Below are 59426 nucleotides of genomic sequence, written 5' to 3'. Positions count from 1 at the left end.
ATGCTGAGTGTGGTCCCTCCTAAAGATTCTACCTCAGGGCACCTGGTGGCTCATTTGGTTGAGCATCTGACTGGCTCAGGTCATGATCTCACTGTTTGTTGGTTCGAGCCTCATGGTGGGCTTTGTGCTGACAGTTCAGAGCCTGCTTCGGATTCTCTGTCTCCCTCTCTCTCTGCCCCTACCCCACTAGTGCGTGTGCATTCCTCCCCCCCCCCCCCGCCTCTCTCTCTCAAAAATAAACATTAAAAAAATTCTATCTTTCCTTCTCCCCTGCGCATGCTCTATCTCTTAAATAAATAAATAAATAAGAATTTGTTTTTTAAAATTTCAGTGTAATCAACATGCAATGTTATGTTAGTTACAGTACAGTGATTCAACAATTCTATACTCTGTACTCATCACAGTAAGTGTACTCTTAATCCCTGTTACCTATTTCACCCATCCCACCACCCTAGATGGGAGTATTTTTCTATCACTGGTGGAGAACAGAGACCCAGAAAGGGAAGTGACCGCTCCCTTAAGGGTGGTGAATCCCTTTCATGAATCTAAATCTTGTGGGTTTATTTTGTTTAGTTTTTAGCTCTACTCATCCTACTATGCCTTCTTTCTTCAGAGGTCTTTGTCCTTATGGAAGGATCTCTCCATATAAAAAGCTTTATAGTTAGGTCTAATTTAAAATCTTGGTTCTGGCATTGAATAAAAAAGTTACTTCATCTTCCTGAACCTGAATTTCTTCATCTACAAAGTAGTACATGTAGCAGCCACTGTATGGGTCTAGGGCTCATAACAGTGTTCAGAGGCATTAACAATTGCCATTGGATCAGTGACTGTTGAGAGGGAGTGCATGTGCACTTTAACAAGGGTCTTGTCGAGGCAGAGACACCAGAGAAATGAATAAATCAGTGATTCAGCCAGGGAGCAATTTTGCCCACCCCCCCCCCCCCCAGGGACAATGGGCAATATCTGGAGACATTTTTGGTTGGGACATCTTCGAGCCATGTTGTGTACTACTGGCCTTTAATGGGAAGAGACTAGAGATGTTGCTATACAACCTACAATGCCTAGGACAGCACCCCCCCCCCATCCCCCAAAGAATTATGCAGCACAGAATGTCAATAGTGCTGAAGAAATTTCTAAATGATGTGCCATTATTGGGATAATTTGGGGACAGATGGTGAGAGCTTTTGGAATAAGATAACCTGAACAATCACTGTTTGAGAAATGAATACAGGGCTAAAGCTGGAGCAATTTTTAGTGGGAAACCTTCCCAGAAAAGCTCCTTGAGCCTATCTGATTCGATTATTTTGTTTTTAAGCTTGTTTATAGGCCAATGACAGTTTTATTTCTGATCATTGTTTTTGGCTGACAATATATTGGCAAACCGAAGGAACTTACTGCTTCTTAAAATCACTGATGGAATATTAGTATCTACAGGCTTTCCTCAAAGCTCTAATCTTGTGTATTCTGGATAATTTTGGGTCCACTGTAATGATAGATTTACGGTTATTATGTGGTAATAAGAGCTCGAGATTAGCCAAATTTCTTAAATGAGAATAAATCTATTTGCAGTTAGCCAAAACTCCCTATTTATATTATCATGTTTATAGTTACCATTTAAAAAATAGTCAAGGAAGAGATATCTAATATCTCTTTAATTCCAAGACTCTTTAAAATCTCCTCTCGTAAAGACAGGTCTTATTTTTTATGCATTGTCTGAATAATACCTTTATGTAGCATACAACTGTGGCAGAGGAATTGAGTAGCAATTATTGCTTCAGATCGGTAGTGGCAATGGATACAAATGGAGGAAGGAGGAGTCCTGTTACGTTGCTAGGAAAAGTGGTTTGCGTGTGACTTGAGACTCTAGTCCATCAGTTGGAATGTCTGATTTTGGAGCTGAATAACCCAGCAGAATTCCGTTTGTTGTGTGTCCTGCCATATTGGGATAGAGCGTACCAGTATACAGAGTACACATCCTGAGGAACCCAGGGTTGCTCAGGAAAGTTGCACAGGCTGCTTGTGGCCCTTGGGCATATACGCATTTGTGGAACATCTTTATGGCCACAAATTTTACATACTTTGCCTCATTTAATTCTCCTGACAAGCCTGAAAGGCAAGATCATATTAATCTCATTTTACAGATGAACAAACTGGGTTAGGACACTTCCACCAGACAAACACTGGAAATGGTGGCACAAGAATGCGCATGTAGGCTGAGCCTTAGACCCCTGACATTTTGACGTGTGTTCACTATCCAGCCTGGCACCGGCTTTCATTATAATGGGACAGAACTCAAGTCTACAAGTCCAGATGCTTGAGTTCTTAGAACAAGGCCCAGCTCCAGAACTTTTAAGCTGTGTGATTCAGGGAAATGGCTAAACCTTTCTAGATCACTTCTTCCTGTAAAGATAAAAATACTTGCCTGCCAGGTTCTCAGGACGGTGACCATCGCAGCAGAGAACAGGAAATTAGTCTGCAATAAGTAAGGCCTATGACCCAAGGAATCCTAACCTGCCTGAGTTACATAAAAGAGGTTGTCTGGCAGAACTGGGCTAACAATGTGGAGGAAAGAAGGTTTTCTATTTTTACTCATTCTTTTTTACAGAATCTTTCCATGTCCTATTTGTGATTCCCTGGTTAGATACTGTCGATCCTATCGTGCTCAGCTGTTTGTTTGCAATTTTCAATGTGTATAGTTATAGTGCTAATATTTAGAATTTGCACAGTGGGAATTTTTTTTGAGGGAAGCAAATTTGTAATATGAAAAGGTAGGTTATTTTCTATCTCTGATGTTCAGATTATTTTTATCGTTTCCACTGGAAACATGAATATAAAGGAAATTTAGTATAAATATTACCACCTTCCTCATTTTGTTTCCCCAAAGTGTAACAATTTATAGAAAACAACTGACTCTTCTTGTTATCCTGTTATAGCATTCTTTTTCTTTCTTTCTTTCTTTCTTTCTTTCTTTCTTTCTTTCTTTCTTTCTTTCTTTCTTATTTTTTTTATAATTTGTTTTAATTTTATTTTTTTTAATTTACATCCAAATTAGTTAGCATATAGTACAACAATGATTTCAGGAGTAGATTCCTTAGTGCCCCTTACCCATTTAGCCCATCCCCCCTCCCACAACCCTTCGAGAGTCTCTGTTTTGTCCCCCTCCCTGTTTTTATATTATTTTTGTTTCCCTTCCCTTATGCTCATCTGTTTTGTCTCTTAAAGTCCTCATATGAATGAAGTCGTATGATATGTGTTCCTGTCATAGCATTCTTTCTTAATAAATAAGTAGATAAAAGCGGGGCGCCTGGGTGGCGCAGTCGGTTAAGCGTCCGTCTTCAGCCAGGTCACGATCTTGCAGTCCGTGAGTTCGAGCCCCGCGTCGGGCTCTGGGCTGATGCTGGCTCAGAGCCTGGAGCCTGTTTCCGATTCTGTGTCTCCCTCTCTCTCTGCCCCTCCCCCGTTCATGCTCTGTCTCTCTCTGTCCCAAAAATAAATAAACGTTGAAAAAAAAAATAAAAAAAAAAATAAGTAGATAAAAGGAAATATAACTTTCTCAGGAATAGAAATAATGTCAGTGTTGTTTATATATACCGTGTACTTTGATTTGTTTTCAGAATAACCACTTCAGAGGAAAATGGAAAATAATATGATAATTCAAAAGTAAAAACTCTAGTGTTTTTTTAAAAACATTCTAGTGTTATTTAACTATTTTTTGAGTTATAGTCTATAGAGGAATCTTTGCTGAAGCAGTTTAGTGCAAGATATGCTTAGAGAATAAACTGAGAAATTGAAGATAATTTGAGAATATTTTGAAGTTGTTTTTTTAATGTTTATTTATTTATTGAATGTTTATTTATTTTTGATAGAGACAGAGCAAGAGAGGGGGAGGGGCAGGGAGAGAGGGAGACAGAATCTGAAGCAGGCTCTAGGCTCTGAGCTGTCAGCACAGAGCCCGACCAGGGGCTGGAATTGAGGAGCCGCGAGTGAGATCATGACCTGAGCTGAAGTCAGACGCTTAACCGCTTAACCGACTGAGATCCCTACCCACCTCCCCGGCGCCCCTTTAATGTTTACTTTTGAGAGAGCTTGAGCTGGGGGGAGGGACAGAGAAAGAGGGAGACAGTGGATCCGAAGTGAAGGGAGCCCACAGGGCTTGAACTCAAGAACTGTCAGATTATAACCTGAGCTGAGATTGGACTGAGCTACCCAGATGCTCCTGAAGTTTCTTAAAACAAAAGTGCCACATGGTTTTCTACTGCTTGTGTTTATTACCTGATGATGGTTTTTTTTGGCCTCCTCATTGTTTAGCCAGTTGGCCCATTTAATCTTTTCCCAAAAATAGGTCTAAAGGAAAACAGAATTTGTTGCTTGCATTTGGGATTTGACTTCAATATTCTAAGTACATGAATGTCAAACATAAAAGATAGAATTTAGGAGAGTATAGACACTTCAAAATGCAAACAAGTATTTTGTTAGTGTCATCTCATTAAGATGCAAATTATGCTTTTTAATTTTTAAGGATTTATCTTCACTAATACACTTGGTGATTTTTAACAAAATTTTTTAAGACACCAGTATAAGATTAATAATAATATCACATAATGGGTAACAGATTTTCTTCATTGTTGAGATCTCACATTTGAGCATGCTGACATACACTAACCAGCAGGTTTTTTATTTTCTTTAAAAAAAAATTTTTTTAACATTTATTATTGAGAGACAGAGAGACACAGAGTGTGAGCAGGGGAGGGGTAAAGAGAGGGAGACATAGAATCTGAAGCAGGCTCCAGGCTCTGAGCTGTCAGCACAGATCCCGACACGGGGCTCGAACTCACAAACTGCGAGATCATGACCTGAGCCGAAGTCGGACACTTAACCAACTGAGCCACCCGGGCGCCCCTAACCAGTGGTTTTAATGACAAATTTTTTAATTAAAAAAAAATTTTTGTCTTTTATTTTAGAGAGAGAGACTGCATGCATGCAGGAGAGAGCCAGAAGGAGAAAGGGAGAATCTTAAGAGTGTAGAGCCTGACATGGGGCTCGATCCCATGACCCTGGGATCATGACCTAAGCCAAATCAAGAGTCAGATGCTAAACCAACTGAGTCACCCAGGCACTCTGACATAAACTTTTTAAAAGGTGATTTTTAGGGGCACCTGGCTGGCTCAGTTGGAAGGGCATGTGACCTTGATCTCTGGGTGGTGAGTTCGAGCCCCATGTTGAGTGCAGAGATTACTTAAATACATAAAGATAAATAAAAGGTGACTTTTCAGTATTAGCATTCTGAAACAAAAATTCCAAAAGGAATAAATACATGAGCATTTAAAACGGTCCATGTTTCAGATATTCTGTGCTGCTGAATAGATCCTAACATCAGTCAGATATGTTGCAAATTTATGTCATTGGTCACAAGGGAGATCAAAAGGGTTAATCAATGTAAAAATCAATGCCTGCTGGCGGTAAGCCAATTTTATATCACTTTTCTTAGTGGGACAGTCTTTGCATGCAAAGGATAACAGACTAGGTAAGTTTGGTGAAAGATCTAATGTTATGCTTTCACTTTTTCAACTCAAAAATCACTCTACTTTTTATGTTTCAGTTTTTAAAATAGGATATTACCCCATAACAGTATTAAGTGCATGCCAAACACTACTAGCCACTGGCACTAAAGTTAAGAATCAGACATGGTCCTTGTTGTCCTCTTAAGCTTAATTAAAGTCTAGTGAATTTTATTTATTTTTTTTAATTTTTTTTAACATTTATTTATTTTTGAGACAGAGAGAGACAGAGCATGAATGGGGGAGGGGCAGAGAGAGAGGGAGACACAGAATCGGAAGCAGGCTCCAGGCTCTGAGCCATCAGCCCAGAGCCCGACGCGGGGCTCGAACTCACGGACCTCAAGATCGTGACCTGAGCTGAAGTCGGACGCTCAACCGACTGAGCCACCCAGGCGCCCCTAAAGTCTAGTGAATTTTTAAAAAGGGCCTGAAGCAGAGTATAATGAGAGGAAGAGGTGAGGAGGGTATAGAGTTGGATAGTTGGATACTTACCCTGATTTAGGAATCATGAAGACCTGAAAGATAAGGAGGTAGGCAGGCAAAGAATAAGTGTAGAGAAAACAAGTGGAAATTTCAGAAGGACCATGACTATATAGCAAGTGGTACCAGTTGGAAAGGACAGGCATAGATTTGCTAGGTAGCGGAAAGGACAACGATTGGAAATGGAGTATTGGATTGGGGTGGAATCCAAGCTGGATAGAAGCAGACAGGGAGATGGGAAAAAACCCCAGAAGTTTGGAAAACAGCTGTGGTGGAATTAGATGAGGAAGCCCAAAGGACAAGAGGTTCGGGTCAGAGTGGGTTGTTAGAACTTATTCCGGAAAGAGCAGGTTTGGACCTTATGAGGTCTCGGGTGCAACTTAGAGACGTGATTGAATTGCTGCAGGGCAGAATAAAGTTGGAGATAAGGGTGGTCAAGAACAAGAGGGGCAAAGTGATGGATGGCTGATTCCCTTAGATCTTGAAGATATTCAGAAAGATGGCAGGACTTGGGGAGGAGAGGAGCCCGTTTACAAAGTGTTCCTCCAGGATCTGGCTAGGTAGTTAATAGATAGAAGCTAAGAGAAATGGTGGAGAGGGATACAGCCAAATGCCATGAGGTTCAAAGAAACTAGCTTTGCAAAAAGGGAAAACCTTTAGAAAGTTTTTAGGAAGGAGGTGTGTGGGAAAAGAGGACACTGACCCCACCTAGCCCCAAATCTGTGTCCTTCTTAATTTTCCCCAACTTCAGTATATTGGCAGATTCTACTGACGTGCAGAATGTATTTTCAATCAGTTCTGTTTATTTCCACTGCCACTATTCAGGTTCAAGGCACCATCATCTCTCCTTCAGATGGTTTTCACTGCCTAACTCTCCTCCCTTTTTTCATTTTTGCCACCACTCAATCCATTTCCTCTAAAATTATTCGTATCATGTAACTCCCCTGTTTTAAACACTTCAGTCACTTCCTACCGCTCTTCGAATAAAATCCACATTTCCTGTGGGGCCTTGTACAGCCACTCTGTCTGCTCCTCTCAGATTGTGCCCTACTCTCCTGACACATAGGCTTCCTCTCTGGGCCTGCAAGAGGGCCAGCCCAGCGCCAACTCAGAACACTGCATTTGTCCTTCCTCATTACCATATTCATGGTGCTTTGCACTTTGCCTGGCACTTGGAAGGTACTCAGTATTTGTTAAAACGGATGAAAGCACAGCCTCCTCTTAAGAGGACTGTGGGAGAGAGGTTTTAGGTGAATGCCAGGAGGTTAAGGTTGTAGGAGAGTTTGACTGTGGAATGAGTTCTAAAGGATACAAAGGAAGGCTTTAAATGGGGGAGTATGGCCAGGCAAGTGGAAGCACAGAGAATTTTGAGGTTTGTGGTACCATAGCAGGCTATATAATTATGGTATGACAGGTAGACTATTAAAAAATAGACCAGGGTTTAATGTGGCCAACCTGTCAACACTCTTCATATGATTTTGGGCAACACAAAATTTCTGAAGGTTTAAGGTTTGGGTCAGGGCATAACTCTAGAACCCTTCTGTTCCAAGTCATTTTTTTCATACTTTTTAGGAATGCTCGATTTGAGGACTTAATTTTTTTTTTTTTTTAGAAATGTATTCATTATTTTTAGTAATCTCTACACGAAATGAGGGGCTCAAACTCAAGACTCAGAGATTAAAAGTCACATGCTCTTCCAACTGAGCCAGCCAAGTGACCCTGGAGATTAATTTTTAATTACTGTGGGGAACAGTAGTTTATTGATGATTTCATTGTGTCTCTATTACATTAGAATAGAAGTTTTCAGACTTTTATTCATGACCCCATAGTCAAAAATACATTTTATATCACCTATGATACAAATCATATATAACGTTTTCACACAAAATAACATCTTTCTTATTGCCTGCTGATACATTCTATTTTTTTTTCTAGTTTCATTGAGAAACAATTGACATACACCACTGTGTAAGTGTAAGGCATACAGCATGGTGGTGTCATTTACATTTATTGTAAAAAGATGACTCCGATAAGTTCCTCTATTTCATTTTTTGAAAAGTGCTGGATAGGACCCACCAAAAACGCATCTGTAACTTGAAAAACACTATTCTAGAAGATGAGGAGTAGCATTTCTCTGAACGAGAGCATAGCATCTACGTCTATATCTACATCTGTCTTGGTTTTGTCCCTTCTAGAGGGAATGAGGGAAAGAGATGGAAAGGGTAGAGAAAAAGGGCTTCTGTTTGTGACTCTAGTTTTTACATCAATATTGACAGCAGCTTCTGAATATTTTTGAGTGAATAAACTAACAATTCAAAAGGCCTCTGTCCCATTTCCTTTTCCTTGCTCTGTTTCCAAATGCCCGTCGCACAGGGCGCTGGAATGGAGAATAAGTGACTAATTCTTTTCCTTTGATCCACTTTCTGTCACTTTTGTCTTTATTAACGGGAAACATCTTTTATTGCCACACATATCATAGGCAGGCCTTGAATTGCAAAATTATCGTGCTGTTAAAAGGTCATATAAATTATCCTAAAGAAAGGCGAATTTTAAATAATTTCATGAACTACCTAGAAATTATAGGGCAACATGTAGAAGTAAAAATATTTTAAGTTATAATCCTTTAAATGAACAATGTCCATTAACTGTAGGCTACGATGCTGAAGTACTCTCAGAGAACTTGGTAGCATTTTTACTGAAAGAAATAAAGTTCAGTGACTGCACACATTTTTATGTTTCTTTTATTTTTTTTTTCCAGTTAGTAGGCAGAGGATTATTGTTAAGAAGCTGGAAGATACAAAAAAGAAGAAAAAGCATCCAGCATTCAGACAACTATTTAAGCAACATTTTGTTGTATTTTTTTTCAGTTTCCCCTATAGAAATGTAACTATTTTTCCTCAAGATTTTATTTTTAAGTAATCTCCACACCCAACATGGGGTTCACACTCACAACCCTGAGATCAAGAGTCATACGCTTTATCAACTGAGCCAGCCAGGTGCCCCATAAAATGGAGCTTTTAAGTCTTACTTTAGTTCATAGGTATCTAATTACTGATCATTGGTAACTCTTCACTGTTATGATGAAATATATAACATTCTGAATGCCTTTGTTTGTAATTCTTTATACCTGTGTCTGGATTATTTTAGTATGATAAAGTCTATAAATACACTATACTAGGTTAAAGGGTTTGAAAATTCTTAAGGCTTTGATATTGCTAAATTGACCTCCAAAAAGTTTGTGCCTGTTTACTTACTTACCTGCAGGCTGTGAAAGTGCCCATCTTAGGCTCTTTTCTTTAGCAAACTCTAGATATTTCTAAGGAACGTTACCTTTTGAGAGAGGAGAAATGTAATCATTTTGATTTACATTCTTTGGTGATTATTTTGAAAGTTGTTTTCTTCTGTTTATTGGCCATATTTCTTTGTTAATTGATATTGCCTACATCTTGACTTAAGCATCATCTAAGGGGCACCTGGGTGGCTCGGTTAATTGATGTTCCAACTTTAGCTCAGCTGGTGATCTCGCAGCTTGTGGGTTTGAGCCCTGCATTGGGCTCTGTGCTGGAACCTGCTTCAGATTCTGTCTCCCTCTCTTTCTGCCCCTCCCCTGCTCATACTCTGTGTGTCTCTCTCTCAAAAATAAATAAACATTAAAAAAAAAAAAAAGACATCATCTAAGTTAAATGCATGATTAATGCAACATCCCTTTAAAGTGTCCTAAACTTCCCATTTTGCAGTTTACATTAGGACTGCTTTTCTGGAGGTTAGTTTATATCAAAAGGCTTAAAATATGCACAGAGCATTTGAGCTACCAATTATAATTCTAGGGATATTTTCTATGGGAATATTGTGGAATGTGAACTAAAGATGAGCAAAGATATTCATCCTAGCACTGTTCATAGTAGTGGAAAAATTGAAACATTCTAAATGTCCAGACAGGTTAAATAACATATTCTATTTGTAGAGAGTGCAATCATTAAAAATGATTTTATAAAAATGGAAAGATGCTCAACATTTATTCACTTAAAAAAAAGTTGTAAAATGTAAGATGATACTTTCTTTTTGTCAGAATGTGTGCATAGGAAAAAAACCTGGAAGTGTTAACAAAGTATTATTTCTGGGTGACGGGATTGTGCGTGGTTTTTTCCCAAGTCTTTGCTTATTTGTCTACAGTGATACTTACATGCATAAAAGTAAAGCTCTGCAAAAACCAACAAAAATGAGGTGACCTAAATTGCATCAAATATCAGTATCATCAGTATCACTGGAAGCAAAAAGCATACTTGAGGTAACGTTATAGAGTGTATCAATACATGGTTACTTTAGTTGAAATATATTTTAAAATAAGCTAAAGTATCTTTAAACTCACTCTCATCATTTAGTTGGAATGTTATTTGCTCCATTTTAAGTTAATGTGAAATTTAAATTCACTTTTATGATTTTTGATAGATCTTTTGTTAATATGCTAATGTGAAAACTTTTTACCTCTGCTTGACTCACATTGTCAGTCATCTGAGTGAGATGTTGCCCTTCTTATGCAGATAACACACATTAATTCAGATTATTAGAGTATGTTGAGAGTTTTTCTGAACCCTTAGAATGGTTCTAGGATGGTTCTCTGTTTGACAATAAATCCTATGCCTTTTTCCTTTTTGAAGGAAAATTAATTTTTAAAGGGAGACTGAATTAGTTTGTGTCTTAAACTACATGAATATTAAAGAATATGATAGAAATTCATTTTAGTTATATATAACCAGTGTCTTCAATAGATGTGATCACCGTTACATTCTTTAAAACTCCTGGCTCTACCCACTCAGGGATGATTGCTTCTTCCACATCTTTATAGCTTTAAATAAGGGCCAGCATATCTGGAATTTTACTCTAGTTTTTTGCTGGAAAAAAAAAAATTGCTGAAGCCACAGTATCACATTTATTTTTGAAGCAGCTATTTGCACTCGTTAGTTACCAAAAACCACCCCTGAATATCACATGCATAGAAAATGACACCTGGCTCAAGAAAAGGTATCTGGTACTTGGCAGAATGTAAGTGGGGTAGAGATGTCTGGAATTGAGAAAAGTGTAAAGTTTGCTGAAATCTTTAAGAACTCTTGTTAGAAATCTTTCTAGAAAATCTCAGTGGGCTCTTTAGAGACAATTCATGCTGAACTCCACAGCCACTATTGACTAACTTATAGTTAACTAGAAGCTACAACAAATTGTAAGGCAATTGAACTAGACTTTTTGGTTTTTGTGTAGTCTCTTCTTGCTGAGTTTTTTTTTTTTTTTGCCTCTCTGTTCTGATTACATGGTGCCCCTGGAGGGCTGTTTGGCTACTTTGAAGAGTCTCATTGGGCTCTTAAGTCATATATGGTAAGATTTGCCATAGGGCCCTTTCCTCAAGGATATGTGGTTTAGCTTTTTGAATCTTTCCGTCTCTATTAATTTCCTTGAAAGAGAGCTATCTTCTCTTCTCACCATGGTTGTTTCTCACTTTATTTCTTCCTATTAAATTTATTTAATATCCTCATATAGACATTGGTCCTTTAGGGAAGAGAAAAACATAAAACATTTGACAAAGAGTGTATCAGGGTATTGAACTGTGTGGGACAGATCTTATCTGTGGGGCTAGAATGGCCAGACTGCAGAGAAGAATGAGGATTTGAATCCAACCTTCCCTACAAGGGTTCACTAGTGTTCTTCTATTAACTTCCTTCTGTGCAATGGGTTCTACCCAAGAGATTTGTAGATTGTAAGTAAATTAAGATTCTATGAGGGGTGTGGGGGTGGGTGAGGAGAAAGAATGAAGCGCCAATTACACCTATGTAGCGAGTTCCTTTGGTTTTCTTAATATTCGTTAAAGTGGGGGTGCCTGGGTGGCTCAGTCGGTTGAACATCCAACTTTAGCTCAGTTCATGATCTCACAGTGTGTGAGTTCGAGCCCCGCATCGGGCTCTGTGTTGACAGCTCAGAGCCTGGAGCCTGCTTTGGATTCTGTGTCTCCCTCTCTCTCTGCCCCTACCCTGCTCATGCTGTGTCTCTCTCTCTCTGTCAAAAGTAAATAAACACTAAAAAATTAAAAAAATATATTCATTAAATGGATTCATTCAACAAATAGTACCTAACACAGTCCCCCTCCATCACCATTTGAAAGTTTGTTTTATGCCACTTTGTTTTTTCAAAAGACCTACATTAGTACTTGTTTTCACCAACTGAGATAAGTCTGAAGAGGATTTTCATTTTTACAGAATGGCAGTTGTTTCTTTGCTATAGGATACTTGAGCTTAGGAGAGGTTTCATAGGAACACTGTGTTTTCGGAGAGTGGGGGAAACTTGTAACTTCCTGGCACTGTTTGAGGTCCTGGTGCTACAGTGGCAAACAAAAAAGTAATGTCCTTGCCATCTGAGTGGTATAGCTAGTATCTTTAAAGCTGGTTTCTGAGTAGGGTATGTATTTAAATACTTCCATGAATAATTACTCCAAAATGGTGCTAAAGAAAACTAAGATGTTTTGGGGACCCATCTCGTAAGTTGTCACAGAGGACCACAGCTTCCCGTAAACTCCTGGGCTGGATGGACCAGTCACTGGATATGACTTCTATCCTACTTCTCCAGTGCTCTACTTGATATAAACTAAGTCCATAACATTTTAATATTCATCATATACTTCCTGGAACACCCGTATTACTCATGTTTCTGAGAATAAACTTTTAAATCTGGGTTGAAATGTAATCAAGATGTGAAAATGTTCATGTTTTTTGACTTGTTAATCCCAGTCCAAGAATTTGCTTGCTTGCTTGCTTTATTTTATTTATTTATTTATTTATTTATTTATTTATTTATTTATTTATAGTTTATGTGAAAGTGAGAGAGAGCATGAACAGAGAAGAAGCAGAGAGAGAGGGAAAGAGAGAGAATCCCAAGCAGACTCTGCACTGTCAGTGCAGAGCCCATCATGGGACTTGAATTCAGGAACTGTGAGGTCATGACCTGAGACGAAACCAAGAGTCAGACACTTAACCAACTGAGCCACCCAGGCGCCCCCCCAAGAATTTGTTTTAGACTTTCTAGTAAACTGTGTCTTTAGTGTTATTTTTGATGGTGTCCCCCAAACAAAAGAAAAATGCCCAATATCCCACAGAAGGAGCATTTAAAACAAATCACAAATTTTATCAGATGGTATATTTCACCACTGAAAGTTACAAATGGAAATGTCTGCTATATATGGAAACATATAAAGCAAAAAAGACATAATTCTAAATAGCACGTATAGTATAAAGAAAATTTAAAATTATGTTCATGTATTGATAAGGAATGAAATATTTGATATGGTGCAATGACAGTATTATGCCATTAATCCTTTCCTTCTTTATGCTAATTTCCTTTACTGTTGCTATAATATTTGCACAAAGGTAAAATAACTGAGTTAATAATATCCATGCTATACCTGGTTTTGGAATGATTATTGATAGAGGCAAAAACTGTATAATATCGAACCCAGTGTATGGGAAGGTGATGAAAACAAGTAAAACAGCTAAAAATGAATGTTGAACTTTTATGCTTTCTTAATTTTTAGCTAGGCTTTAAGTTACCATGATAATACCATGACCTATCAATGTGTAGCATGTCTGAATATATCTCAAGAAGGTTGATCTGGTGTGTATTCATCTAGGTTGTTGGGAGTCCCATTTTCTTTCTTTCTTTCTTTTTTTTTAATGTTTATTTTTGACAGAGAGAGAGAGAGAGAGACAGAGCATGTGGGGGAGGGGCAGAGAGAGAGGGAGACACAGAATGGGAAGCAGGCTCCAGGCTCCGAGCTGTCAGCACAGAGCCCAACGTGGGGCTGAACTCACAAACTGTGAGATCATGACCTGAGCCGAAGTTGGACGCTGAACCAAATCAGCCACCCAGGTGCCCCAGAAGTCCCATTTTCAACAAATGTGTGGATTGATACCAGCAGAATCTTTTCACCCTAAAATTATTCAAAGTAGACTTGTACCATAGACGTGATGCGCCCAAGGAAATGGACTATATTGCAAAACCATGGAATAATTCAGGGAATGCAAAATAAATACACTGCAGTTAGTTAGGCTAGGCAGTAAATTTACACCTAGATTCAATTTCACAGTTACTGCTGCTAAGAAAAGTTCCTGTTAAGTAAAATCTTTTCCTAAGAATCCAGATATAATGAAAACTAGAGTATCCTAAAGTTACAGGTTAAGACAAAATGAAGAAATTAAAATGTCTTTGATAGAGAATCTACAAATTCACCATTGAATTAGTGAATTGAGTATTTTTACTATACCACTGATAAAAATAAGGATGGCAGGAGATTTATAGTTGCTTGTTAAATTGAATGGACTTGCAGATGATTTTGTAGCCGGAATCTTGCAGTTTTAGATACCTTAATGTTTAAAAACTTATTTTGGGAAATATAAGCCTCTTCTTATACTTGAGAGCAGTTTAAACTTTGAGCTGTCAAGATCTTTCTTAGAATCTGTCTGGAATGGGAAGACTTGTATCACTTATCCATGGATATGTCAATTACAATGCCTTTTACCAAATCTTAATTAAAAACAGAATTCCATATTGTTGTATAGCAGCCTAGGGCAGCAGTCTAAGAATAGTTTTACATATGCCTTCCCGTAGCCAGTAAGCAGCTATTTACCTCACCTTGGGTCTACTATTCATTTAGTCACTCATTCATTCATTTTTAAGAATTTGAATATCTACTAGGTACCAGGCACTGTGTCAGGTGCTGGAATACACTGATAAACGAAGAGAGTCAAGGTTCTTGCTCTCCTGGAAGTAACATTCTAGTGAAGTAAGCAGAGAATAGCAAACAAGATAACCGGATTGTGATAAGTGCTACAAAGGAAGGACACAGGGTGGTGAGCTAGAGTAAAACAGGGGTGGGGTATGCTTTAGACTGTAACCCTGGGAAGAGTTAAGATCAATCTTGGACTGTGTTTCAGTTCCTAACACTTCTAGGAACAGCCTCTGAGTCCATTAGTCAACTTGACCAAGAAACTTCTGAAACTCCAATATGTTTGAATCTATGGAGACAATCTTTAGAATAGCTCCTATTTGGTTCAATGAACACTTTAGCCATGGTTTATTATTATTATTATTGTTTATTATTTTTGAGAGAGAGAGAGAGAGAGAATGAGCAGGGGAGGGGCAGAGAGAGAGAGAGAGAGAGAGAGAGAGACAAGAATCCGAAGCCAGCTCCAGGCTCTGAGCTGTCAGCAAAAGCCCTTTGCGGGGCTCCAACTCTTGAACCTTGAGATCACAACCTGAGCCAAAGTCAGATGCTTAACGGACTGAGCCACCCTGGCGCTCCTAGCCATGTTTTAAATGTGGGATCTGTACTTAAATTTTAACACCCACTTTTTAAATACGGTATGTAGCAAACATATTCACTTCTAAGCAGAATCTTTTTAATGACTTAAGGCAAGTATGCCTGCCTCTATAATCTCACATTTCAAACTATATTTTTATTTTGATGAGCTTTGTTCCTTTATTTGTGCATTCATTCATTTACTCAACAAATACTTATTGAGAACCTACTAGGTCCTGGAGATACTGCAGGAAACCAAATAAATAATAATCTCTGCTCTCATGTGGTTATAGTCTCTGGTGATGCCACATGGTTCCTTTTCTTTTTCATTGCTGACTTTACAATAATACAGCGTTAATATCACTTCTTAACTTAAGACCACATTGGGAAGGCAATCTTTATGTGATGTAAATAGACCTATTTCATGTTCTGCTGTTCTTAACACTTAAGCATTATTGTTATCAGTGATTTTTATTCTTTGGGATGTGGGTAATTTACCTTTTATTAAGGTAATTTTGCTATGTTAGATACTCAACTCTTTTGGCCATTAGAGTGCTTTTCTTTGTTTAGGAGCATATAACTACTTGTCCCTGACTGATTGTGCAGTCATGACATAGCTAGAGTAAAGATCCAACTTTAAACATTGTGAGATAAATCATTTCCACATTCTTGCTTAAGTGGCCATTTTAGTGTAGAGAAGCACATTTTCTTTTGAAAGCCAACGCGAGTGTCTCCTTGACCCAAGGTCTCAACAATTTTTGAGCAACATAGGTATGATGGTTTAGAAAGAGTTTGATAGATCAAAAACAAATGCTGTGAAATTTAAATTTTTTCCCTTTGAAGAATTATTGACAGAACATTCATTTGAAACAGTATATACATATATATATATATATATATATATATATATATATATATATATATGTATATATATATAAAATGGGGTCTATTTTCATTTCTTATTATTTACTGACATACCAAAATGACCATGTCTGAGTTTCCTAAGCATTAGCTTAGCAATAGCATGACTTCTCTAGACAGATTTCTGAGTTCTTATGAACATTTTGGTCTCAAGGCAGTGAAACAAATCAGTAGAATTTGGTAGGTTTTTTATTTTTCCTTTTTAATGATTAGATAAGAACAACTCTGTCTCCTTTCGTGTGCGAACATTGATGACCAATATCTACATGAACGCAGAGTGCAAGTAGTCAGCGTTCAGGCTCATTCCCCACACGATTTGTGGGGTGATTCACTGCTTTTGGTAGCAGACGCAAAGCAAGAAGAGAGGCCCCACTCTTTATTTGCCTGTGAAGGGCTGGGACGTCCAGGTTCACTGGGTGTGAAAAATCTGTTTTAGAGGAAAAAAAAAACATCAAAACAAAGTCCTCATAGCTGTGTACTTTTCTACCTTTGGAGCTAGGATCCAAAGTCCAGTCTCGATAGGACTTACTTGCCTTCCAGAGGGCAGGGGATGGCCCCAGAGCTTTGCACAAACTGGGTCCTCTGTAGAAATAGTAGGAGCTTGGGATACAGAATAACACAACCAGTTTCTTTAGGAGAGGGAGTTCCCTAGGGGCGGAGACGTGTACCTGGTCAACCTGACTGTATCCTGGACTCCGGTGAATCTGGGTTGACTTTGGACAGGTAAGAGGGGGTTGAGGCAATACTGATGTGAGTATTCTGTCGGCTGTCAAATGTTGGACAAGTACTCTGCTCCCAATTTTTAATGGCTAAATATTTTGAAATAAGCTGTTTATAGTTTTAAAAGTATTTATGTACTGACTTATTTATACAGAGCAGAGTATGGAGCATTGTACATAACACTTTTTTCTTTTGAAATTGATCAAAACAGTAGATCAACATTACCAAAAGCTAAGGGAAAAGGGGGGGGGGAATAACCCATTATCCTACCTTCTGTTTTTTCTGCATGAAAATAGATTTGAGAGCTGTAAGTGTGGTTCAGTAAGTTAAGTGCCTGACTCTTGATTTCAGGTCAGGTCATAATCTCATGGTCATAAGATCAACCCCTCGTGGGATTTGTGCTGGGTGTGGAGCCTGCTTAGGATTCCCTCTCCCCCTCTCTCTGCCCCTCCACTGCTTGCACATGCACTCTCTCTGTCTCTCTCTCTCAAAACAAACAAGATTTGGATACGGTCTCAATCATAATGCACATATAATTTGTATTCTGCTTTTTTTTTTAAGGTTTATGTATTTAGGGGCGCCTGGGTGGCTCAGATGGTTAAGCATCCGACTTTGGCTCAGGTCATAATCTCGTGGTTTGTGAGTTCAAGCCTGCGTCAGGCTCTCTGCTAACAGCTTAGAGCCTGGAGCCTGCTTCGGATTCTCTCTCTCTCTCTCTCTCTCTCTCTCTCTCTCTGCTCCTCCCTTGCTTGTGCTCTGTCTCTCTCTCTCTCTCAAAAATAAATAAACATTAAAAAAATTTTTTTTTAATTTATGTATTTATTTTTGAGAGAGAGAGAGAATGTGAGAGAGAGTGAGTGGGGAAGGGGCAGAGAGAAAATACCAAGTAGACTGCACTGTTAGTGCAGAGCCACACATGGGGCTTGATCTCACAGACTGTGAGATCATGACTCTAGCTGAAACCAAGAGTTTAGATGCTTAACGGACCGAGCTGCCCAGGTACTCCTGTGTTCTGCTTTAAAAAAAAAAATTGTTTTTTAATGTTTTTATTTTTGAGACAGAGAGAGACAGAGCATGAACAGGGGAGGGTCAGAGAGAGGGAGACACAGAATCCGAAGCAAGCTCCAGGCTCTGAGCTGTCAGCACAGAGCCCGACGCGGGGCTCGAACCGTGAATGTGAGAACATGACCTGAGCCAAAGTCCAACGCCCAACTGACTGAGCCACCCAGGCACCCCTCTTCATAATTCATTTTTAATGTCTGTGTAATATCTCATTAGAAAGATGTACCATAACTAACATTTTCCCTATTATTGGGCATCTAAGTTGATTCACATTTTGTAGTGAACATCTCTTTTGGGGTGAGGGTGGGGGCGGGGATCATTTCTTAAGATCAGTTCCAGCAGTAAGATTACTGTGTCAAAGGGAAGAGACATTTTTATGACTCTTGATACACATTGTTAAACTGTTTTACAAAAGGTTTGACCTTCTTTGCACAACTTAAAGGTGAATCATCAGCCATGATCCAGGGCTTACATTTTGGACAGTTAATTATTATTTCCATATTAGGCAGAGAGACAAGTTCTGTGCACATTTGAACTTCTTCTAATTGCTTTCATTACATAGAGCTGACTTGTCGAGAAAAATGTCCTGGCTGTGAGACATTCCAGACAACAGAGCCATCACTTTTGAAAAGTTTGGACCAATCCCAATTTTGTAATCAGTTCCCAGGGCTGTTCATATTTCTTTTGGCAGAGATGTCTGTCTCTGTGGTCAAATGCAGCTGAATGGTTGAAGTCACAGGGTGAGCTGATCAAGGTGCCTATTTTAGCATTAGGTTGGCAGTCTGGGGCCAGGTGTCTGGGTATTTTGAGAGAAGTCATTTTGAAAAGTAATTTGCAATTCATAACCGTGAATAGTATCAGAAGAGTCATATGCAGGTCCTCTATGGAAATTCTCCCTCCTCCCCTTCCCTATACCAATTGGAAGATAATCATTGGGTTTTGGTGGAAACACATGAACTGCAAGGAAGTCAGGATGCTTTAGTCCTGGCCACACATCTCATGGTGCCTGTGCTTTGAGCTGGGTTTCCCCCTCTGACAAGCAAGAATGTTGGAAGCAAGAGTCCCAAAGTCCCTAAAATTTTTTAGGTTCTCTGTCCAGTGGGTGACTCCAATTGTATCTTCATTTTTAAAAGAAATGTTTAGGGGCGCCTGGGTGGCGCAGTCGGTTAAGCGTCCGACTTCAGCCAGGTCACGATCTCGCGGTCCGTGAGTTCAAGCCCCGCGTCGGGCTCTGGGCTGATGGCTCAGAGCCTGGAGCCTGTTTCCGATTCTGTGTCTCCCTCTCTCTCTGCCCCTCCCCCGTTCATGCCCTGTCTCTCTCTGTCCCAAAAATAAATAAACGTTGAAAAAAAATTAAAAAAAAAAAAAAAAGAAATGTTTATTTTTCGGAGGAAAAGAGAGGGCACATGTGCGAGTGGGGGAGGGGCAGAGAGAGAGGGAGGGAGAGAGAGAACCTCAAGCAGGCTCTGCACATGATTCAGGACTCGGGGCTCAAACTCACACACCGTGAGATCATGACCTGAGCTGAAATCAGAGTCAGATGCTTAACTGACTGAGCCACCCAGGCGCCCCTGTATCTTCATTTTTGTAGCCCAAGATGTAATTTCCCTATTCACTGGTGGTTCTGTCAGACAACAATGGAAAAGAACAGGATGTGAAACACAAACCAATGTTTATATTTTGACATTTCCACTAAAAGGTTTCATGGCATATATAATTAGAACTAATGGCTATAACTATGTTAACCACCTATGGCTTGAAATTACTGAGACCATCCCTGTTCCTCATTAATACGTTAAACATAAAACCAGGAAAAAAAAAATAGCACTCACTCTTGTCCAGCAGGTTGAGAGGAAGTTGATCCGATCTGTGTAACTGGTCTTGAATTTACTGACCATTACTTTATTTGCTGACTGTAAAAATTCTAGCATAAAAAATAGCATTCTCAGCAGCAACATTTTCAAACATGAAGGCCAACGATATTTTATTTAGCATATTTATTTATTTATTTATTTATTTTTATTTTTGAGAAAGAGACAGAGTGCAAGCAGGGGAGGAGCAGAGAGAAAGGGAGACACAGAATCCAAAGCAGGCTCCAGGCCCTGAGCTGTCAGCACAGAGCCCAATGTGGGGCTCAAACCCACAAACTGTGAGATCATGACCTGAGCTGAAGTTGGACACTCAACCGACTGAGACACCCAAGTGCCCCTAGCATAGCATTTTTAAAATCTAAAAGCAATTTGATAAAAGAAAACAAAACAAAACAAAACAAAACCACAACTTTGGCCATTTAGGGGAGGAATAAAGGATACAGTCACTTTCTGTTAGCTCAACTGAATTATTTTTCACTTAGTCTCTTAATAATAGTAGCTATTCTCATTTTCTCCTATGAAGGCACAGTCAGAAGAGAGATTTAATCATGAAGTTTGTGGTCACTTTAATGTAGTTGCTCTTAGAAGGCTTTTCAGTTGACTATGGAAACTTCATCATGAGAGGCAAGGTGAAGGTCACTCTAGCTGAGTTCGAGCAGTTTACTTAACCTGTCTGCTTCTCTACTAGTAAAATGGGTTGTTGTGTGGATTCAAGCTAATATAGTAAAAGCACCAAGCTACTCTCTTGCACGTGAGGATGCTATATTTAGAGAGGAACCCAATTCTCAACCTCTCCCCAAGGGATAGTTGCAGGAAAGTGCTGGATGTCAGGCCTGAAGGGTTGAGACAGTTTGAAAGTTTGAAAGCAGCTTTTAGCATCATAAAGCCATCCATATTCTTTCATCAAATTCAGCTGTTTTGTTTTTTGTTTTTTTGAATGCCTATGATGAACCAGGTACTAGGGGTACTATTGTGAACAAAACAGAAAGAGGTCCTGCCCTGCCGAGTGGACAGACAATAAGTAAACAAACAGGATTCACCAGATGGAGATAAGTGCTATTAAAAAAAGAAAAAAACAAAACAAAAACAAAAACAGAGTATGGAGATAAGATAGAGAGTGATAGGATGGGAGGGATGCTGTTTTGGATAGGGCTTTCGGGTCAAATAAGATCAGCCTCTTTGACCAGAAGACATTGGAGCAGTGTTCCTGAAAGAAGTGAGGGTGCTCTGAACTTGTGATACGAATGCTGGGCAGAAGATATCCCAGTCAGAGAGAACAGTATGAGCAAAGGCCCTGAGGCAGCAGCATGTTTGGTATGTTCTACTAAAGAGGCCAGTGTTGTGGCTAGAATGGAGTAAACAAGGAAGAGAATGGGACTAGGGACTGAGACCACAGAGCTGGGTAGGGTGGCTGGATCATATAAAGCTTTGTACATTAAAATAAGCACATTCTTTGGCTTTTATTTTGAGTAAAATGGAAGCTAAGGAGATTTTTAAAAAATATATTTTATTTACTTTTGAGAGAGCACAAGCTGGGGAGGGGCAGAGAGGGAGGGGCAGTGAGAGAGGGACAGAGGATCTAAAGCGGGTTCTGTGAGCCCGATGTGGGGCTTAAACTCATGAACTGCAAGGTCATGACCAGAATCGAAGTCAGGTGGCTCAACCGACTGAGCCACCCAGATGCCCCAGCCATGGAGATTTTTGTGCAGAGAAGTGACATCACCTGACTTTAAAGGAGATTTTTTAGTGTGATATAGAGTCAGGAAATGGAGGATAGGGTGGATGGGAAGAGGTCACATAGAATTGTGCTTTCCAAAATTGTAGCCACTAGCCATAGGTGGCCATTTTAATGTAAATCAGTTATTTAAAAATACGAATTCATATTCTTTTTTTTAATTTTTTTTTTTTTTGAGAGAGAGAGAGAGTGTGTGCACGCGTGCAAGCAGGAGAGGAGCATAGAGAAAAAGAGAGAATCCCAAGCAAGCTCCGTGCTGTCAGCACAGAGCCCAAGGCAGGGCTGGATCTCACGAACGGTGAGATCATGACCTGAGCCAAAATCAAGAGTCAGATGCTCAACTGACTAAGCCATACAGGCACCCCACAGATCCATAATTCTTAATTGCACTACCCACATTCCAAGTGCTCAATAGCCACATGTAGCTAGTGGTTACTATATTGGATAGTGAAATAGAAATAATTTCCATCATCACAAAAAGTTCTGTTGGACAGTGCTGATGGAATCTTAAAGACCTTCATAGAGTCTTTGGCTTTTACTCCGGGTAGATGGAAAGCCGTTGGAAGATTTTAAGCAAAGGAGGACATGCTCTGAGTTATGATTCTGAAAGATCACTAGGGTTGCCATGTTGAGAATAGACTGTGAGGGGCAAAGCTCAGAGACCATTAATTATCTAGTTGGGAGATGATTGTGTCTTGGTTGGTTGCAGTGGTGATCATGAGAAATGGTTGGATTTTCAACATAGTTTGAAGGCAGACTCGGTAGGCTTTTCTGATAGAATTGATGTGTGATTTGAGAAGAAAGTGATAAAAGTGTTGTGGCTGAAGATGACGGGAGAGAACATAAAGCACAGGTGGAAGGATTGAACACACAGAGGAAGAGTCCCATTCATCATGAACTGGGAGACAGAGCAGGGCTGCGGCTGGAAGAAAGAGGTCTGGAGCGCCCTCATCTGAGTACTAAAAGACGGAGAGGTAAAGGGAGATAGGTGTGCCGAAACTGTAAGAATGGTGGAGAAGATTCCAAGTAGTTATTGGAAAGGGCCCATTTGAAGTTGGGGATTATGAAACTATCTACTCTTTTGATTCTCTCCAGCAGAATGTGACTGCTTGCATACAAGCAAGGGGGAAAGAGATGAGTGGGTTCATTCAGGGCTGATGTTTTTCTGGATGGATTTGTGACAAGGATATTATAACATGGAGTCAAACTTGATAAAGAGGAGAGTGAAAAAAGCAGAGGGCTGATGAATTGGGAGGAAGTAGAGGGATCAGCACATTTTCTTTGTTTCTTTTTTTTTTATTTCTAACGTTTATTTATTTTGAGAGAGAGAGAGCACAAATAGGGAAGGAACAGAGAAAGAGAATCCCAAGCAGGTTCCGTACTGTAAACGCAGATCCCGATGTGGGGTTGGAACGCATGAACTGTGAGATCATGACCTGAACCCAAACAGAGAGTCGGATGCTTAATCAACTGAGCCACCCAGTGGAGGCACTAATAGTTCTAAGAACAGTTGCAGCTGTAGACCATGCAAGTTAGAAGGAGAGATGCACATCGAGGGGTGCCTGGGAGTCAGCAATTTCTCAGATGGATGTTTCAGGTGACAACAAGTTCCAGCCTTTGGAATCTATGCAGCTGTATCTTCATTCTGGGCTGACTTGCTATCTCCCGGGATTCCACATAATCTGATCTCACTGTGGATCTCATGTAGGCGGGTTTGGAAACCAAAAGCCCAAGAGCATGGCTGTGGGGCCTACCCCGCAGTTCCAGGCCCAAAGCAAATAGGCTGTGTCACCATGGACCTTGAGGAGATGAACTTCATAGTCCCTTCCATCTCTCATCTGTGACTGTATGGCCTCATTATAATTACAGTCTTTTTCCAAACACTGACCTTCAAGATGGACCCTGGGGGATTTGCCTATTAAAAATACGCAACTTGGGGTGCCTGGGTGGCTCAGTCGGTTAAGTATCCGACTTTGGCTCAGGTCATGATCTAGTGAGTTCGAGCCCCGTGTCAGGCTCCGTGCTGCCAGCTCAGAGCCTGGAGCCTGCTTCTGATTCTGTGTCTCCTTCTCTCTCTGCCCCTTCCCTGCTCATGCTCTGTCTCTATCAAAAATAAATAAGTGTAAAAAAAATTTTTTTTTAGATGCATCTCTATCAAAAATAAATAAATGTAAAAAATAAAAATAAACAAAAATAAGCCTGGGTGGCTCAGTCAGTTAAGCAGCCGAGTCTTGGTTTTGGCTCAGGTCATGATCTCAGGGTTCATGGGATCGCGCAGGATCTGATAGCACAGAGCTGGCTTGGGATTCTCTCCTTCTCTCTCTGCCCTTACCCTGCTTATGCTCTTTTTCTCTTTCTCAAAATAAATAAACATTAAAAAAATATGCAACTTTGCAAATATTTATCTGCTGCTTCTTGGAATATTAAACTCTTGGAAAGCTGTCTTCTGGGTCACATGACAGAATGTTGGCCATGTGGTCACCTGAGCCTGTGTGACAGGCATTCTATACCAGCTGCATCTGGATCTAGGTGTCCTTCAGACCCTACTCTCTCCAATGCTCTCCACCTAACAAGCATTTCTCCCTCTTTCTCTGTATCTCTCTCTATTTTATTTTATTTTATTATTTTATTTTATTTTATTTATTTTATTTTATTTTGTGTCGCCTGGTGGCTCAGTCGACCAAATGTCTGACTTTGGCTCAGGTCATGATCTCACGGTTCATGATTTTGAGCCCCACATAGGGCTTTGCCCTGACAGTGTGGAGCCTGCTTCAGATTCACTCTCTCCCTTTCTCTCTGCCTCTGCCCCTCTTGCTCTCTCTGTCTCTCAAAAATAAACAAACATTAAAAAATATATAAATTTATTTTAAGTAATCTCTAAGCCCAACATGGAGCCTGAACTCACCACCCTGAGACAGGGAGTGACATGTTCTACCAGCTAAGCCAGCCAGACACCCCGCATTTTTCTCTTTTAATTGTGTTAGTGCCTCATAGGAGAGCTCCTTCAGCAGAAGTGATAGAGGCTGTTGCTCTCAGAATTGAATGCAATATTGTGACCTGTAAATTCCTATGACCGTTTCAACATTTTGTTGATATTTATTCAGGAGAGATTCCAGAAGGCAAAACTGCCCCCTCCTTTCCCCTCCTCCTCCTCACCAATCACTCTAACCTTTCTCTTGGGCTGTGAGAGTATTAAGAACAATCTAAGGTAAATTTTTAACACGATGGTCTAGCTTGGGCTTTGTAGGCTTGGCTAAATGAAGTAAGTGGTAGTTTTTAGCCAAAATAACCGGATTGTTTGGACAAGTTTTCTCCTTTGAGTTTTCTAGGGTCATTGGAATGATCTAACTACCTTACCTGCTATTTGAACTGGCTGATCTCTGGAAGGACAGAAAACAAAAGAAGGGTGTTGAAATGCAAATAGACAGCTCTAAATTCCAGTCCCGGGCTGCCAAAATGGAGCCAAAACTGACAAGGAGGGTCTCCACAGAGGTCTGTGGAAAGCTCTAGAAAAATCTCACAAGATGTATTCCTTTTCGTGAATTGGAGTCCTCCGGTAGGTAAGAAAAACAAAAACAAAATAAAAACAAACAAAGGATTTCATACTTGGAATTTGCTCAGTACCAGTTGAATAGCTAATTGTTTCTTGTTTTCATCCCCCGACACCCCTCCTTTTTTTTTTTTTCTGCCTGAATAGATAATCCTTACAAAACATCCATTCATTCTACAAGTGAAAATTTCAGGAATACTCGATACTGACCTTGGCAAGACTAATGGACCGAGATTGAGTGATGGATTTGTGTGTGTTGTGTGGCTGATGTGCGTTTTGGTGTTTTGTATGCTAGTTTAAGGACATTTAAGCGATTGGATAGAAAAGATTTATGACATCTTAATTAATGAATATGATGAAGGCTTCAACTTATAGATGAAATGATAAGATATAACATTATATTTATAGCTTATTTTTGAGCACAAATTTGATTGTGTTTGTTGTTTCAAGAAAGGACCTGCTGATAATTAATGCTAGCTTTCCAATGTGACCACTTTAACTGATATGTAAACAATTATTTTTTTGTTAGGAAAATAAAATAAGGGGGCAATACAGCCTAGTGAAAAGGACACACAATATCAGATTCTTAGTTTTCTATATTAAATTCGGGCTCTTATTTGACTTCTGCTCTGAACTGGCTGTGTGACTTTGAATAAGTGATTAAGTTCCTTTTTTAAAAAACATATAAAATTGGAATGAGAAATATGTGATGGTGAAAAAAATATTTGTGAAGGCGTTTTAAAGTCCCAGGAGGAAAGCACAATCAGAAACCACAGTCAGGTTGGCTTTATCACTGAAAATATCTGATTTTGTCAGTAAACCTACATTTTAGTATATTAGTTTTTTTTTTTTTTTTTAAGCCATTTAATTTCAAGTGCTTACAAAATCTTCAGTATGTTAATGGAAAGAAACGCCATACACTCCGGATGGCTACATAGCAACTTTATTCGGGTAAAATAATCTCTTAAATCCTTGTATACAGAGTCACTAACTGTTGGCTTTATAAGGTCAGTTTCAGCATACCAGCCCTGTGGCTGTTAGGAGCTGAGCGTGTCCAAGATAGCATTAACTCGAACAAACACAAACAGCAAATCATTTAAACAGTACCAGTTGATCTGTATGTAACCCGGTCTGAAAAGAGGATTCCTCAAAAAGCTCACCAGCAAAGTTACGTTAGTTACGGAGATTGTTAGGTGGTACCCGAGGAGGTTAGCTATGCCTTATTAAAAAGCAGAGGTTAGAAAATGGAATCTTAAATTCAGATACTCAAACAATTTTAAAGGCTACAACTTGCAGGCCAACCTTTATTTCTGACTGCTGACTACTTTTGAAGGAGAAAACTTTGGAAACTGATATTCTGGTTCCCAGGTCCTCAAAGAAGCGAAGTGAAGAAGTAAATTCTGCTGGGGTTAGCAGAAGCCTTGCGGTTTTAGGAACGGAGGATGCCAGGCTCCCTGGGTTCTGAGTTCCAGTTATTGACTCTGTCCGTGAGTCACCCTGACTAGTCACCCACTGTCTTGTGTTTCCTTCTTTAGGGAAGAGCTAAGACTATTGACTTTTTTTTTTTAAGATTTTATTTTTAAGTTATCTCTACACCCAACGTGGCTCGAACTTACAACCCTGAGATCCAGAGTTGCATGACTGCAACTACCTACCGACTGAGCCAGCCAGGCGCCCCAGACTATTGACTTTTTCAGAGGTTGCAAAACACATTATAAAAGGATAGGATGGCACTAAACAAACCTGTAATTATGAAATATTAGAGGGGGTACATATTAATAAAGGCAAATGCATTCCTTTTTTTTTTTTTTTAAGTAATCTCTACACCAACATGGGGCTTGAACTCACAACCCCAAGATCAAGAGCCACATGCTGTACTGACTGAGCCAGTCAGGCACCACTATAAGGGTAAGTGGATTCTTTTGAAAATTAGAAGTTGATAATCTTTATGTAAGAATAGGGCGTTTGACTTCAAAATACAGTTTTATGTTTGGACATTGTGAATTTGGGTCCTTGCTTGTTCTGTTAATCTATGTTGCTTACTGAAAGGAAACTGTTAACAAGTTGCCTTACTGGAATGGTTAATTGCTTGTCAGGGATCAGAATCCCCCCAGTCCTTCTAGAAACGTGTATTTAAATTTAGTAACCTGACTTTCAAAGAGGGAAACTAATATTTATTCATTGAGTGGAGGGCACTGAGTATGGGTTTCTGTATGTGTTGTAAACAAACCAAAAGTACAGAGTGAATCCTCTAGAGACCCTAAAAAAGTTATTTGTTTATTTGTTTTGAAGGAAACTGAGGCACCCATTTTTTTCCTCACTTTCCCAGGACCACTATTAAGCACCAGCTTGGGTTTTGAATTCTGTCTTCTTGCTGGACATCAAGTCGAGGCCTCCTTAACACAGCAAACCTTTCAAAAATGGAACCCAATGTTTGTTAGTTTTCTTAATGGTGCCTCTCATAATTAAAAAAAAAAAGTATAAATTTGAGCTTTCCATCCTTTCAGACTTGTTTAGACCCTCTACCAATCTACCCGGTCCTGAGAGCCCTTCAGGCTTTCCATCAGTGTCAAGCATCCCTTTTCTGATTCCAAGTGATGGACTATATTCTCATCACCCCAAATTAACAGCTATTGTTATTTTTGTCATATCTGTTTCAATTTTTTAATGACATAAAACATTGGAGATAAGGTCAAGTTTCCTTTGAATACTAATTCGACTTCCATTTCTTCCTTCTGTCCTCACCTCATAGAACCCCTGTTTAGTTTGATATGTGCTTTAAAAATATTTTCTATATGGGGGCTCCTGGGTGGCTCAGTCAGTTGAGCATCCAACTTTGGCTCAGGTCATGATCTCACAGTTCATGAGTTCAAGCCCCACATCGGGCTCACTGCTGTCAGCACAGAGCCCGCTTCAAATCCTCTGTTCCCAGCTCTCTCTGCCCCACCTCCACTCATGCATGCTCTTTCTCTCTCTCTCAAAAATAAACGTGTAAAAAAGATGTATTTTCTATATGTTTATGGCACCCGTAATTAATATGTAGTATTGTTTTATGATTTTAAATACATATGAATGGTTCCATGTGTACTTATTTTTCTATGATTTGCTTACTTTCACTGAATGTTTTTTGATATCTATCCATGTATCCATATATACATATATCTATCCATATATATTTATATTTATATATAAATATACCAGATATAAATTATTTATAATTTCCTGGTATTTCATGGTATGAATAATACTACATTTTATTAATCAGTCCATTAGTGGATATGGGATCTTTTTATATTAAAATTTTATTTTATTTTATTTTATTTTTTACAGGATCATTCTTTTATTTGCTTATTTATTCATACACAACACAGACTATTAGGGAGATATGGATTGTTTTACAATGTTAGCGAACATAAACAATGCTTACATTATTTTTACCTATGTCAGATACAGGTGTTAGTTTTTTAGGCTGGATACCAGCATGTAGAATCACTACATTTTAAATATGCCAAATATCACTTTCAAGAGATATCACCAAATTGATTTTCAACTGTTTGAAAACTGTTCCCTAAATACTCTCAACACTTGTTAGACTTGCTTCCTTTAAAATTTATTTAAAAACAATTTTTTTTCTTGTGCTAAGGACTCAAGATCTCTTAAGCAACTTTCAAATATGCAATGTGGTATGGTTAACTATCGTCACTAAGCTGTACATTACGTCCCTATCGGGCTTCTTAATTTTTGCCAATTTTAGTGGTAACCAATGGTTTTCTCTCGGGTTTTCTAGCTTCCTTTCAGTTCATTATATTTGCAGTCCTTCCCTAAGGACCGATCTGTTCAGAGGCTCTCCGGGCCAGACACTTCAGAGGCTTCTCACTATCTGCTCAATCCAAACCGCGGCGGCCCCAGCCAGACGCTCTGCAAGCAGCCCGCGTAGCCTCCTCTGTACGTGCCTGGCTGCACCAAAATGAGCTACTCACCATTTTCTCAAATGCAGCTCTTGTTTTTCTGCCTCTGCAACTTGATCACGCTCTTCTGTGTTACTTTATTGATTCAATAAATATTTAGTGAGTTCTTTACTTCCTGCCAGGTGCCGGGAATGTAAGGGTGAACCAGAAAGGCAGTATCTAGGCGTGCACGGAGCTTACGATTTCTAGCAGAGGATGGGAGGGGCAGAAAGAAACCAGTAAAAACAAACAAACAAACAAGATCATTTTTCATAGTTGTAAGTACTATAAAGAAAGCGAAATGGAATGTTCACGTGACTTTGTGTGGAGTTGGGTGTGTTGGGCAAGGGGCTGGGGCGGGGAGTCCAGGGTAAGTGGGCATATCTGTGTGGGAGCCTTAGAAGCGCAGGTGCTCAGGGAAGGCTTTGCAGAGGAGGTGATATTCCTCCTGAGACGAGCCATATGAAGCTCACTCACAGCCCAGGCATGTTGCTCACCTGGAGCTGCTTCTAGGCAGGGATGGCCCAGGTGCACTGAAGAACAGAGCTGCCTCTGTGGCTGGGTGGTCAGGACTAGGGGAGTGGTTGATGCCAGAGGAGGCACCTTGCTGGTGTTCTCTTCAACTGTAGTTTGTCCTTTAGATATATATTTATTTACTTTTAAAGTAAACTCTACCCCCCACATGAGGCTGGAACTCACAACCCTAAGATCAAGAGGCTCATGTTCTACCAACTGAGCCAGCCAGGGGCCACTGTAGTTTATCCTTCTTTCCTTTCTTTTTTTTTTCTTCTTCTTTTTTTTTTTTTTTTTTTTGTTTACTTATTTACTTATTTTTGAGAGAGAGACAGAGAAAGGGAGCCAGTGTGAGCAGGGGAGGGGCAGAGAGAGAGAGGGAGAGAGAGAATCCCAAGAAGGCTCTGTGCTGTCAGCGCAGAGCCCCACACAGGACTCGATCTCACAAACCGAGAGATCATGACCTGAGCTGAAATCAAGAGTCAGACTTAACCGACTGAGTCACCCAGGTGCCCCCTGTAGGTTGTCCTTCAAAGCCATGATCAAATGCTCTTTTTACACCCATGCATGAGCCTGCCAGCTGAGAGCCATCTTCCTGGACCCCCATGGCACAGTGGAGGTCCCTCTTATGGAACTTTATGTGGCACTTTGGGATCTTGGTGTCTGTTCTTCCCAAGAGCTAATTTGCTTTCATTTTGAAATTTTGTTTCTACCTTGTAGGGGGCAATATTTTATTTTACTTTATTTTTTTAGGTTTTATATTTTTAAATAATCTCTAGACCCAATGTGGGGCCCAAACTTACAACCCCAAGATGAAGAGTCTCAGGCTCTACTGACTGAGTCAGCCAGGCACCTGGCCAATATTCTTATCTTAGAATGAGGAAAGTAGAGGGAGAAAAAGGTACAATGCAGAAGAAGCCTGTCCTTTTGATTGAGTCACTTTGGAAGGGCCTGAGTTTCAGTGAAATAAACTTCCCTTTAGTGTACCTAAGCTAATTTTCACAGTGGCTCATAAAATTAATTTACTTTTCTTTAATAACTGTTAAGACCAGTTGGAGTTCCCAAAGTGACATTTTTATCCCACCTAGGTTTTTTTTTTTTGTCAGAATATCAGTTATTCATTGCTATTAACAATTAATAATCATTAACAATCTTGGTTTGTTTACTTTTTTTAACTGTAGTAGTTTGTTGTTTTTTTTTTTTTCTTTTTAATGTTTATTTATTTTTGAGAGAGAGAGAGAGAGAGAGACAGAGCATGAGCAAGGCAGGAGCAGAGAGAGAAAGACACAGAATCTGAAGCAGGCTCCAGGATCTGAGCTGTCAGCACAGAACCCAACAAGCGGTTCAAACCCACGAACTGCAAGATCATGACCTGAGCTGAAGTCGGACACTTAACCGACTGAGCCACCCTGGTGCCCCTGTTTACTCTTTTTTTTTTTTTTTTTTTTTTTTTTTTTTTTTTTTTTTTTAGTAATCTCATGGGACTCAAACTCATGACCCTGAGATTAAAGAGTGCATGCTCCATGGACTGACACAGCCAGGTTCCCCAACAATCTTGTTTTAGATGCTGTGTCCACTCTGAACTCCAGCTTTTTATGCAGAAGTGATGGTGTGTTATCTGCAACGGGGACCTTTCTCCAGCTCCACCAGCTGTTGAGGGCAACATTGTGTGCTCGAGACTGATATGTGTTTCATGTGGTTATATCCCTTTATCTTCAGGATAATCTTTGAGTTGTGAGTTAGATTTATTTTCTAGATGAAAAAAAAAAAAAAAAAACCAAACAGGTTCATAGAGGTCATTTTCTGTTCCCAGGTTACAGAATTAGCAAATAGTGAGCTCACATTTAAATTTGGGGCTTCTGACCACTTCTTTGTGAAGCTGTCATGCTTTAAATAATAATATAGCAGACACCAACCGCTTGCTATTTCCAGATACAACCTGAACCACTGTGCTCTTAACCACTGTGATGTGCTGTTAGTCTCTTCTTCCTTCTTTAAGTCTCATTTTCTCTGAGCATTTATCAGACAGCGAGAGGCAATTCATGGAGGAGGGAAGAGCATGAACTCTGTCTGGAGCTAGATTGTTTGGGTCAAGGGCTTCTCGAAAAGCTTACTAGCTGTAAGCTAGTAAAATCCCTGTCTTGTTCTTCCCTTGTTACCTAGCAAGTAACTAGGGGCAAGTTACTTAACATCTCTATAGGTTGGTTTCCTTATTTTTAAGGTGAAGATAATAACCATATTACCTCATTGGGTTTTTGTAAGGATTAATGGGATAATGCCCATAAAGGGCTTAGAAGGAGCCTCCTGACCCCTGGAGCTAGCATGGGCCTCCCACAGGCACTCAGCATCTCTGCCCTCTGCCTACTTCCCTCGGAGTGGTCTTCCCACAGTGGGTGGACTGCCTTATCTCCCCAGTGACAGTGTGAGCTCTTGCTGGCTTGGTCTGCTTGTTCAAATCGTAGGCTCCAGGGCAGTGCCTGGCATGTAGTTGGTGCTCAGCGTGCATTTATAGTATGTGTTTTGGATAAACCTGAACTACAGGTTCCATTTTGAACAAAATAATCGCTACTCTGGTTTCCCGTCAATATGCCCTATGAATTAGCGTTCCCCGAAATTCCATTTCCAGGGCTTCAAATGTGCTCTCAAATGACTCATGAATCTGCTCTTCTGGTTCTGACCATTTTTAAAATCTGTGTCTCCAACTACCTATTGGAAAGAAAATCCTGTAGGCATCCCAAACTCTACATGTTCAAAACCAAACGCACTGCCTTTTCCTGCAGACACAGTTCTTTCTTCTGTGTCCCCAGCCTGGTTGATGACATGTGCCTTCACCCGCCCACTTAGAGACCTTGGAGGCTCCCGTACTCTCCCCCCTTCCCCTCAGCCTGCAGCCAACCACCTAAGTGGCTGCCCAAAACTTGCCTGTGAGTCACAGACAGAGGTCTGAAGCCAGTTTTCAGCCACCAGACTCCAAAGCTTGCACCCTCAACCTGAGAAATTTCTCCAAAGAAGTCCCTCCTTTAACCTCAGGATCCTTGTGCTAGTTTGGACTGGATATGTCCTGGCATGTCCCCCCAGCCTTCCTTGTGTGCTTGTGTACAGCTCCTTCTCCACCCTGTGGCAAGCACTGGCTTTCTAAAATACAAATTCAGGGGCTACCTGGGTGGCTCAGTCGCTGAAGCATCCAACTTTGACTCAGGTCATGGTCTCCCGGTCTGTGGGTTCTAGCCCCGCGTCGGGCTCTGTGCTGACAGCTCAGAGCCTGGAGCCTGCTTCGGATTCTGTGTCTCCCTCTCCCTTTGCCCCTCCCCCGCTCACGCTCTGTCTCTTTCTCTCTCTCTCTCTCTCTCTCTCAAAAATGAAAAAACATTAAAAAATAAAATAAAATACAAATTCTGTCTTGTGACTGCTGCATTAAAACCACTGTTGGCTCCTTGTGCATGTTTTAAAATCTAAACTCCTCACACAGCATACAATCCCTTTCTTTGTCTTTGTGTAGCTTCCCTCCCCACTCCGTGGCCCCTGCCCTCAGCTGTGCCTTAGCCTTAAGGTCTCCTGCTAGACCAGGCAGGCTCTGCACGTGCTGCTCTGGGCCTAGAACACCCTTTCTCCCCTTTGCTTAGTGAAGTCTTTTTCATCCTTCAACATTTAGCTCGCAAGCCACATCCTCTGTGAAGGCTTTCAAAGAGGGCCCCAGTCAGCCCCTCCCACCAGTGTCCCTCACACGACCTCTGCGCCCACGATTCGGGTGAACACATTTCTGAGTCAAGAGTGCAGATGTGACAGTTCAGATGGCAAAGACTATGCTCCTGGAGACAATGGGACGGATAATTGAACGAAGTCCAGAAGAACCTCGTGGGAGATCACTCCTTCTTCCTCTCCACCACCCTGTGAGGGGCCAGGAAGGGCCCTTCTCTGGCAGGGAGCTGTTTGTATCTCTTTGTATCTGCCTGGCACCTGGCACGATGCCCACCCCAATCGATGTTGCCGAGTGTCTGAGGATTCTACCGGGCCTCAGATTTTTTAAAGAACAGATCCAAATCTCATGTGTAAATTCCGCCAAATAACCAACCAACCCAACCAAGCCAGTAAGAGACATCGTTTACATCTTGGCTTTATCCCTAAAACGATTTGCTTTTCCTAGCCTCCGCTTCCTCGTCTGTGAAACAGGGATAGGAGTAGCTATTTCCAGGGGTTGCTGTGAAGATTAAGGGAGCGAATTGAGGGAAATTAGCAAACACAGGGCCTGGCTCAGGAGTCTTTGTTTCAGGCGCAGAGATATGTGGAGCTCATCACTATAAACAGGAACCGGGAGACAAGGTCATGTCCTGAAATAACTTTTTAAGGTTAGGATTTCATTGGGAATTTTAAAAGTTAAGACAATGAAGAATACCACTGATATTTACTAACAGCGTTAGCATTCGAGGATGCATCCTCCTAAATTTTACAAGAACTCTCTTTTATCCACAAGATTTATAGTCGGGCTGGGGGAGGTGTGGTTCACCATTTGTTTTGCTGCACCTTTGTTTATCTGCTGTCTGATCCCAAACTTAGCCCTGCAAAGGAGTCGGTGGGGTGAGTGCTTTACAGATTGCTGGGCCCCACCCCACACGCCTACTGAATCAGAATTGGGGGCAGGAAGGGGACTGTAGATGTACATTTATAAAAACCTCCCCTTGTGGTTTGATCATCTGCAAGTTTGGGGAACCACTAGTATATGTATCGCTAGAAAAGCATAGTGCTCAAAAATCTCCATGACTCAGCTTCATCGTCTTTGTAATTAAAAAAAAAAAAAAAATGAGTTAATTTGCCTTTGTGTGAACTATTAGCTTTCTTAATGCCTGTTTCACCTTCACCGAGGTCTGTTCATCCCGGAACAGGATGAACTGGAAAGAACCGTTCCAGTTAAACAATAGTAGAAAAAAAGGTGCAAACTTTACCAGCTTCCCTACCACCTTAGCATCAGTGAGGTGTTTCCCCCCCATGTCCTCCTGGGGCAATTTAAATGCTAATGTGTCAGTACTATAATCTCTTTAGCAATCAGATAGAATTGTTTTCCTGCCAATCTTATTTCTCTTTGTTTTATATTTGTTCATTCATTCGTTCGTTCATTTGTTCATTGTTAGAGAGGCATATGTTTATCATCTTTGACCTTTCAAACCTCAAGAGAAGAAGAAGAAGAAGAAGAAGAAGAAGAAGAAGAAGAAGAAAATTCCATCCTGGTATCTTCTCTGCAGTACTTTCAAGAGGAGAGGAGGGCATCCACCCTCTAAACCTGAGATCTGCAATTTGAATGTGCTGAGTCACCTAGTCTGCAGGGTCAAACATTTTGCACCTAGGAAAAGTACCACAGAAAATAAAACTGTGAGCAGCTAGCTGGTATGTTGTTATTTGGATACAAATAAGAAGACTGGAACGGGGATCATGCATAGTAACTTATTATTAACTTTTAAACTTGTTTTCAGAGATTTCTAATAGTCTGGTAAATCCTCTTTCTGTCTGGTAATTTGTTGGTGAAATTCTTTAAATATTTCTTCCTGTTCCTGGAAAGTGAAAATGAATATAAATGGTAAAGCAGTTGTCTTACAATGTTTAGAAAAAAGGAAAAAAGAAATGGTCTTTGCCATTATTCTGAAGTTTTGCATAACTAAGCTTCTTGAATTAGCTTTCTTTCAAAGAATTAGTCATAAAAGCGTAACAGTAATGAACTAGATATTGAGAGCTGGTGTCTAACTTTAGTCGAACTTTCAGTAAGTCTGTTTTCTTATTTGATCATGTAGTTGAATAGACAGTGAGGAGATGTGACTACAACTGGATTAATAGGGGAAGTGGCAGGAAGCTGCAGTTTCCTGAGAATCGGAAAGAAAGTTTACAGAACGCTTGCTGGGAATGTGGATTATAGATAAAGACAAAATTCGTAACCATTTGTATTTAGAGTGGCTATTTTATTTCTATAATATGAAAGTGGTTCCCTTTAAGGTAAGCATTCGGAACTCAGTGACAACATTCCTTCAACAAGGAAGTCAGAAATTTCTGTTTACTAGTATTAACAAATAAGGTCATTTCACGAGATGGACGTTGACTATAGAACCAGTTAAGATGACCGTCTTCCAGAGCGTGTTAAGTCTTGGGTGGGGAGCAGCAGCTTGATGACTTCATGGATGGAGCAGTGGGCACCGAGATCTCCCAGCCAGCACCTGTGGAATAACAACAAAATAAGTACTGTCCCCCGAGTGTTCAGTTGCCCTGTGCAGCGACAGTGCTAAGTACCTAGTTGCACTCTCTCTGAACATCCTTATAGTCTCCATAAAGGAAGAGCTTTTGTTTTTAATAGCTTAAAGCTGAGTATACTACAACTTAGAGGCTAAATCATTCGCATAGCGCTTCTAGACAGTGGCAGAGTGAGAATCTGAGCCCAGGAGAATGATTCTAGCCCTGGTGTCACTGTGGAGGGTGCCTCTTGGCTCATAAAAATGACTACTCACCGACAAGGAATGTTAAATATGGAAAGAACATCATCAGTTGGTTGGAGTTCTTGTTTTCTCTTGGAGAACAATTAAGGAGGGGGTGGGGACGGGAGAAAGAGAAGAAAGGGCCGGAAGACTGCAAATAGCCACTCAGGAGCCCAGCGGGACGCAGAGCAAGATTCTAACTTAGCACACCTTCTTGCTCAAAGCGATTCTGTCATTAGCACCTATAGATGAAAACGTGGAATGTATTACACATGTGTTTTGTTTGTTTCCAGCTTAGATTGGTGGACATAACACAATGACTTGGCATTAAAAGAACAAAAAAAGAAACCCCTAAGCTAACTGCCTTTCATTTGACTCTCCAGAACCGGAAGTAGGCTAACATTCTACAGGTAGAGGGGCAGGGCAAGGACATGAGCATCTAGCATTCAGCAGAGTGGTCTGAAGAAAGGGTGCAGTGTAGGCATCAGGCCGACACGGCTCTGCGTCTCTGTTGTTTATAAGCCTGGTGATCTGGGTCAAGTGACTTGATCCCTATGAAATCAGGATGGTTCCTTTTCTTCACAAGACCTAGCGTGGGACCAGAGGAGAGACTCAGCAAAGTGAATTTTTAGTTTTCACTTCCTCAGAGGCCCAGGTAAGACTAGTTCTGGCATAGAGCAACCTGGGAAACCACATAGAGAATAGAAATGCTCTGGGTTCAGGTGGCTATGTCTGAGCCCCAGCTCGGGTCAGGGGAGTTCTCATGGAGAAGATGAGATATAAGCAAAGATTTGAAGTTGCTGAGGGAGTTAGTCATGTGGGGATCTTGGTGGAAGGTCCTCAGGCAGAGAAAATAGCTAAGGCAAATAGAAAATTGCCTACTGGCCAGATTTAGGAATAAAAAGGAAGGCAGTGTGCCGGGAACAGAGCTTGTGGGGGGAAGTAATAGAAAGTGAGGTTAGAGAAGTAAAGGAGTTGACTGTTAAGCATTATCTTAATGATTGAGGGGGTACCTGGGTGGCTCAGTCAGTTAAACATCTGACTCTTGATTTTGGCTCAGGTCATGATCTCACAGTTTGTGAGATTGGGCCCTATGTCAGGCTCTGTGCTGACAGTGTGGAGCCTGCTTGGGATTCTCTCTCCCTCTCTCTCTGCCCCTCCCCTGCTCTCGCTTTCACTTGCTCTCAAAATAAATAAATAAACATTAAGGGGAAAAAAAGGACTTTGAGTTTTATAATGAAAGAAATGTGAAGAAATATGGAGCCATTGCTAGGTTTTGAGCAGAGGCGGACATGATGAGACTGAGGTTTCAAAAAGGTCATTCCAATTGCTATACTGAGAAGAGACTTGCAGAGGCAAGTTTGAAGCAGGGAGACTAGTAATCCAGACAAGAGAGGGTAATGGCTCTGACCAGGGTTCATGACAGTACAGGGGATAAGAAGTGATCAGATTCTGGACATATTTTGAAGGTACAACCAGTAGGACTTATCATGGGTTAGATATGAAATATTTTTGGCATGAGCAGTAGGAAGGCTGGAGTTTGCCAGCAACATTTGGGGGGCGACATGCAGATAGAGGAAGCAGACTTGCGGGTAAGACTAAGACTTCACATTTGTCCGTGTTGAGACGTCCACTGGATATCCAAGTGGAGGTCAATGAGTGGAAAGAGAGGTCTGATCTGGTGACATGTTTGGAAATGATCAGCATATAAATATTTAAAGACTGGTGACTTAGGGAGATCATAAAGGGAGCATTGATAGAGAAGAGGAGGGGTCCAAGGACTGAGCTTTAGGGCACTCCAACACTGAGAGTTCTGGAAGAAGAAGAGTGATCAGCAAAGGAGACTTGAGACAAAACAACCAGGGAGGCTGTTGGGAAGGTGCCATTCACCAGGCAGATGGTAAAGAAAGAATTCTAGCTGAGAGGAAGGCTGAAAGCAAAGACTCAGGGCTGTGAAAAGCTGATTTGGGAGAGAGGAGGAGGAGAGCAAGTGGTATGGTGTGGGGAGCTTGTGGGGGAAACGTTGGGGAGAGACAGGAGATGAGGCTGGAAAAGGGGCTTTCCCAATTTGAAATGGCTTTGGATTCTCAACTTAAGACATCGGTGGTTTATTTCGTGATGTTGGCCACTAGGATCCATTGAGGTCTTACTCGAATTTATCATGTGTCACGCACTGTACTAAGCACATTATATACATTTCATCATTTCATCTTTATACCTACCCTTTAAGAAAGATAGCATTATTATCCTCTGTAGGTGAAGAAACTGGCTCAGAGAGGTCAAAGATTTCACCCAAGGTTACCCCTCGAATGACTGCCTTTAATCAGGTGGTCCCATTCCAGAGTCCATCCTTTTAACTACTAACCTATCCTGTCTCCTGGATGGCTTAGCTGGGTGTTAGAAGGTTAGAGGCTGAGAACTTGCACCCTTTCTCTGGAGAGGATCTGGCTTCACTCTGTCTCTTGGAGGAGATGCTTTATGTGCAAAAGTTCAAGATAGATCTGGGGCACCCATGAAGGATTTCAAGTAGGTCAGTGACTAGATCATAGTAGCATAGTGTAGCATGCTAATCTAATGGCAGGGTGGTGAACAGAATGGATGAGGGTGCCCGGGAATATGGGCAGGGAGATAGATTTGGGGGGTGATTAGCTGTATGTGGGACTCTTGAGGGACCTGAGGGCTGGCCAATCTGTGCACTGTGGGCTGCGGGTCTGGACCTCAGTGGAGGCTGATCTGGAGCTGTGGAGTTGAGAGTCAAAGTGGTTGTAGGAAATGGAATCACAGTCTGGGTGAGGGAAGCAATTTTCAGGTATTCATTGTCCATATTTACACCCTTTTCTGAAATAGATCCCCCTGAGAACAAGTCAGCTTCCCACTTTACAGGAAAAAGGCACCCCTCTTGCCTCTCTACCATCGTACTGTGATGTGTTTGGGGAGTGTACAAAAACCCGGGCTCCAAACAAAGGGGCCAGTCTAAATACTGACGCAGGTGTGAGAAAGTGAGTGACTAAGGACTGGGCCACACTTCCTTTTACGAATCAGGTGGTTTTGGCTGTTTGCTCTTAGCACTTTTGGAGGGAGACCTAAACATAATTTTTGATGATAGATTACAAAGTGATTGTGGGGTTCTGGCTAGCCTGGATGTCAAAGATTTGAGCAACAATGGTGTAAGTGGAATACTTCCATTCCTTCACTTGTGTATTTTGTTAAATTTTTTTTTAATGTTTATTCATTTTTGAAAGACAGAGACAGAGCACAAGCAGGGGTGGGGTGGAGAGAGAGGGGGACACAGAACCTGAAGCAGGCTTCAGGCTCTGAGCTGTCAGCTCAGAGCCCAAAGTGGGGCTCAAACTCACAAACCGTGAGATCATGACCTGAGCCGAAGTCGGACACTCAACCGATTAAGCCACCCAGGTGCCCTCACTTGTGTATTTTGAAGTGTTTCTCAGTGATTGCATCTGAAAAAAAAAAAAAAAAAAAAGTAGTAAGATGTAATTATGCCAAACTATTTCAGTGTGATTCAAAGGCATCCACAGACCTATGAACTAATGTTTGGAAAATAAACCCAGTTCATCTCTAGTATTGGATATATTTCCAACAAAATTTTACTTAAAAAATTTTTAAGTTTATTTTTGAGAGACAGAGAGAGAGAGCCCGCAAGTGGGGGAGGAACAGGGAGAGAGAGGGAGACACAGAATCCGAAGCAGGCTCCAGGCTCTGAGCCATCAGCACAGAGCCCGATGTTGGGCTTGAACTCACAAACCGCGAGATCATGAATTGAGCCGAAGTCAGACGTTCAACCAACTGAGCCACCCAGGAACCCCCTCCAAATTTTACTTATTATGTTTAATAATTGTCAAATTTTGCAATATACTTCTGATGCTTTGATTGTGTATTACCAATAATTGGAATTTATTACTACTCAGTATTACTATTCAGTCCAATTTTTTTGCATGTATTTGGTGAATTATGGTCACAGAAACTTTTTTCTTTTAATTTTTTTTTTAATTTTTTTTCAACGTTTTATTTTATTTTTGGGACAGAGAGAGACAGAGCATGAACAGGGGAGGGGCAGAGAGAGAGGGAGACACAGAATCGGAAACAGGCTCCAGGCTCTGAGCCATCAGCCCAGAGCCCGACGCGGGGCTCGAACTCACGGACCGTGAGATCGTGACCTGGCTGAAGTCGGACGCTTAACCGACTGCACCACCCAGGCGCCCCTTAATTTTTATTTCTAATTTTTAATTTAATTTTTAATTTATGTATATAGTTTGTGGATGAGATAGATGAAAAACTTATTGGTAACAAAAGACTTTGAAACATAGAAATAAATTGGGTTTAACATCTGTGGGTAACACAAAAATTTGTACATGGATGTTTCTAGCAGCAGTGTCTACAATAGCCAAAAAGTAGAAACAGCCCAAATGTCCACCAACTGATGAATAAATAAAATGTAGTATATCCATATAATGGCATATTATTGGATTATAAAAGGGAATGAGTACAGGGGCGCCTGGGTGGCTCAGTCAGTTGGGCATCTGACTTCGGCTCAGGTCATGATCTCGCGGTCCGTGAGTTCGAGCCCCGCGTCGGGCTCTGTGCTGACAGCTCAGAGCCTGGGCCTGTTTCAGATTCTGTGTCTCCCTCTCTCTCTCTGACCTTCCCCCATTCATGCTCTGTCTCTCTCTGTCTCAAAAATGAATAAATGTTAAAAAAAAATTAAAAAAAAAAAAGGGAACGAGCACAGATACATGCTGCAACATGGATGAACCCTGAAACGTTATGCTAAGTGAAGGAAGCCAGTCACAAAAGACTACATATTGTATGATTCCATTTGTATGAAATGCCCAGAATAAGCAAACCTGTAGACAGAGAGTAGATTAGTGGTTGCTTAGGGCTGTGGTAGGGGACCAGGGAAAGGGGAGTAATTGCCAATCAGTACAAGGTTTCTTTTTGGGGTGATGAAAATGTTTTAACGTGGATTCTGGTGATGATCGCCCAACTCTGGATATTCCAAAAACCATTGCATTATACACTCAAAGTGGATGGATTGTATGATATGTGATTTATATTTCAGGAAAGCTAAGAAAAACACCTGTGGGGAAATGGAATGGAAAATACGACTTAAAACAGAAAAAAAGAATAATGTACAATTATTGACGATTAAGGATCTTGTGCATGTACAAAGCACCACAAACTAGATTCTTTGCAACCATTTGAACTTGGGTTAAGATGTGGACGTCCAACTAGACATCGCAGGTACAACTAAGAGGTAGAAGGAGAGCAGGGAGGACTGTTTTCAGGTGGAAGGAGTGTCAGGTGTCATCTGGACTGGGCCAGCCGAGGACTCCAAGCCATCCATTGGATCCAGTTGGCAATTACGGAGTCCTTGGCTTTGACACTCTCCTTTCTTAGAGAATACAATCCAGCGTGGAGGCTGGTGGCTGGAGGCAGAGTTGAGGGGGGTTAGAGAAGAGAGCAATAGGGAGGAAGTGAGGACACCAGCTGTGGACTGCACTTAAGAAGTTAGAACACAGAGATAATGGGGTGGCAGTTTGCTAACTTCGGGGAGAAGTGGTGTAAAGGTAGTTGTTACTACTCTACAATGCAATCAATTTGAACATGTTTGTGGACGAAGGGCGAGAGAGTGGAGACGGGAAAGACGCTCATTTCTGCCACGGGCAGAATGTTCTGCACATCAGCCAGCTTACTTCAGAGTTGTGCCTCTCTCCTCCAGCAAGCGGGGTCTGTCCTCACTCGGTAGTTCTGCGGGACCTCCCAAGTCCTTGTTCAGGCAACAAGCCACTATCTTCACATACGGTTTCCTAAACTGCTTATCTCATTTTTAATGTTGCAGATGTTTAGGGCTCCGACAGGGTAGGGGTGTGGGTGGATAACAGGCTTGCTCAACATTCTTTTGAATCTGACTGATTTAGGGTAAGAGTGGCTTCTAAAAATTTCTTGGGTGGGAGTGAAAACAGAGGCTTTAAGGTCAAAATTTTAAACTCACCTTAGTTCACGTGAACCCTGCTGGAAGTGAAGAAACCAATCCTCCTCAAATACTGGAGGAAATGGGTCCCACAGAGTGGGAGGCGGACGAGATGCCTTTTCCTTCTGTGGCCTGAGCCTCCACACACCAGCCGGGCCCCAGAGCGCATGGCTGATTCTGCAGCATGAGACCGAAGAGGGTCATGTGAAAATTCACAGCGAACAGGGTTTTTCCCCACAAGGTGCTCCATTGTTACTCCAGTTCACTTGAACCTACTTCATTATTTTTACAAGTCTTACGAAATGCTCTCAACAAGAACTGCAACAGTAAAGAGAAGAAGGGAAGTATTTAGAAATATTAAGAGAGAGGCGTGGTTGGGACAAAGCATCTTGCATTATCGTCTGCTGCAATGAGGAGGAAAAGACTGAGCCAAGGGAATTTCTTACGTTCCTCATGTATCTAGAGCCACACCATCCATGTGAAGGTCACATCGGATGGACACAGTGAGGTCATGGTGAGGGAGTTGACTTCCGCTAGATCTCCTCAGTCTTTATATACTCTCTTTTCCTGGCTTAATGTTAACACTTGGCGAATGACAGACTGTGTTACAAGGTGGCCAAAGAACGATGCGGTTTCAGGTAGATGTATCTGAAGTTCCTTGGCATTGAGCGAACAGTTTTCCAGGACATAGTTTGGTGGAAACATACTAGCAGCGATGGTAACAATTATTAACGGGAGAAATTATTTGTCTTTGTTTTTGAATTCCTACGTAATATTGTCATTGTTATCGTTACAGTGTTTTGTCCCGGGCCCTTAAGCTTCCCTTGCCCCCTGTGTGGCTAAGAGCACTGAGAACACAAAGATAAATAGTACACAGCCTCTCTAAAGAGCAGCTCTTATTCAGGTGTCCGTGGATCCTTGCCCTTGGATGGAATTCAGCGGCTTTGTGAACTTGAATGGAGAAAAAATTACATTTTCAGTAACCTCTAACTGCAACGCAGTATTTCCTTCGGAGAGAAACGGAGATGGAAAACACAGTAGCATCAGCCATACCTGTGACCCGTGGTCACCAGGAAACACATGTATTTTCATATACATATCCTATCACAGCTGTGTGCAGCTCTCTTGAAATATTGCAGATACATATCGCTACTTTGAAATAATGGCAGTTATTTGACCTGCCGCTGGATATTGTCATCTAATACATCCGTAAAAAGGCACGTGTTATTACGTCAAATATGTGTTTTGATAGTTTGACAACCATTATGTCGTGATCAGTTCACTGCACGCGCCTGTGTAGTTTACCTCATTCTGGGAAGTCTTCACAAGACTTCCAAAGGTGACTGAGGCACAATAAATGGTTAAGAACCCCTTTAGGTGTACAGGTTCGTGGAAGTGGTGAGTAGAGGCAAGAAATATGCCCAGGAGCTACAGGAGCCCAAGAAGGGGGCTGACTCGGCTTCAGGAGATTCCTGAGCTGCATCTGGAATAAAGCGTGAAGAGCAGAAGAAAGAAGCAGGAGGTCACTCGCAGGGAGAGAACGCAATGAGCACACGCGGCCTGAAACCACCAGGCCTCTGTGGAAATGGGGAGTACTGAGTGTTAAATGCTTGCTTGCTGTACTGAGTCTTGGGGGTTAAAGAATGAATCAAAGACTCAGTCTAGAGGGTCGGTAAGCTCATGTTTTAGAGCAATTTTTATGGGGACGTGGACAGGTTTCAATTTCCTTGAAAGTAATTCAGTGGCATATAATAATTCTTTTTTATGAGAGAGAGAGCTGGGGAGAGGGGGAGAGAGAGAGAGAGAGAGAGAGAGAGAGAGAGAGAGAGAGAGAGAATCTTAAGCAGGCTCTGTGCTCACTGTAGAGCCCGGTGCAGGGCTTGATCTCATGACCCTGGGATCATGACCTGAGCCAAAATCAAGAGTCAGACACCCAACCGACTGAGCCACTCAGGTGCCAGGGGTATACAGCTTTTACAAACAGCTTTATTGATGTATACTTCACATACAATGGATGCAGATATGTGTTAAGTTTTGACGTGTGCATACATTGTGAACACGGCACAATCAAGATACGGGATATCTGTATCACCCCTTCCCCCAAAGTTCCCTAGAGCCCCTCCTGTCCTGCTACCCCATCCCTCCCCCGACAACTGCTCATCTGTCATGTAGAGTCATTTGCTTTTCCAGAATTTTATGTGAATAAAATCATGCACAATGTACTCTTTTTGCACTGGTTTTGAGCATAACGCTTTTGAGATTCATTCATGCTGTTACGAATCAATAGTTCATTCCTTTTTTATTGTGAGACGTATTTATTATAGAAGTGTGTATGTTGAGAAGGGGGGAGAGAATCAACCGTTGTTTTCCTAATACAAAGTTTAAAGAGGGAGCGGGATTTCTACTGCTTATCAAATGGGAATATGGGTTAAAAATTGAGAAATGCTGGTCTGGAGTGTGGTCAGAGTGCATTCCAGCCCAGGTTTTTTCCTACCGTCGATGTTAAACTCAAGCACATTTGGAAATATTTTAGACCTGAAAGAAAGCATCGGGACATCAAAACAAGCACCACAGCTGAGCGGGCCTTTGCAACCACAGGCTTTCTGATGAAAAGATTTGTGGAGACTGCCTAATGAAGTGTTCAGAAAGCATTCTGTGTGTCATCTGTTTTCCTGACGACCTCCTCACTGGGTAGATAAGGGGCAAGAATTATTTTCCGTGTTGCACAAATAGGAAATGAGGTATAGTGAGTTTGAGAGAATTATTACTCAAAATAGAAGTGAGTCAGGGGCAGATTGAGGACTGCACACGACCTCTCCTGATCCTCTAATCCTAGCCTTGCTGGCAGGCCGGTCTGGCCCTAGGTTTTGAAGAAAATACAATGATTTCACTTTCACTTTTGTGCTTCTGTGGGTTGTGATAGAATCTTTACATTGGAGGAGTTAACGGGTTTTTTTTTGTTTGTTTGTTTCTTCTTCCTTTTAAAAAATTTCCCCTTTCCAACTTGGTAAATGCCAACATCTGTGTTTACTCCATTCGGTTGAATTCAGCCACCAAATACCTGTTTTGCGCAAGGCTCCTTACCAGGCATGGAAGAGGCACCAAGCTGGATAAACCCTGGCGGAGCCGGTAGAACAAAAGGACCAAATGAGAATTGAATGCTGTTTCTTACCGTCTTTTGAGTCATGGGAAATTTGAGAATCTGGTGAAAGTTATGGGTCCTCTCCCTCAAAAAAAAAAAAAAAAAAAAAGAAAGAAAGAAAGAGAAAAGAAAAAAAAAGCACATATGTGTACACACACACAATTTTGCAATGATTTTAGAGTGTTTGAAGATTTTCCCTTCCACTCCTGAACTTGTCCGTAGAATGACCCGAGGGTATTTTTTAGCATGAAATGAAATAGTGATGCCTTGAAGGAAGCACAAAGCCATAGTCACTGACTAGAAAGAGAGATTAGAGATAAGATCCAGGTGGGTCACAGGGGCTGGTGGGGCTGGTGGGGTAGGTATGTTTTGAAACAGGCCTGTCTAGTTAGAGGTCAGGCATTCGTCTCTATGAGGCAGGATTCCAGCAGAAGGAAGGAGGGTAGGAAGTAGGAAAACTCAAACAATCCAACAAGCAGAGTTTGGCAGGAGGAAGATTACATGATGAGGAATCATCAGAATCATTAGAAACCATCATAGAAAGATAGAGGTCTTATTGTGACGTTGGAAGCAAGGTGAGTACTCTTCCGCCCGCCACCCTGAGTGAAGTATCTGTATTGCCTTTGATTTATTTATTTTTCAGGTAGGGGTTTTGGAATGTGACTCGTACATCCTCATCGTAATGAACAAAGGAAGTAACAAAAATCAGAAATTCTCAAGTCATATTATCTGATCTCTATTAATAGTTGGTATATTTTGTTCTGGTTCATGAACATCGTCATTCCTCATCACTGTCTCAACTCTGACCGACCACCCTTGTCATAAAATAAGTCCTATAAATTTACCACAGTTTTTATAGCTCTTCTCTGTTTATGTTCCTTACGTTTTTTTTTTAAAGATTTTTTAACAATGATTTGAGAGAGAGAGAGAGTGAGAGAGTGTGGGAGGGGCAGAGAGAGAGGGGGTTAGAGGATCTGAAGCAGGCTCTGTGTTCACAGTGGACAGCCCAAAGTGGAGCTCGAACTCACAAACCGTGAGATCATGACCTGAGCTGAAGTAGGACACTTAGCTGACTGAGCCACCCAGGCACCCCTCTTTATGTTTTTTTAAAACACAACAAACATTTTATACAAATATTGTTCTTAATTTCTTAAGTTTATTTTTCTTATTTTGAGAGAGAGAGAATGAGAGAGTGAAATTGGGGAAGGGGAAGAGAGAGAGAGAGAGAGAGAGAGAGAGAGAGAGAGAGGGAATCCCAAGCAGGCTTCATGCTTTTAGCACCGAGCCCAATGTAGGGCTCAAACCCACAAACTGTGAGATCATGACCTGAACTGAAATCAAGTCAGACGCTTAACCAACTGAGCCACCTAGATGTCCCTGTTCTTAATGAAAACAAAAACAAAAACAAAAAACAACTATGATTACTTTAGGACAGATACACAGAGGAGGAATTATTGGTCAGTGGGTATGACCTTCTTTGGAAGATAGTAGGCTTATATTAGTAAACAGCTTTCTGAATAGTTATTTGCCTGCTCTCTTACTTTCTTCTCTTTACTTATTTTCGTTCAGTATCCTTTGCTCCTTAGTCTGTTTCTTAAATACTGGAGCTCCCCACTTCCCCACCCATCCTGGGCCCTTTCTCACCGAACACGTTCTCTTCTTGACTCTCATTCACAATAAACATGTGTCAAATGCCTGTCATGTACCAAGCATTGTGTTTAACATCATGACGTGTAATTTTCACCACGTCCCTGTCACATGATGATTAATATCTTCATTTTCAGACGTAGACACCGGAAAGGAAGGTTACTTTCCCAGGGGCATAGCCCCAGAGGCTCTTGGGGAATGTCTCTGGTCCATCACCTTAAGTGTGCACCTTCAGCTTCCACGTCTCTGCTGAGCTCGCCAGCAGCATGTTAACGGCGGACATTTCCATCCAGGGTTCCCATGGATGCCCCAGGCTCAATATGTCAAACACAGCTTCCAACTCTTACCTGCAAACTAGCTTCCCCATTGCGTAAGTCCCTAATCCACCCTTAACAATGATCTTTTCTTTTACCTGTTCCTAATCACCCTACCCGGGTTTTATGCACCAATTCCATGTCCACATCCTGTATCCTCCCACCCACGCGGACATCACGATTCCAAGACATTTAGCGTAGCTTTCACCTTGGCCTACCTGCCTCCACTTAACTTTCCTCTCACCATTCCTACTACTGGCAACTTGAGCAAACAGATTTCTAAAACTTATCATGGTATCTCCCCACCTTAAAAACTTTCAGTGGCTCCCCTTTACCTTCAAAATAAAATTCAAGGTTCTTAGCACGACCTCTCCGTGTCTCAGTTGCCGCACCCCTCCCCTCCGGCCTGCTGCTTTCCCTTTTCTTCTCTCTGGTTTCCAATCCCAGGGAACTACTTGAAGTTATAACAAATGGGATCCTGGCTCCCTCCTTTCTCCTTGACCCTGTAAACTCCCATCCCTCACTTCTCCTGGCTGACTCTTCTTATCTCTCAGATCTGACTGTGGTGGTAGGGCGAGGGGGCCTTTCCTCCCTTCTCTTTCCTCACCCTCCCGGCCGCCTCCAGCATGCCTGACTCCTTCACAGAGATTATCAGATTTTGTTTTAATCCTCTGATTACTATTGTGTTTTTCCATTTCCTTGACTAAGACTTTTGAGAGCAGAGCCTGAGTTATTTGATCGTCTTTGTATCCCCATAGACTCCAAAGGTGCTCAGCAAACGTTTGGTGAATAAGCTGTGGTGTTTCCCCAAAGCCTCCGCGCACTCAGTGGACATCCAATACCGTTTTTTTCTGTCCCATAGGGCACATAGAATTGAGACTTTGCAGATTTGACTTTATAGGAATGTACCGCAAAAGTCCCTGAATAAAGGGGCACCTGGGTGGCTCAGCAGGTTAAGCGTCCAACTTCGGCTCAGGTCATGGTCTCACGGTTCATGAGTTCGAGGCCCGTGGCTCCGCGCTGACCGTGCAGAGCCTGCTTGGGATTCTCGCTTTCTCCCTCACTCTTCACTCTCTGCTCCTCCCCCACTTGCGCTTTGTCTCAAAATAAATAAATACACTTTCAAAAAAAGTCCCTAAATGAGAATTCATTTGACTCTAGTGTTCTGAACTGTAAAACCATTGCCTGTTTTAGTCAGATAGCTTTTGCTAGTAACCTCCTCCACCCCCAGTTTAGTACCTACAACAACCATGTGTTTAGTCCGTGATTCTGTGGTCAGGCGATTCTGGTCTGGGCAGCTCAGCTGACTTCTTCTGGGCTGGCCGAATGGCTAGAGTCAGCCAATGAGTTAGATGGTGACCAAATAACTAAGGAAGGCCTTGCTGATAGGTCTCGCAATTGGCCAGAAAGCCTTGATGTGTCTCCATGTTTCTTCTCCAGCAGGCTGGCTCAGGCTCATCCACATGGTGGTGTTAGGGCCCCAGATACAGCAGGAGAGGAAACCCTCGCTGGGGAATTAAAGCCACCGCTTGCATCACATTTTTTTTCACAAGTCACAGGACCATCTACGATGCAAGGGATAGGAAGGTAGACTCTACCTTTTGATGGGAAGTGCAGTATCACACTCCAAGAAGAGAATTCGTGGTCATTTTTACAAACAGCTCCCTGGTCACTGAATACATAATTTCCACAGTATCTGAGAGATACTAGGCACTTAATAAAAATCTGGATTTTTGGATAATTTATTGGCCACATATACAAATTGCATTGAAGTATGCCTAGGAAAAATTGAGTTCCAGTTTATCTTATTTTTGGATCCTTGATATTAGTGTCACACAGAATGCAAACATTGCAGAGCTATTAATGAAATGTTAACATCAATACCTCAAATGCATTTTTGGAAAAGGGAGTTATTGAAGAATATTGAATTTAATGTAGAATTGAATTAATTAAGGATAATGGCCAAAAGCCTGATCGTATTGGACAAGTGCCAGGTATGGATCAAAAGCTACAGAAAAGTTTGGTTTGCATTTAAAAAATATCTTGTGCACAAAGCCGCTCCATATCTGTATGCCTCATTGTCATTTCTATGCAGAATATCTACCTACTAGAATTGTTTCATATTTCTAAAATTGTTTTCTGTTTTGGTCGGGTTACAATTTTAGCTGCCCGACATGATTACAGGCATACCTCGTTTTATGGTGCTTTGCTTGGTTGTGTTTTGCAGATATTGTGTTTTTTACAAATCGACGGTTCAAGACTTCAGTGGGGGAAGTAACAGCAGATGTGAATATTAGCAAGAGAACTGGAATGTAGCAGCGGAACTGGAAGATGGGACTGAATTATCGTGATCTCATGACAAAACTTGAATGGATGAGGAGTTGTTTCTTAAGAACGAGCAAAAGAAAGTAGTTTTTGAGATGGAACCTACTCCTGGTGAAGATGCTATAAAGATTGTTGAAATGACCACAAAGGATTCAGAATTTACATGGACTTAGTTGATAAAGTAGGGACTTTGAAAGAAGTTAAACTGTGGGTGAAATGCAATCGTTTCTACATTTCACAGGTAAATCATTCATGAAGGGGGGAGTCAATCGCCGTGGCAAACTTTACTGTTGTCTTATCTGAAGACACTACCACGGCGACACCAACCTTCAGCAACCCGCACCCAGATCAGTCAGTTGCCATCAGCAGTGAGGCAAGACCCTCCATCAACAAAAAGATTATGAGTCTCCTAAGGCTCAGATGATGGTTAGTGTTTTTTACCGAAGTACTTTTTAATTCAGGTTGTACACTGTTTCAGACACAACGTTATTGTGCACTTAATAGACCACAACATAGCATAAATATAGCTTTTATATGCACCAGGAAACCAAAAATATATATTTGGCTCACTTTATTTGCAATAGTTGCTTTATTGTAGTGGTCTAGAAACAAACTGCAATATCTCTAAGGTCTTCCTGTATTTTCCAGATACGTGTGCTAGATTTGGGCCACAAAACAGTGGCAGAAATAAGGAGCAAGGTGAAAGGTGCCTATCATTCTTGCCTGCAAGCATCCACCCATCCCACCAACACAGATGGTGCACTACTTACACATCAGTCATTGCCATAGGAAGAAGAATCACACAAAATTCCCTGTCTCCAGAGGTTCAAGGTTGATGTTGCGGAGAGAGACACATGAGTACAGTCTGAGAAAGAAGTGCTAATAAAATTTTACATATTATGCAATGGAGCCTAGGTTTTTAACATTGTGGGTTTTTTTTTTTTTTTAACATGGGTTCTTTAAAAAAATTTTTTTTAACATTTATTTATTTTTGAGAGAGAGAGAGAAAGAAAGAAAGAGCATGAGCTGGAGAGAGGCAGAGAGAGAGAGGGAGACACAGAATCCGAAGCAGCTCCAGGCTCTGAGCTGTCAGCACAGACCCCGACATGGGGTTTGAACCCACAAGCTGTGAGATCATGACCTGAGCTGAAGTCAGATGCTTAACCTACTGAGCCACCCAGGTACCCCTAAACATTGGTTCCTAGTATAGGAATGACAAAGCTAATGAGCAACTCCAGTATTTTTATCAAGGACATCTACCCAGGTATTACTCCTAGAGATTTTTATTCATTAGGTCTTAGTGGGGCCAAAGCATTTGCATTTTGAAAATGCATAAGTGGTCTGGGGGTGGGGACTCATACTTAAGAAAAATATTTTATAAGGAGGGGGATGGGCTAAATGGGTAAGGGGCATTAAGGAATCTACTCCTAAACCATTGTTGCACTATATGCTAACTAACTCGGGTGTAAATTAAAAAATAAATTATTAAAGTGCAAAAAAAAAAAAAGAAAAATGTTCTATAAAATGTTAGTGTACAGTTTACGTGTGATAATGTGTTTTAATTAAGCTTGGAGGGGAACAGTGGCCACATCTTTTACTTCTTAGAATAGACTAGTGTCATTAATAATTAGACCTCATTATTCCAAGGTAATGCATACTCTAGAAAATGTATAAATGTATTATAAAAAAAAGAAAGTAAGAACTACTGATAATCTTCCCACCCAGGGGTGACCACTATTAACATTTTTGTGAAAATTCTTTCACCTTTTTCCTGAAAACATAACCACAAATGATCATGTTTTTTTTTGTATGGACTGCTTTTCTTATCGAATATATTGCGATCATATTTTCAAGTTGTTAACTAATCTTCTACGGTATTTCAAGCAATTCAGTAGTATCTGTTGTACCTACTTTAAATTGCATTATTTCACTAATATCCCATTCTTGGTGCCGGGGATTCGCAGATGAGTAAGACACAGATATTGTCCATTAGGAGTTTTTGGTCTAGTAGAGGGGACACATATGTAAAAAAGTACAACACGACTTAACTTAGGAATTACTGGAAAGAATGCCTTGTTTTGCTATCTTGGCAAATCCAGATCTGCAGAATGTCCCTTGACTTGGCTTTGTTTCCTCGTGAGTAGATTCAGATCATGCATTTCTGTTGAAAATCTACGCAGGTGAGTTTGCATCCTCTCAGTGCATTTCTTCAGATGAGGTAGGTGCAAGGCCTGATCACTTGGTTCAGAAGCGTTCCACCAGGTTTCTTTACTGCAAAGGTAGCTGTCCCCTTGACAATTAACAAGTAATCTGTTGGAGGATACATAGAGTTTGTGTGTGTATCCTTTCTTCCAGCGGCCTTTCACCCCCTTGTTTTAGCCAGAATCCATTGTTTCAGTGATGGCTGCAAACTGGTGGTTTTCCAGTAGATCATTGTGTCTACATTTACTTGTTAGCAGGCTGTGATTTCATATAGCCAAGGAAAGTTAATTCGGGAATCTTCTGAGCCTGCCAAATATTACCTTACTTGGAAAAAAGATCTTTGCTGATACAGGTAAGGATCTTGAGATGAGGAGATTACTCAGGTGGGCCCTAAATTTAGTGACAAGTGTCTTTGGCAGAGGGAGACTTAAGACAGGAGAAGACACAGAGAAGGAGGCAATGTGTCCACCGAGGCAGAGACGGGACAGAAGCAGTCATCAGGCAAGAAATGCCAAGAAATGCTGACAGCTGCCAGAGCTGCAAGAGGCAAAAGTTGGATTCTCCCCGAAGCTTCTGTAGAAAGTACTGTCTGCTGACACCTTGATTTTGGACTTCCGGCCTCCAGAGCTACATTTCTGTTGTTTAAGCCACTTGATTTGTGACATTGTGTTATGGCAGCTACAGGAAACTAATACAAAGATAAAAAGGGTTGTCTTTGCCTCTCTGGAATGGTCTAATTTCATTATCCTGTTCATTTCCTGTATATCAAGCACCCAGCCTGAAATGATCTTGTTTATTACTTGGATCTCCTGCTTAGAACATGTGCTTCCTAAGGGCAGGGATTTTGCTTTTTCCCTTCCCTGTTGTATCCTCAGCAGCACTTAGCGCAGTCTCTGGCAGACAGTAGATAGTCAAGAAATATTTTGTTGTCTCCCTACTTCCTCATCTACGTGTCTCTTACATTTCCGAAAGTCGGGGTTGTCAAAGTAGCTCAAGGGTCAAATCCGGCTGTCACCTGTTTTTATAGGATTTGTGAACGAAGAATGATGTTTATATTTTTAAATGGTTGAAAAGTATGGGGCACCTGGGTGGCTCAGTCAGTTGAGCGTCCAACTCTTGATTTCGGCTCAGGTCATGATCTCGTCGTGGTCTGTGAGTTCGGGCCCGGCATCAGGCTCTGCGGTGACACAGCAGAGCCTGCTTGGGATTCTGTCTCTCTCTCTCTCTGCCCCTCTCCTGCTTGCTCTCTCTCTCTCTCTCTCAAAATAAATAAAAATAAAAACTCTAACTGGGTGAACAATTAAAAGGGGCAAATTGTGACATGCAAATTATACATACTTCAGATTTCTGTGTATGAATATTAAGCTTATTGGAACACGGCCATGTCGATTCCTTTACATCTTATCTACGGCTGCTTTCAAACTATACTACGGAGTTGAGTAGTTGCAATAGAGTTAATGTAGATTGAAAAGCCTAACATATTTACTATCCGGCTCTTCACAGGAAGGGTTTGCCCAACCCTGTCCTAAAGGATGAACAGAAATTGTATGAATACTGATAGTCTCTCTGCCTCTTTACCTTCAATTATTTAAAAAAAATTTTTTAGTGTTTATTTATTGTTGAGACAGAGAGAGAGAGAGACAGAACACGAGTTGGGGAGGAGCAGGAAGAGGAGGAGACACAGAATCTGAAGCAGCGTTGAGACTCTGAGCTGTCAGCACAGAGCCCATCGCGGGGCTCAAACTCACAAACCATGAGATCATGACCCGAGCCGAAGTCAGACGCTTAACCGACTGAGCCACCCAGGCGCCCCTCTTTACCCTCAATTATTAATGTGCATGTTTAACTCTCTTTCACTCAAACCTTTCACTCAAGGCCCCAGTGGTGGTGCTGAATTTGTGTTAACCCATAGGCTCTGTACCTCTCTATCAAGGTGCATATGGTGACTGTCAAACAGGAGGAAACCCCACGCATCTCATGGAGCTTGAACCCAAGCCTCTGACATAATCTGTATGGAAGGCAGTAGGTGTTGAAGTGTAAGCAGGCTCTCATAAATGGATATCTGTTCCTTAGGTCAGTATTTTCTAATCCTTTTCTTGGGACTCGCCTATTACTTCGCTAGGCTCAGAGGCTCTGGTCTCCGCATTTGTATCTCTGTCCTCTCCACCTCATAGTGTAAGTACATCGAAAATATTCGCAGGTGCCCTTTTTCCTTTTCTACCATTTCCGCTCCTCTGTCCTAGCTATTACAACTACATAGCTAAGGAGGAGGGTCAGAGGAAGGAGAAATAATAGCAGTCAACGTTTATTAAGTGCACAGAACAAGGATTCTTCGTGTTTTTGTAGGCATTGTCATTTTTGATCTTTTCATTAAGATCTTTTCTTTAAAACGTCGGTACTTTTGTTGTTCTTCCGTTTTACAGATGAAAAACTGAGGCTTGGAGAGGCAAAGCAATTTGCCCAAGGTAGCACTGTTGTAAAACAGTGGAGGCTGAAATTTGAACCCAGACAGTTTGATCCTCGGTCAAGCTCTTCCCTATTATGGTAATAGCACATGCACACTGGCATCTAGCAAGAAAGCAGGGCGGGTAGGAAATGTGGGTGCCTTCCTGTTTTGGTAGTGGCATTTTGGTAACTCCCTCAGGTCAAAAACCAGGTCCCCGGCATCGCAGATGGACCCTTTTCTATCAAAGGGACTCGAGAGCCCGAAGGGACCAGAAACGGGATAAAGGACAAAAAGACTGACAAATGTGTTTTGTGCGGGTGTGGAGATAGCATTACTTTGCAAAATTCAAACATCTTGATAAACCAGGACGTTTCTTGACTCAAACCATGATTGTCCAGAATATCAGGGGCCATAAATTCAGCAGAACTGACCAGACCAGCAGGGCCTGAGGCGTCTGTGGAATGTTAATCATGTTACTGGGAAAACAGGAGTGGTCAAATAAGTAGGGGGAATGTTGAGTTAAACAAAGTGGAGCAGGATTCTTGATAGTAGATTTCTGTGACTCTCCAAGCGGGGGATATCGTACAAAGCAGCGACTGGACTTAGGTTACAGGCAGATGCCCACCTCATGGGACAGGTGTTCTGGAGAACTTGTTCGGGTAATCATGTTTTAGGCCTTGTCTTTTCCCCTGTCCAGTTTAGAAAGCAATCCCGACACTTTGAGAGGCTGCAGGAAACTCTGTGTCGTGTGTCCGTTTACTGCTACTTCTCAACTAGGAAAGAGAAAGGAAAACACCATGTTTCCAGCTACTGGAAAAACTTTGTTTGAAGGGATGTTGGAATTAATAATACAAAATTAGATTAAATGGTTTTTGAGAGGCTTTCAGTTATTCAACAGCGACGTCTCTCAGTTACAATTAAAGTAAATCCGAACCTTCCGCAAGGGTTAATGTTTTACATATTTCAGTTTGCCCAAACCTTTATATATTTCTTAACCACTGAGCGAGACTTCAGAATATAAAGCACGCTTAGTTTCAAATGATAAATGCAATTCACATTTATGTGACTAAGATGTAGGAATGGTACCTTTGTGCTCTGGTAAGGTCAGCGTGGAAATATGTGGAGTTTTCTTGTAGTTTTCAGGAAATAAGGTGTCATTGTTAGGATAGTTTCCTGTCATAAAATATTCTCTAATTTGGTTTAAAAATAGCAGCCTTAGATGTTGTTTTTGACTCAGAAATCTATAGGAAATCTAAAATTGAATGTTGTTTGCGTGTATGTGTGTGTGTGTGTGTGTAAAAGAATTTTCCATAATTTCCACAGACAAGAAATGAGACGTTTCTATTCCTGGTCGTGCACAATTGTAATGACATAAGTATTTACAACATGCACATGTGAGGGTGAACGGACACTGAAAGTAGGGAAACTCTGTGTTGACTTTGGCGATGGGCTACGTGTGCAGAGAACCGTTCTTCATTTGCCGCCATTTCCACAATGCCCGGTTCTGAGAGTTGGTCACCCCAGCCAGCTTAAGGCTGTCATCTGTGGCTGTCAAACGTTTGTTTGTTTACTTGAAGCTTCTTTGGCTCCAACCTTGTTACGAGCTTCCACTTAAAAACAGCTAAAACATTTCTGGTTGGATGGAACAAGGACTTATTTTTATATGCAAAACTAGTTTGTCCCTAGTTCCTTCATGTAAAGTATCAGGAAAGTCTTTCCAGTGTGATTAAAGAAGTTAAATATTGAGGACTAAAAACCTAATTAGAGAGTTCTTGGGGGAAAAAAGCACAAACACCCAGAGCGCCAGCTGGGGAACCCGTGTCCTCAGGATCTCACAGCCCGGTTGTCTTTTCCTCTCTCTTCCTCCTTCCTTCCTTCCTTATTTATTTTAAAAATTATTTTTAAGTTTATTTATTTTGGGGGGAGAGGGGCAGAGACAGAGGGAGAGAGAGAATCCTAAGCAGGCTCCGGGCTGTCAGCACAGAGCTCAACGCGGGGCTGGATCCCATGAACCAAGATCACCACCAGACTTGAAATCAAAAGTCAGATGCTTAACTGACTGAGCCACCCAAGCGCCCGCTTCTCTTCTTTTTTTATTTTATTTAAAAAAAATTTTTTTTAACGTTTATTTATTTTTGAGAGACAGAGCACCAGCGGGGAGGGAGTAGAGACAGAGGGAGACACAGAATCCAAAACAGGCTCCAGGCTCGGAGCTGTCAGCTCAGAGCCTGATGTCTCTCTTCTTTTATAAATTGTGGTACGGTATCTATGACAAAATTCATCAATTTAACCATTTTAAAGTGTACAATTCAGTGATATTTAGTATATTCGCAATGCTGCGCAATCACCGCCATTATCTCATCCCAGGGCCTTTTTATGACCCCAGAGGCACCCTGTCTCCCCATTCTCTCCTTCCCATAGCCCCTGCTTCCTGTCTCTACAGACGTGCCTGTTCTGGGCACTTCATAAAAATGGAATCACGCAATACGTGGCTTTTTGTGTCTGGCTTCTTTCACTCAGCATAATGTTTTGTTTGTCCGCATCGTAGCAGAGGTCAACACTTCGTTCCTTTTTATGGATGGATAATATTGCATTGTATGAATGTGCCACATCTTAGTTAGTTAGCCGTTCATCCACTGATGGGCATTTAAATTGTTTCTGCCCATTGGCTATCGTGTTGCTGCTCCTGCTATCACAGCATGCTGCTGTGAACATTTATGTACAAGTTATTAATTGAAAACTCGTTTTCAATTCTTTTAGGTATATACCTATGAGTAAAGTTGCCGGATCGCATGGCAGTTCTATGTTTAACTTATTGAGAAATTGTCAAACTGTTTTTCTCTTGTCTTCTAAATGCTTCTCTAAAAAACAAAAATTCACCACAAAATTGATAGGCCAAACTCAATTCTTGCACCGTTTAAAGAATGACTATGTTTCTTTTTTTTTTTTTTTTAATTTTTTTTTTCAACCTTTTTTATTTATTTTTGGGACAGAGAGAGACAGAGCATGAATGGGGGAGGGGCAGAGAGAGAGGGAGACACAGAATCGGAAGCAGGCTCCAGGCTCCGAGCCATCAGCCCAGAGCCTGATGCGGGGCTCGAACTCACGGACCGTGAGATCGTGACCTGGCTGAAGTCGGATGCTTAACCGACTGCGCCACCCAGGCGCCCCAAGAATGACTATGTTTCTAGACTGAATGTTAAAAGCCTGAGAATTTTCTTTGAGGATAAAATTGCTTCAGAATAGTTTGCTAAATGAGCAAGCAAGCACAAGCCACTTCTATTTATTTACTTCCTGCCATAGTTGGCGTTTCCTCAAACATTCAGCCTTTTACAAAATTCAGTATCTCTTAAGAGGATGCTTATAAATAGATTATACTGTCATTGTCCACTTTGGTTTTATACTTTTTTTTTTCTGGGTCACATGGAAGCTCTCTAATCTCTTTTGTGATTTGGTTAAATGTAGGGTAATCCAAGGGCAAATCCGAGTTAGCTACTCATCTTTTTTTAAATGTTTACTTTCGCTTAAATTTCATGGTTGCCTAGAGCAGGATAAAAAAGAAATAAAATGATTACAGATAATGCTGATAATTTCTCAACATCAAATTGGCTGGTGACTATCCTTGTCCCAGCAACAAGCGAACCTAATGCAGAATGGGGTGTTAGGCTGCCACAGGCAAAGTGAACTCTAGCCCATTCCAGGCTCCTTGGCCCTCAACTGCTCCCTAGTGGCCCAGCCTTCCCCAAATATTTAACAATCAATATGGCACCGGTATCAACCAGTCTGCACAGAGGACACGGACCATAATGTGATGCAGGAGGTCCTGGAAGCCCCCTATGGGTCAAATGCGATGCTGTGGTTGCCGGAAGTTGAGACGGTCTCTGGATACAGGTGCTGGGGTTTAGAGGCAGTGGGCCTGGAAAGGAGTTAGGATAGTGACTATTTACCGACTGATATAGAAACGTTTTACTATTTTAATAACCAGTCTGGGTATACTGCTAACTGAAGATTCTGTTACCAGAAACTGTGATTGTATTCCTTCTTCCCTACCATCCTTTACCAGAAATCTGTCTTACCCTACTGTCTGCACAAGAAATGGTTACCACTTTTCCTACTAGAGAAATGGTTACCTAAGCGCTGTTGTGCTTACCTCAGCTACTGATGACGAGGAGACAACCATTCTACCCCAATCAGTCTAGGAAGGTTACTGTCTTGACCAGCAATCCCTTGTACTTCGAGGCATTTCCTTTGGATCTGTTTTACTTAGTATGGCCAGTCTTTTTTCCTAAACTTTCAGTTGCACTCGGCCTTTGTTTAGTTCAATGACGAACCTTTTTTTAGGCATTTTTCAATGCCTAAAAATAATCACACACACCCCCACTCCCACCAAGGGAAAAAACCACACACACACACACACACACACACACACACACACAGTCTTAGAGTGGCGTTCTAGGCCCCAGTCTCATTTCCAACTTCTTTTTCAATTACAATTTCTTTTATGTAGCCTTCTTGCATCTACAGAAACATGTCTTCTCCCCTCAATGTACCTTTTCCTTCACTGTCTCCAGTGATGCTGTGGAAGGGGTATGTGACCTAAGCTGAGCAGTCAGCCTTTTCTCAGGATCGGTATCGGTGCCTTAAGGCTGCCTGAGCCTGGAGCTGTCATGGCCACGGAAAGACCTATCTGAGAAAAACTCAACATGGCAGCAGGGCTGAGAGAGCAAGGCGATGGGAGATTGTGGCCTGACAGGCATTGGTTGAGCCTAGGGCTCACTGCTTGGACTTCCTTGGTGCTGGGACAATACATTCCCTTTTTTGCCTAATCTGTCACTTATGAGAGTGAGACGGCATGTCTTTCAAGGCACAGGTCATACGCCAACTCCTTTATGCTCCTCCTCAGTTCAAATAATCACCTGACTCCCCTGCCTCCTCTCTCCCCTGGCCCTTTATTTGTGCTGTTTGACACTGCCTGGGGGTGTGCTGTTTTTCATGCTTCATCCTGCTAGAAAGTTAGGGCCCTCAGGAGGCCCTGGAGGATCAAGACCAGACTACGTGGCCTTAATTAGGGGGAGTGGGTGGTGAGGCACTCACTGAGTACTGGTTGCTCTTTTGTGAGACTCGGCAGGGAGAGAGAGGAAAGGCTGGTAGGAAAAGGGGTAGGGTACTCGGCTCTAAAGGTCTTAAGAAAGCTCAGGAAAGCTCAAGAAGAAAA

The 59426-nt window shown here is 41.4% G+C and overlaps 2 long non-coding RNA genes across 3 annotated transcripts; one reads left to right on the top strand and one right to left on the bottom strand.

Moving 5' to 3' along the window:
* Positions 1 to 16393: 16393 nt before the first annotated feature.
* On the top strand, positions 16394 to 49704 carry LOC109495688. Of its 2 annotated transcripts, none has more exons than XR_006591706.1 (3): positions 16394 to 17019; positions 27050 to 27142; positions 27564 to 28117. It is a non-coding gene; the product is annotated as an uncharacterized LOC109495688 (long non-coding RNA). The 2 variants fall into 2 exon arrangements; XR_006591705.1 differs by lacking the exon at positions 27564 to 28117 and adding an exon at positions 49466 to 49704 and having other exon boundaries at positions 16400 to 17019.
* LOC123382783 lies at positions 35619 to 42689 on the bottom strand. The gene is made up of 2 exons (XR_006591707.1): positions 42157 to 42689; positions 35619 to 35891 (listed from the first exon to the last, which is right to left on the bottom strand). It is a non-coding gene; the product is annotated as an uncharacterized LOC123382783 (long non-coding RNA).
* Positions 49705 to 59426: the final 9722 nt, after the last annotated feature.

The sequence above is a fragment of the Felis catus genome, chromosome F1 (genome assembly GCF_018350175.1).
Source record: "Felis catus isolate Fca126 chromosome F1, F.catus_Fca126_mat1.0, whole genome shotgun sequence".
Taxonomy (NCBI): domain Eukaryota; kingdom Metazoa; phylum Chordata; class Mammalia; order Carnivora; family Felidae; genus Felis; species Felis catus.
This window is presented reverse-complemented; position numbering and strand designations above follow the sequence as displayed.